The following is a 72,089-nucleotide window of genomic DNA, read 5'->3' as shown; positions in this document are numbered from 1 at the left end:
GTGTAGTTCCCATAACTGCCTGTTAGACAACTCGGAAGAATACTCTTGATGGTATGTAGCTCTTTCATGCTGACGACTTATAAAGAATTCTTTAATAATAAGGAAGTTTAAATATGCAAAGAGAAGTTTAGATTGATGCTGTTAAGGCAGGTGAGTGGGCTTGGAAAGAGGAAGTCTGAAATGTGTGACTGAGAGTGAAGAAGTTGTTTCCTCTTAAATTATTTTCCCTTATTTGTGTTTTTTCAATAGGTCTGTTCTTTAGGTATGTCATCTGCAAATGTCAACAACAATTTATTTCTTGCATAGCCCAAAATTAAACAAGGAATGCTTTAATCGGATTTAACAGGCCTGTTTTTTTGACTGACCCAGCCTTGACTCCCTAAGAAGACACGAAAAAACTTTGTGGGAAAAAAATGGAAGAAATCTTGGGATTCAGAGAGAGAACCCCTTCCAGGCAGGTTGGACAAGCAATGGGTTTCAAAAATGAGGTAAACGGAACACATAAAACCGAAAAGAAATAATCCCGTTCACAGAGCTTGAAGGTCAATCTATCATTGCCATCTCAGGAATACAGTACAATAACAGAATCTACTTTATTAGAATAGTTATGTTTTTTTTAATTGCTATCTACTTACAAAGGCAAATAAACAGACAGATATAGATAGATAGATATTGTAGCAAACCTTTAAGGAACCATACAGGACACCAGGTAATATTTTCATGGATGCTGGAGCTCCTTTCTTTAATTATGTAATGTAGTCACCACTGCAGTTTCCCTCTCATCAGTCTGGTGTTATGGTCTCAGGCACATTAAAAAACAAGAAAATCACAAGTGCCTACAGCTGGGGTCCCTAACTCCAGTCTTGGAGGGCCGCAGTGGATGCAGGGTTTCATTCTTACTCTTTTCTTAATTTGTGACCTGTTTTTGTTGCTAATTAACATCTTTTGAATTAATTTTAATTGACTTGCTCTTGAAAACTCAGCCTAACAATAATGAGCTACAAAATGAATCAAAAAACAGGACCAGCAAACTATGTCCATCATACAATATCTGAAAATAAAGAATGATGAAGGTCTCAGGAATGTTGATCTGCTCAGGTTCGCAAACATTTTAACAGTGCTCTCAAAATAAAAATAATCAACATTTTTGGAAATGCATACTATTGTACAATAAGAGCGGCAACAAGCCATGGAATTGAAGAATGGGTTTAATTAACAGCAAGAATCTGCACCTAATTAAGCAAATGGCTGGAGTGAAATTGGTTGGCCCTGACTTAGTTGGTCTTCTATTGGCTCACACACTTCACATTTCATTCCTGTTTAAGGAAAGAAATGAAGTAATTCAGGGGAAGAATGCAGAAATTCAAGGGAACAAATCTTAAAAAAAAACCAAGCCAATTAAAATGAAAGGAAAATGAGTTAATTCGCAACACAAACTGGTCACCAATTAAGAAAATGGTTAGAATGAAAACCTGCACACACCGCGGCCCTCCAGGACCAGAGCTGAAGACCGCTGGCCTACAGTCTTGCTCACTGCTCTACCTAGCACTGTTTTCTTTCTGTTTCTCACTATTCTGTCTCTCACTATTCGTCCTGAATTTCCCACGCTCCTCGGCTATGCGTTCTTTTTGTTCCCCTGGGCTCCAGCCCCTCTGCTTTACCACCTATTCTGTCCTGTCTCTGACAGGCTGCAGTGGCAGATGCTGCTTCTCCACTCCTGCTGTTGGTGAGCAGGGTGGGGAAGCCAAGTCAGCATTAAACTACTCGAGTACTCTACATAATACCTATATACTTAGATATGTAGCTATGGATTAATAGATATGGGTCCAGCACTGACTTGCAGTTCTGTTGATTTTACTGAGTTTATGTTCTGTTAGCACAGTACAAGTATTTTTTTTTTTAATTTTGGAAATGTGAGAAGGTTTGCCTTTGTAAAACTCAATGTGATGTGCACTATGTCACATTTACCTATGCAAGCAATACTCACATTTTGAAACATTAAGGGTTTTACCTGGCATTGGCAGCAGAAATACAGTGTGAAATTATTTTTTCTCCACATATCTTCTTCCAATGCAAAATTATGATGTTGAATATTGTCAGTTCTTCAACTAACATCTATTATTAGGTAAAAGGCATCTGAGTAAGCAAATAACACATTTTTAACTTATTTCATTTACATAAGAAACAACGTTATCCTATACCAATTGTTGTTTGTGCATTTACAATAAATACATTCTTGTGCCATCTTTAGCTGCAATGACTGTACTCTGACACCTCTGAATGTCTTTCATGTTGAGAAAGTTTTGTTAACTCTTCCATGCTTTAATTCAGAAACACATGTAAGTTTATAAAGCACAGACTATTGCTTTTTGAGCTGCAGTATATAAAACACTAACTTCTCCTCAATTAAGTGAATACTTTCTGCTGAGTTCACTTGTCTGTGTATATGTTAGTTTAAAATTGTTAGTGCATCAGGTCTTCTTAGCATTTTCATGTATATTTACAGCACACAATGTATTTTATTTGTTTTAAGTTTTTGAATTTCTTTTATTTGGAATCAAAACATTATAAAAGAATGCATTCGTATTTTAAACCAAAAGGCTATCCAACAAACATCCAGTAATTTTTACCCAAAATGGCTTAAATTAAGGACATTCTGAAACATGTGAGCTAACAATGCAGACATTTTTATATATTTTTAGTATTTTTTACTATAACGGTATAATCATAATCATTAAGTGTATCTTTTGGTCTCTATGTGGCACCAGGGAATATCTGAAACATTTATTATTCTTAGAAAATAAATATTTAACTCTTTTGGGACTGCTGTACTTTCATACAGCATAATGGAGTGCCTTATAACTAGTCCTGAAGTTTATTCAGATGTCCTTACCTGAACTCCTACTTGACCATGGTGAGCCACAACTCAAGAAGGTTCGACCTCCATGACAGTAAATTCATTTCAAGGAAATGGCCAATCAAGATTAAGGATGAGCTCCTTGTCAATCACTACAAAGTGTGGTTGTTTGGTAAGTTACAGAAAGAGCCTTATTGTCAGATAAAGTTTTGTTTTTTCCCCACTGCACTAAAGAATTAACAATAAAGAACTGAAGCACTGAGTTTTGCCAATTCTGCTTCTGCTCAAATTCACAAAGACTGGAAAGAGAACTGCATTTCCACTTGACTAGAACTTTCTATCTGAGGTTTTTCCAGGCAACACAGTGAATGCCAGTACTGAACTATTATGTATCTGGTACTCTAGTGTGGCCTAGGGGCTGATGCATTCAGCTCTAACCCACTGGATTGCCTCTTCAGTCCCAGTATCCACCCCTCAAGTCGCTTAACCCCCTTGAGCTCCAACCAGCACAATCTAAAAGGTCGTCAATAGTGGTGGAGTGGATGTGTTAATCAATCTTTAGAAACTGTAGGCCCAGAACAAAATGTCAGGCAATTCTTAAGCATACTGTCAGATAAATAGCCTATCAATGTAAAATATTTTAGAGGACATCACTTCACTTAGATGTAGATGTTTTTTAAGATGATTTACTAAGAAAAAAGAAGACTTACACAAATTGATAAACAGACCATCAGAAACAAATTTATGAAACTCTAGGTACTATTCTTGCTGCATCTGTCATCTATGTTCATACAGTTCTCAGAATCAATCTCAAGATCGGTTCTGTTTGGATTCTTTTTTGAATGTCAGCAGTAATGTCACCTCAGCCTTGGTTCTTGTACCAATATGGACTACTAGCTTTGAAAGATGAAGCCATGTTCTGTAGCTTTGTAAGGTGCTGCTCTTTTCTTGCACTTTTTCAATGTGGTTGATGGTTGATGCAATGGTTAGTATTTCTGCTTTATGAGTCCAGTGTGTTGGATGTGAATCCCATGTTTAGTCATGTCTATCTGGGGGTCTCCCTCTAGCTAACCTGCTTTTTCTGCAACATCTCTAAAGATATGCCAATTTGGTTAAATACAAGTCTAAATAACCCTGTGTCAGTGTGACAGGAAGTGTGTGTGCGTGTATGTATGTGTTTTAGGGGACTTGCGATGGACAGATGTCCACTCCATGTCTGCTTCCTGCCTTGCACCTGATTTTCCAGGTATAGTATCTACAACATTGTGACGCATGAACTGCATCAAATGGTTTTGAATGTAATCCAAACCTTTGCCACTTGGTTATTAATCAAAACATATTTGTTTCTGGATAAACTCATGTTGTTGGTCAGTTTAGTGTTGTTTTGGGTTTGTTTGTGAACACCCATGTCAATGAGTGCTGCTTGACCACAGGCAAATGCTTTTAGTCCAGTTCACAATGTAATTAAACAACTTTTATGTGCAGTTGTTGGTGTAAGCTCCTCGAAAAAACCTGGTAAAATGTTTGGAAATGCCCCGTGTACAGGTAATTACACTTACAGTATCACCTCAAAGTCACAGCAACTAATCTGTCATAAATTTGGAATGTTAGAAATTTTTCATTAGTGCTTACTATTTTTTCTGTATTCCCCTTATTTACAAGTTTGTAGTTATGATTTACTTATATTTCTTTCTTTTGTCCCTGAATAAATAAACTTGAGTGTTTATTATTTTCATTTATGCCATGATTTCCTCAAAGGAGGTTATCCACATGAAGTTAAGTATGTTCAGGCCTGGACAGAACTTGGATAAGAGACCATGCAGTTACGGGGAAACTGTACAGTAAAAATGCCTCTGTCCTTCAGATAAGATTTAAAACTGACTCTCTGTGGTCATAAAAGAACTCTAGGCATCCTTTGTAAACAGTAGGAAGTATCCTGAAGCACAAGCTAAATTGCCCACCATGGCCTTGTCATTCTGACCCCCTAATTGTCCTCTGACACTAATTGGCTGTCTCTCTCTCTCTCCACTTAACAGCTAATGTGTGGTGAACAAACTGGCACAAAAATGGCATCATCCAGGTGGATGCTACACATTTTGAGTTGGTTGAAATGACCCCTCATTCACTAGGTGAAGCGCTTTGAGTAGTGAGACAAATGAAATAAAAATAACTAGCCGAAGCCCGCCTTAGGATACGGCAGGGTAACAATAGGAACGGAAAATGGTGAGAAAGGAATTCAGTATAACAAAGGCTTAGGAAACCACTGTCGCAGTATAATGAAAATAGCAAGGAGCGAAACCAATGCCAATGGTCGAGAGAGTACCTTCCTGTAGCAGGCTACGGAAAACATAGACATACATAGACATACGTATATAGATAGATGGCGCATTCACTGTGTTGCCCAGTCGACACGAAATGTCAGCGCGTCAGCCTTACTGCGAGTGGTAAAAGTGCCATTTAATCTAATACAGGTAGATGTGGAAACCGGGTTTTCTGATGAAAAAACAATAATGTTTAAAACAGTATCGTTTACATACAACAGATTTTCACGAATCGTTTACATGCAATTATTTATATCCATTTATACACTAATAATGGCAATTATTAAATAATAATAATAATAATAATTATTATTATTATTAAATAATTCCTCTCGTATAAGAAATATTTCTCGGACTGCTTTCTTCCATCTCCGAAACATTTCTAGACTTCGTCCTGTTCTTACGCAACACAGTACTGAAGTATTGGTTAATGCCCCAGTCACCTCACGTATAGATTACTGTAATGGTATTCTATTTGTCATCCCATAAAAAAACGTATCCATCGCTTACAATTTATTCAAAATTCTGCTGCCAGGATAATAACCTGCTGTTCTAAATCCACTGAACATACTACACCTATTCTCTCTCAACTTCACTGGCTCCCTGTTAACTACTGAATACAATACTAAATACCGCTCTCTCCACAACCTCACTGATCTCCTATAGACTGACACTCCTCTCGCTCACTCTGATTCTCATCTGCAGCTGTACTTTCTGTACCACACATCAAACTCTGTGCTATGGGAGCTCGAGCGTCTCTCATAGTGCTCCTCAACTCGGGAATTCTTTTCTCTCTCATATACATCAGCTTGATTCAATAACACATTTTAAAAATACCCTCAAAACTTGTCTTTTCAAACTGGCATACCAATTGTGAATTTTGCACTGTTACTGCCAGTTATCTTTCTTTGTTTGCTAATTATTGCTGTTTGATCAAGAGCGACAGTGGACACGGAAATAGGATTAGAGTTGGCAGGCAGGGCTCTGTCGAGCGTATCTCATGGTCTTAGAGTTGGCGGGCAGGGCTCTGTGAGTTGGCGGACATGGCTCTCTGTCTTGATGGCTCTCTGTCTTGCGTGCACTCTCTGTCTTGCTTGCGCTCACAGTCTTGTGAGCCCTTAGTGAATTATATATATAGATAATAATAATTACAATAATAGTCCACATGACCATCATCATCAGGTTCTTCCATGTGAACTCTGAATACAATGAGGACTGATTGAGGTAATTTATGTTAGGTAGAATGCCTAGAGGGGGCTGGGTGGTCTTGTGGCCTCGGAACCCCTGCAGATTTTATTTTTTTCTCCAGTCCTCTGGAGTTTTTTTTTTTTTTCTGTCCTCCCTGGCCATCGGACTTTACTTTTATTCTATGTTAATTAGTGTTCTCTAATTTTAATTCTTATTTATTTTGACTTTTTTCTCTTTCTTCATCATGTAAGGCAATTTGAGCTACATTGTTTGTATGAAAATGTGCTATATAAATAAATGTTGTTGTAAATATTATTATTATTATTCTTATGTATCTTTGATTTAATATGCCCATCACCATTTTAAATCCCAATTGTGGCAGCTTATGACATAATTAAGGGCAACCGTATTTAAACAGTGTGATGGCAGAGGCTGTTGTTCAAGATTCTGGATTACACATGAAAGAGAATAATGAAAATTTCTTTCCTGAGTGTTTTCCCAGTACAGTACTTTCAGCATGTTTAATTTAAGACTGATGTTTAAGACAGTTTGGTTACTGTTTTAGCTGCATCAATTAGAAATTCGGACTTAGATTTGACCCAACTATACCCCAGAACTTAGTTTGATTTTTTATCCTGGCCTGTCCATTTTTCTCCATCTGTTCTATGCACTATGCCAATCACAACACAAACAATAACTGTATACTTAGTTTATAAATATAGTAATTCAGCATACAATTCATGTCAGGGCCCTACCAGAAAACTCCATTGGAATTTGACCAGATGAACACAGATGTGTTCTCTTCTCTCTCCCTCCTTCTTTGTTTGCTGAGCAGATCCCAGTTCTCTAGCCATGATCTTCTCCAGGTGCTGTTGAAGTGTGTAGAAGATTGGAGGGTGAAATATTACAGGGGGCTGCAATTCAAAAGTCCCACAGTTGAGAGAAGGTGCACTTGTGGTGATCCAGTGTGTCAGATGTCCAGTATTTGTAGGGTTTTCAAGTGCCATTGTGTGGTAATGCTATTTATATCTTGATACAATAAACCAATTAGGGTTTAAATAGGAGCTCTGCTATTACTCTGAACAAGCAAATACATTTCTTGGAGTTTTTCCTGGCAGACTCCAATAAATACTTTTCATACTGATATACCATAATAGTCCAAACAAAACCCACAATTGTATAATATATATCATATATATAGAAGAATTTCAATGGTAACGGGCATGTCACAATACCAGAATTTTTGTATTCGATATCAATACCAGTGAAATTTTAGGATACTTAATACCTAGTCAATACCTTGGCGAATACAGAAATCCTGTTCAATGGCTTTTTATTAAGTACTCTATTATCCAAGTAGAAAATATTGTGCCTTTTTCTGTCATAGAATATCAAAATATAAGTACTATCAGTAACAAAAGCTTTAAAATATCAGTATATCAATCAAAGTAGTTACCTAACTATCATTTTAAGTAGAATAGTATTAGCATTCATAGATATCAAAATACAATGCAGTACAACCAATAGATGGTGAACAGGCCTTTCTAAATCAGCTGCTGTTCTCTAGTACAAATGGAAGCAAGGAGTGCTAATGCTACAGGGTTCAAAGAGCAACAAGTCAATAAATATCAGCATGCTTTTACATAGAAAACAAAATTTCTCATGCACAAAATAAAAGAAAGGATCCAAATAATTTGGAAAGCCTATTGTGCTGGAGCTGATTTTAATGCAGTCTTTAATTGGAAACAGTGCAATATCTGTCCACAGGATAGGCTTACTGAGATCATATTAGGACTGGGTCAGAACAGCCAAATAGGGAATCATCTGACGACAATAATCACTGATACATAGAAACTGCCTCATCTGTCTGTTAGTGTTTGGATAAGAGAAACAAAATATACAGAAATTCTCTCATTTATCAGTGCACATTCAGCCCCAGTGGAACAATAGGTTTAATAAATCAGTGATGACTGACAATATTGCAATTCAAGAAGTCAGCTTAAAGCACTGAGAAGAAATGCTTATGCCGGTGTGGTTCCTTATTTACCTGACGAGGTAAGAAGACGATATCGGGGCAGCCGAGCCGGCGCAAAGATAAAAAATAAGATTAAATCGAGAAAATGGCGTTATAAACCGTCGGTGCCTTCTGTGATCCTGGGAAATGTAAACTCACTACAAAATAAGATCGACGAACTGGCTGTGCTGGTGAAAAATGTCAGAACCTACAGAGAATGCAGCTTGCTGTGTTTTAGTGAAACATGGCTAACGTCTATCATCCCAGATGCTAATGTGGAGCTACCCGGGTTTAGCACAGTTAGAGCGGACAGAGACGCAAGTACCTGTGGAAAGAAAAAAGGAGGAGGACTCGCTCTCTATGTCAATACAAAGTGGTGCAAATCAGGACATGTAAACGTTAAAATCTCCACTTGCTGCAGGGACATCGAACTGTTGGCCGTAAGTCTGCGCCCTATTACTTGCCCAGAGAGTTTGGACACGTGATTGCTGTTATTGTTTACATCCCCCCTCAAGCGAACGCGGAGATAGCAAGTGACATCATCCATTCCGCAGTTGCTAAGTTACAAACGCAGCACCCTGAGGCACTTGTGCTAATCGCTGGAGACTTTAACCATGTAACGCTGGATAAAACATTACCTGCCTTCTCCCAGTATGTGGATTGTAAAACTCGGGAAACAGGACTATTGACCTACTATATGCAAGCGTTAAAGACGCATACAGCGCCACCCCACTGCCTGCGCTTGGGAAAGCAGATAATAACCTGGTTCTGCTTCAGCCTCAATACAAACCAAGAGTGAGGCGCTACCTACAACCACACGCTCATTCAGGAAGTGGTCCCTGAGGCAGAGCAGGCTCTGAGAGACTGCTTTGGAACTACAGACTGGGATATATTGCTGAGATCACATAGTGAGAACATTGAAGAGGCTGTTGAATGCACAACTGATTACATCAACTTCTGTATGGACATTGTAGTTCCAGTAAGAACAGTATGCTGCTATGCTAACAACAAGCCATGGATTACAAGTGACATCAAGGGCCTTTTGAACCAGAAGAAAAGGGCTTTTAAAGGTGGTGATAAGCATGAGCTGAAGTGCGTGCAGAAGGAACGCGAGTCCAGCTCAGGGCGAAAGAGCAGTACAGGAGAAAGCTGGAGCAGAAGTTGCAGAACAACAGTATGAAGGAAGTGTGGGATGGGATGAAGATTATCACTGGCTGCAGCTCAAGCGGGTGCCGCATCGAGACAGACGTGGAGAGAGCAAACCAAATGAACAACTTCTTTAATAGGTTTGATCACAGTAACCCACTCTCACCTCGAGTACTGCATCCTCCAACCATCCTTCTGCTGATACCAGCATAGGTGAGACATCCCCACCCACAATTACAGCAGCCCAGGTGAGCAGAGAGCTGAAAAGACTTTGTGCCAGCAAAGCAGCGGGTCCAGATGGTGTATCGCCACGATTGCTGAAGGCCTGTGCGTTGGAACTGGGGAGTCCTCTACAGCGCATCTTCAACCTGAGCCTGGAACAGGGAGAGTCCCAGGCTTTGGAAAACATCTTGTATCACTCCTGTCCCAAAGGTATCACGTCCTAGTGAGCTGAATGACTTCCGGCCTGTTGCTCTGACGTCACATCTGATGAAGACCATGGAGCGGCTGCTGCTTCACCACCTGAGGCCACAGGTCCGTCACGCCCTAGACCCTCTGCAGTTGCATACCAGGAGAAGGTGGGAGCGGAGGATGCCATCATCTATATGCTTCATCGATCCCTCTCCCACCTGGACAGAGGCAGTGGTGCTGTAAGAATTATGTTTTGGACTTCTCTAGCGCCTTCAACACCATCCAACCTCTGCTCCTTAGGGATAAGCTGACTGAGATGGGAGTAGATTCACACCTGTGGCATGGATTGTGGACTATCTTACAGACAGACCTCAATATGTGCGTCTTGGGAACTGCAGGTCTGACATTGTGTGCAGCAATACAGGGGCCGCAGGGGACTGTACTTTCTCGGTCCTGTTCAATCTATATACATCAGACTTCCAATATGACTCGAGTCCTGCCACGTGCAAAAGTTCGCTGATGACACTGCTATTGTGGGCTGCATCAGGAGTGGGCAGGAGGAGGAGTACAGAAAGTTAATCAAAGACTTTGTTAAATGGTGCGACTCAAACCACTTACACCTTAACACCAGCAAGACCAAGGAGCTGGTGGTGGATTTTAGGAGGCCCAGGCCCCTCATGGACCCTGTGATCATCAGAGGTGACTGTGTGCAGAGGGTGCAGACCTATAAATATCTGGGAGTGCAGCTGGATGACAAATTGGACTGGACTGCCAATACTGATGCTCTATGTAAGAAAGCTCAGAGCAGACTATACTTTCTGAGAAGGTTGGCATCCTTCAACATCTGCAGTAAGATGCTGCAGATGTTCTACCAGACGGTTGTGGCGAGTGCCCTCTTCTACGCGGTGGTGTGCTGGGGTGGCAGCATAAAGATGAAAGACGCCTCACGCCTGGACAAACTTGTTAAGAAGGCAGGCTCCATTGTAGGATTAAAGTTGGACAGTTTAACATCTGTGGCAGAGCGACGGGCACTAAGCAAACTCCTGTCAATCATGAAGAATCCACTGCATCCACTTAACAGTGTCATCTCCAGACAGAGGAGTAGCTTCAGTGACAGACTTTTGTCACTGTCCTGTTCCACTGACAGACTAAAGAGATCGTTCCTCCCCCACACTATGCGACTCTTCAATTCCACCCGGGGGAGTAAATGCTAACATTAATTTTATTTTAATTCTTTTAATTTTTATTACTATTTAATTTAATATTGTTTCTTTGTATCAGTATACTGCTGCTGGATTATGTGAATTTCCCCTTGGGATTAATAAAGTATCTATCAGTACACACACACACAGACAAACATACAGACATAATTCCAAAAATGGTATTTTTGGACTCAGGGAGGTCTAAAATCTCGAAATTAAATTTTTGGAGGATTCCAATCCTTTCCCTATACTCTTTATAGGAGAAAGTCAGGGAGGTCTAAAACATAGAGATTCATCAAAATCTTCACATCAGATTTTTGGAGGATTCCAATATTTTCTCTGTACTTCATATACAAGAAAGTTAAAAGCAAAAAGTTATAAATTCACTTGTGATCGGATCAATCAAACAAATACAGAGGTGTCAAGAAATGAATACCAGTGCCCTGTGGGACCGAGGATCAAACCCTCTAATCTTAGATGCACGCTGGTTGGGAGCAGTGGCTACTGGAGATTAAATATGCAATATCATACAGTTAACATCTACAGGCATAAAAACTAAAGTACATCAGTGCTTGCACTTGACAGAGCTTGTCTTCTTTTGTACACTCCTTTTTCTACCATGTGTAGTAGCTCATAATTTTCAAGTGGTCTTCCCGGTGTACAATAAAAGGTGTTTTGCTCATAGGGCATTTTTTCGTAAATACACCAAATAATTATAGAAAATGCAGCAGTGAGCAAACACAATTATTGGTGATCCTTTGTTATTTTTCATGGCATGCCCATGGGGTGTTTATTGATATGTGTAGTTCCCTTGAAAGTTTGAAGTGTGATATGCAACCAGACTTAATGGAAATTGAAACTAAGTAACGGATCACCCCCTGTGTAACAACCAATCTTAGAAAGTTAATGTTTAATGTTAAATGCATATAAGTGTTTGCTGAGTTTCTATTGAATGTCAGTTTCTCATAGTTACGTAGACTATGGTATAGCCTTTTACCCCCTGCATGTTAACGTGATATAGAACTTTCGTAGCTATATCTGTAGAACAAAGCATTAATTAAACCAGTTAGGAAATAGTCTTACTGCTAGCATGGACTATTAGATATCTTAACAAATAAGAGATGGCATACAGTTTTCTGGCCATGTTTAGTTTGCTTAACTTGCTTAATATGCCTAAAGTATGACTGTATCACCAAACTTATAGAAATGAATGAAGATTCATGATCCTTAATCAAGAAAACTTTTCTTTTCTTTATTATCAATTTTAATAAAACTTTTAAAATGAAAATATTTGGTCTGTAGAATTATTTGAACACATGTCACACATGAATCACCCAATGAAGCAGACTAAAAGCTGCAGAACTTTGGTAATTTCAAATAAATGCAGCTTCACCCTGATTTGAAACAAAGCAAACAGACTAGGGGTGTGAAACGCCATTAGACAAAGATGCCTTTTGGCCATTACCAGCTAATGCATTTAGCAGAATGAAAGAGTCAACCCACAGAAGCATTTTCCAGTAGGGATGCCAAAAGCAAGTCATTCACATAGTGGATCAGCATGGAATGCTCATCTAAAAACAGTAGGGCTTCCACAGTACACTTATGGGAGTCTTTCCAGGTGTACTGCTTACCCTCAAATATAAATGCAAAAAGATATAGTGGCAACTATCTGGATGTAGCCGAACAGAGAAAAGGGAGCTATATAGTGTGTGTGTGTGTGTGGTGTGCAGTAGTAGGGAATCTGGAACAACAGGCACACTGGCAGTGACAGAAACGTTTATTGCTTGCAAGTCCCGAGCAACACTCCATTGATTAGTACCCAGCTTTTGAAATGGCAAAATGGGAGTGTTGTAGGAACTGACAACTGCTTGATTTAATAATGTTCTTAATAATTCTTTGTTAGTTGTGGTAATTATACTTCAAAGACACATGATATTCTATATGGTGTTCCACAAGGCTCAATTCGATTTACATGCTTCTGTTAGGTCAGATTATCTCGGGGCATAACATGAGCTACCACAGCTATGCTGATGACACACAACTGTATTTATCAATAGCACCTGACGACCCCAATACTCTTGATTCACTGACACAATGTCTCACTTGTGTTTCTGAATGGTTGAGTAGTAATTTTCTCAAACTAAATAAAGAGAAAACTGAAATTTTTGTGATTGGCAATAATGGATATAATGAGGTTATTAGAAATAAACTTGATGCATTAGGATTAAAAGTCAAGACAGAGATAAAGAATTTAGGGGTAACTATTGACTCTGACCAGAATTTTAAATCGCATATTAATCAGATCACTAGGACAGCATTTTTTCACTTAAGAAATATAGCACAAGTTAGACCTCTTATTGCAAGATGCTGAAAAATTAGTCCACGCTTTTGTTTTCAGTCGACTAGATTACTGTAACGCACTCCTCTCAGGACTAAACAAAAAAAACATCAATCGATTGCAACGATTGCAGAATGCAGCTGCTAGAATCTTAACTTGGAAACAAAAATCTGAGCATATCACCCCTGTTTTGATGTCACTACACTGGTTATCTGTGTCATTTACAATTGGCTTATGGTTTACAAAGCCTGCGGTGGGCTGGTGCCCTGCCCAGGGTTTGTTTCCTGCCTTGCGCCCTGTGTTGGCTGGGATTGGCTCATGACCATGTAGTTTGGATATAGCGGGTTGGATAATGGATGGATGGATGGTTTACAAAGCCTTAAATAATCTCGCTCCATCTTATATTTCAGAATGTCTTACACCTTACATTCCAAATCGTAACCTCAGATCCTTAAATGAGTGTCTGCTTAGAATGCCAAGAGCTAAACTTAAAAGAAGTGGTGAGGCGGCCTTCTGCTGTTATGCACCTAAAATCTGGAATAGCTTGCCAATAGGAATTCGCCAGGCTAATACAGTAGAGCACTTTAAAACACTGCTGAAAACGCATTACTTTAACATGGCTTTTTCATAGCTTCATCTTAGTTAAAACCTGATGCTCTGTATATTCAATTAATTATCATTATTATTCATGGTGGCTCCAAAATCTGCACTAACCCCTACTTCCTCTTCTGTTCTTTTTCTGTGGTGGCGCCACCACCACCTGATCAAAGCACCGTGATGTCCCTACATTGATGGATTAAAGCAGTGGTTCTCAACCTGTGAGGTGGACCCCCCCCTAGGGGGGTGCGAAGTAACAAAAAGGGGGGCACGAAGATGTGAAAAAAGAAAACAAGAATCAAAAATATGAAAAAAACATCTGTTGAAACCAAAACAAATTAACTTAAACTACATTCTCATACTAGAACAATAAATATGGAGTTAGATAAATGTTGATAAAAGTTAAGTAGGTATAATAAAATATGCATCTACATTTCAAAAAAATGTTAGGGGGGCGCGATTAAAACTGTTATGAAAACTTGGGTCGCAAATACTTAAAGGTTGAGAAACGCTGCATTAAATGTCAGAAGTCCACATGACCGTCATCATCAAATTCTTCCATGTGAACCCTGAATACAATGAGGTCTGATTGAAGTCATTTGTGTTAGGTAAAATGCTTAGAGGGGGCTGGGCTGTCTCGTAGCCTGGAACCCCTGCAGATTTTATTTATTTATTTATTTTTTTTTGTTTTTTCTGTCCTCCCTGGCCATCAGACCTTACTTTAATTCTATGTTAATTAGTGTTCCCTAATTTTAATTATTTATTTTGTCTTTTTTCTCTTTCTTCATCATGTAAATCACTTTGAGCTACATTGTTTGTATGAAAATGTGCTATATAAATAATTGTTGTTGTTGTTGCTGTAGTGTAGCAAGAACAGACATCTTGCCTTTTATAGCTTTAGCCGACAGTGAATATTATTTCAAACATGGTTGTGAAACATCCTTTTTATGGACTGGTTCAGCCAAGCTCATGTGATCCATCTCATTTTTTTGGGTTGCTGACAATCAGCAGGATATTTATGGAAGAGCTGGGTGTTGTAAGCTTGAGGAGCACAGAATACAAGGGGGATATACTACTACAAAAGTGGGAACTACCTACCTCACCAGATGGGATGGGAACAACAAGAAGGGGGTCAAAAGTGTCAGTCAGCACTGGCTTTGATTATATCTGTTTAATCATGGGTCCAAGCTCAACCTGGGTATACCACTCAGTGATCATCATTAAAGTAAGAGGAAGAAACGTCCCATTCCAAAATACAGATTCAAAGATTAATACAAAGTCACACCCTGTGCCGGTCCTTGATGATATAAATAGAAAAATTGCTTTGTAGGAAAGGTAGTTTGCTTCAAATGAGAACTTGCGAAAAGCACATATGGGTCCTGGGAGTTAAATACAGTAAGTAAGCTAAAACATGTGGGTTAAATAATGACATCTTAATATGATGTACAGACAAAGGGCACCCAGTTGTGACAGTACTAAGACCTCTGCCCCATGTGAAACTAATGAGACAAAATTGGCTGAATCCAAAAGCCTCCTGGGTCATGGACTCAACAAAAACATCTCCACTTTCCACCACAGTATTCTCCAGTATCTGTAAAGGAAGAAACATCTTGTCTTCATGAAACTCCAGCAGCACTCCTGTGAACACCTAATACAGCAAACAAATTAATGTAGAGAAAAGCCAAGCAAAATGACACCTTTTATTGGCTAATTAAAAAGATTACAATATGCAAGCTTTCGAGGCAACTCAGGCCCCTTCTTCAGGCAAGGTGTAAGAAGGGGCCTGAGTTGCCTCGAAAGCTTGCATATTGTAATCTTTTTACTTAGCCAATAAAAGGTGTTATTTTGCTTGACTTTTCTCTACATTCATATTTAAGACCCTACTACTACAACCAAATTAAGAAAGGGAATCCTTGTGTACTAAGCTTACTGGGGTGCCATTTTTGCTGGTTAAAATTACAATTGTCCCAGGTATTTGAAATGTTCAAGGGAATGCCCTCCACTCTTGCAATTCGTGTTTTTATGATAAGGAACTATGACATAAGCAATAGGTATTAATAGTAGAGCAAGTCATCCTGTATGAACCAGAAAGAACAATTCCTCTTCTTCTATAGTAGTGTTAAGAATAGCTTCTGTACACAAAGAAGAAGTAGAAATAGAAAGACCAGTGATTTCTGGTGTTACCTGAAAAAAATCAGTCCACAGTATCAGCAATTCATTACATGATGTGGACTCTCCTTATCCCAGGGATGAGGTGAATTCCAAATGTGACAAGCTTACAAACTACTCCGGTTTTGATATATTGGTTGAGTATTCTCTCGCATATAATTTGGAGAGTGGTTACTTTAAAAAACATCTCACCCTTTGCTGAGTCTCGTGGTTGTGTCCCTGCTTGTTTGATGTCCCATATACATTAACTCAGCATTGCCCTCCAACTGCTTACTAACAGCAATGTGTTTCCCTCTTCCAGAGACACAAAATGTAGCACCATCTTAATTATTATTCATTTTATCTTGAATTAGGTCTATTTTCCAGGTAATTGAAATGAGGTTCAGAGAGGATAAGACATATCCTTTTAAATGTAGGAAAGGAATCAGTGGGGTGGGTGTCATTTATAATAATATTTCTTCAATAATTACACAAAGACAGAGATGAAAACTTATTAAATTTTAATTTCATTTAAATGTTATAATGTTATAATTTGCTTTAGGATTAATAAATTAATCTAATCTAATCTGATGCAATTATCACTCAAACAATAATGGATATATGGAAAATGTTTCATTAAGATACAAGTACATTTAAATCTTGATTTGGTATTTCTGAAAAATGAGATAAATAAGGATGGGATTTGTTGTGGTGAATAGTCTGTTCTTGTCAAATCTCTTCTTGTTGTTTTGTGTTCCAATGTAAATGTTATGAAACACAATCATCTCTTCTGAACAGATCTGAATTGATCGAGTCACATCTTCAGGTTTCAATTTATTAGCTTCTATTAGTTTGTGGCTTCTGTAACATGCATTGCCTTTTTTTGTCTAAACATTTTGTATAGTCAGTATCTTGAGTTATGGATGAAGATGAAAACCCTGCTGGCAAACTTTAGAAATGGAGTTGGACTGCTGCTGTTTCACAAATCATTTGTTCTGTATTCTCACAGGGGAAGTCATGCCACCTGATGCCATCTTTATCTGTCATTAACAGCACACATTCTTCTGAAGCTGAGTTTCCATTCCATTTATTTGGCTGATCTTTGCCCCAGAACCTGCAAGATAGGAATGTCTATTATACTTGTTATAATCCTGTCAAACAGTCATGTTGTCTCCACATTTCTCAGTGTAATATTTGATGGAATACAGGTACTGTACGTTAACATGCCCAATGAGTGTTCAGATAGTAATATAATTTACCCATCCATTTTATAGATCCATTTAGTCAATTACAGAGTGGTAATGTATGTCTTGGCAGTGGTAGGGGCTAAGGATGGACAAGACCTTTGAGGGACACACTTGTGCACATAAACACACACATGTAAACAGTAACCCTGGGACAATTTACAGACACCAGTGAACATAACATGGTAGTTTTTTGGGAGAAAGAAAGTAGGCTACATAGAGAAAACAAGTTTACAGAGGCAAGGCTGGAAATAAATCTGCACTTTAAGAATTCTAACATAGTAGAACCAAATAGCATCCCCTCAATTACTTTATTTTTTACTAACATTTCAAAATTAATGCTGTGCTATAGTCCTGTATCTCTGTATTTTTAAGTAAAATTAATGTATCACATGGTTTATTACTAGTGCAAAGCAATATACTTTTTCTCCATACTGGGGCAAGGAGCTAATCAAAGCAGAAATACTGAGGCTGTGATCTGGTGTAAAACAGAAGTCCATTTAATGAAAGCGAACAATACATTACTTTAAAATATAATATTGTGCTTTAGTAATGGACACAGGAAGGTGACTTTATGAAATATGACTTATCTTCTAGAAAATACAGTTCGATGGGAATACACTGGGAAAAGATACCATGTGATGTAAAAACCATGGAGCCCACTCTCTGGCCTACAGTTCAGTTGCATGTTGGGGAGCACACTGGTTAGAGTTTTTATGGTCTTGCTTGTGGACTCCCTCAACCATTTCTCTATACTGTCATGTCACTCAGGTCACAACTCCATTGCAACTTGACACAGCCTTAGAAGTTTTACAAAGAAGAAATATGGAAAAATGGCAGAGCTGATATAGAGAGAAAAAGACCTGAGCACCTACACTTAAAATGGTCATATCTGCCATCTACTAAACACTGGCTTAAAGTGGGTGAATACTTATATGATCAATGGTTTTGTTTTACTTTTGTAATTAATATAGATCACTTTGCAGAGATCTATTTTCATTATGGCACTGAAGGGTCTTTTTCTTTTCATCAGTGTCAAAATAGCCAAAATCAATTCACTATGATTTAATGATGTATAACAAGAAAATGTGAAAATGTCCAAAGGGTTGAGTACTGTTTATAGGTACTGTATTTTGGTGCACTTATTTTCCATTACCAAGCACATTCTATTCAGTGTCCTGTGGCCTCTTCCAAACCCTAATTTTAAAATTGACTTTTGTTTACTCTTTCATCATTTACTTTAAACACTTAACATTAGAATTACCAGAGTCTGATTCACAGTGCAGTGGGCTTGCCGCGCTTCAGAGACCCGAGTTCGATGCCTCCCTGGGGAGAAAATGTTATTTTTTTTTAAATGACAAGCACGGAAATTTTATATATTCGGGAATGATTTTATATATTCCAACACTGACTTTATATATTAAAAAATGAGTTTATATATTCCAACGCTGGCTTTATATATTCAGGAATGACTATATATTCTGACACTGACTTTATATATTCAAGTTTTGACTTTATATATTCGGGAATGACTTTATATATTTCGAAAATCATTGTAATTGCCTGTTTGGCACCTCATAGGTACTGTATAATAGATACATAAAAAAACAGCTAAGGAGATAGATATATAGATAGATAGGAAGGAAAGGCACTATATGATAGGCAGAGAGGGAAGCTGCTATATAATAATAAAATTACTGTTATTACTATATACTGTAGATAGACAGGGAGTTCAGGCAGGCAGGCAGAGCGGCAAAGGTTAAAAAGAAAAAAAAAAAAATAACATTTTCTCCCCAGTGGGGATTCGAACTCAGGTCTCTGAAGCACGGCAAGCCCACTGCACTGTGAGTTGGCAAATCTTATCCGTACGCCACAGAAACTGTTGTGTCAAACTTGAACCTTTTGTAAAAGTGTTTATTTGATCTTTGGACTTCAAGCTTCACACATTTTATAGTTTATGCCTACATTTTGTAACATTTATTACTAAAATATGAAAAAGTTTGTTTTAACAATGTGTTTACACAGATTACTGTAGAAACGGAACACACATGAAATGCGTGTGTTCCAAATAACGATCTATTATTTCCACTCTAAAACTCCACTTCACTCCCAGATAATCAATCAAGGCATGAGCTGGGAGAAGTTTGTGCACGTTCTAATTTGGTGGGGGGATGGTATAGCCGGCTGCTTGCAGCTTGTCTTTATTAGCACATTTAGATGACAAAAGATGCTGGCGGAGAGGTGCGAATGAATTTAAGGTGGGCCTGATTTATGAGTTTTTTCGTAGACTCTGGTAATTCTAGTGTTAACTCCGATTTGAGCTGCCTGATTGAATGCAGAAACTCTTCTTGCCAGAATTTACATAAACCAAAGTAACTGTATATTATTCTAGATTTATGTTCTTACTGTATTGTGGTGATATTCATGTTGTTCTCCCATCGAAACTCATTTTCCTTCTTCTGATAACTTAATCCAATCCAGTATTGTTCTTCACGTTTGATTTTTGAGTCTAAAAATGTCTAAACAGAAAGCAAATTCATATCTGGTAATCATATTAGTTGCTAAAGTTGAATGATGACTTGTAAATTTCTGAAAGTATGTGGATGTCCCTGTTTATAATGGGTTGCTACACGTTTCTTTTCTGTCCTACATCACAAAACTGTTTCATATGTTTGTACTTGGAGATGAATGGCTTACCTGCTCCTCCTTCGACTCTGTAATTACCAAATGTCCTCCTTTGGATATGCACTCATTACGGCTGAAAGTCCAGTTTCTTTTATCATTAGAGAAGAAGTAGCACTTGGATTTGAACAGATGCCATCCATTTGCACACAATAAACAGTTTTCATCTACCCACCAAAAAAATAAAAAAGAAATATAAAAGCATTACAAGATGATTTATGGCTCAGTCTGTTGACAGGTTTTTTTTAATCCAAAGTCATATCAAGGATTCTTACAAAATCCATATAAAAATTATATTTTCTTCAGTCAGATCATTATTTATTTAGAAAAAAGTTAAACCCAGACTCTCATATGAACCCCCTTTATTTTGATCTCAGAATGCCAAGTGGGAGATGGGTGGTCTTTTGTCTTGAACCCCTGAAGATTTAGTTGTTTTTTTCTTTATATCTCATCTCTTGAGGTTTTTTATTTTTATTTTTTGTCCTCCCTGGCCATCTGACCTTATCATGAGATTCATCTTTAGAGAATTTAGAAACAATTCTACATATAAGGATTCTATTTTTTAAATTATGTATCTATCTTAAGTAAGTGTGTATTATTTATTTTTTGTTTTTTATTTATTCATTATTATTCTGATCTAATTTTACTTTGTTTTTCTAGTCTTGCAACTATTTTTGACCTCTTGTAAAGCACATTAGGGTACATCTGGTGTATAAAAATGCATTACAGAAATAAATGTTGTTGTCTGCAAAGGAATACAAGTTTATTACAAATTGAAGCAATGATGTGTTTTCTTTCTTGACTTTTTTGAATGAAATAAACCTTTATTTGTTCCTTTAGTCACTGTAAGAACTAAGATTATGCCCGAGTGTGGTTATGAGCTGATTGCTAAAATTAAGTAAGAATTGTGCATATGACAATAGTGGAAAATAAACCTATAACTGTGCCTTACATTAGAACAATTAATATACTTAATTGATATTGAGATTATATATTTTCACTGTATATAAGTTTGTTAAAGCATGTGAAAAGCATTTGATGATGCAATATCAAACCAGAGTAATTATGATAAGTAATGCAATCAATTTTTGAATTAATTATAAAATGTGTAGGACTGAAATACTTAAGACATTACCAAACAATTTGTACTGAAATCTTAACACTGGAATGAGTTACTCACAACATTTATTAAAGCACAATTAAAATAATACATCAGCTTGCTGTCAAAAATCAAGCATGTTAAAGAATTAAATTGCTGATAAAGTCAGCTTACTTATACTCATTCAGTACTAGGGTTTAAAATTTGTTAAAGTGGAATTTAGTCCAGGATACATCTATTACATCATGGAGATATATTTGTAATGATATTTTCAATGACACAATAATACAGTTAATTATATATAATTGATTGCATGGATTTTAAAATATATCATAATAATTTAATATATTTTAAAATATATCAAAATATATTGTAAAATCCTTATAGTATATTGAAATAAGTACTTTGCAATATATTAAAATGCAAATTTTAATACATAAAATTCATCTTAAAGTATATTTGTAATGCCCTTGGCACACCTGACTAGCCTGGAAAGCAGCACTGATTCACATAAAGGGCAATTACTGCCGATAATAACTGCCATTTCTGACAGGCAAATCTCCCTCACACATTTTTTATATACTGTATGTTCTGGGAATGTCCACTAGTTATTGCATTTCTGTTTCCGATTTTCTCTCAAATTTCCCTATTTATTCACTTTCCTTGTCATCCTCAAATGGACCTTCCATTGGAACTCTGCTCTGTATATCTCTCTTCAGCCTAGTGGAGGATACTCTCGCTGAATATGTCAATTCTAGCTTCTTGCTTGTAATCTCTTCAAGGCTCCTCTTTTCAATCTGACTTTTCCTGAACTGTCTGCAGCAATAATTAAAATGGCCTCTGGCCCCAGAGTTGCTAAGGGCACTTAATTTGAGTGTTAAATGGCCTGTGATTCTCGCTGCCACTCTACTTCTTAGTGTATTTTTATCTGTGTGTTTTGCTATTTGGGTTGTACTGCTGTGTACTTAATACTTGTATGCAAAATTTGGTTGACCTAATTAAAAACCTACTCAAGTTATTGCATTTACATACACACACACACACACACACACACACACACACACAGAAAAACACACAGACATAATTCCAAAAATGGTATTTTCAGACTCAGGGAGGTCTAAAACATTGAGATTCGTCAAAATTTCGAAATGGAATTTTTGGAGGATTCCAATACTTTCCTTATACTTCGTATACGAGAAAGTCAGGGAAGTCTAAAACATCAAGATTCAACAAAATCTCAACATAAAATCTTCGGATGATTAAAATACTTTTCCTACATTTCGTATTTTATTTTCGAGATATAAAAAGGAGAAATGGCACTATCCATTTCTAAAAACTTCCAAATACAGTGGTGGTGATCTGATCACAATCTAGTCACAAATGTGCTTATTTCCAGTTTTCAAAGTAGTCATCTGCTTTCCAATTGTGACCAAATCATTCAAAATACATGTTAATGTCCAATTTATACATTTCCAGGACCGTTTTGGTTCTGTGTCCAGAAAGACATCAAAGGCTAAAAATGAGCTCATGTTACCTAGAATTTTCTTAAATAAATGCATCACAAAATTGATGAGATTGATAAGAAATGATTGCACACTTGTCTAGAAATGAACCACAGTCTCCAAGTAACAAACCACCCCATTTTACCACAATGCTGTAATAACACTTCACCTGTAAGCCAGAAGTTGTAAAAGTCATGTACTGTAAATGTACATTATATAAAAGAGGTAGATTATAGCAATATTTTTGATAAAGTGCTGATGAATAAAATAATTTATTTAGATCCTTACAGACCTTAATTTCTTTAGAGTGGCAGTTACTTATTATAGTTCCTATTAAAGTAATTTCTAAAAATATTAGCATTTTTTACTGCAATAACAAGTTCATGTTTTCAGAGAAAAGTGTAAAACATTATAACTTTTTATTAAGTATACAAGCTTAATATAGTCACAATTACCATGTTAAAACCTTTTTCAAACTATGCACAGCAAATGACTGAGTGGTTGCAAAATTCCATATTAAATAGATTTTAAACAAGTTCAGTGAGAGGTTAAAAGAAACAATCCTTCCACTAAAATTAGAAATAGCGTTAAGTTGTTTTGCCTAGCCAAGCATAAAACATAGTAGTTTGCACTTGAAACATGGCACAACTCTATAGCAAACTGGGCTCTTTAGCAGATGTGTACTTAACAACAAACTGAACAAAATTAAATTAGACTTTTTCTCTTGAATTTTAAACACCTATACATATATGTATATTCTAATTTGAGTTATCTGTAATTCCTGATCCAAACCTGATTCTGCTGTCATATTTATTTGTATGTGTTTTTTTTAACATTAAGGTCAGCTGTGCTTATACAACACATGTCTAAAATTAGTTCACTAAATAAAGTGATTTGTGAACTGATTGACTATTTAAAATAAAGACACATTGAATGATTAAGGTTTACAGTATCTCCTGATGGTCTGGCTGAACCAATAGTTGATAACCTACTTAATACCACTGGCGCCAAACTACTGAATTTATTTTATTTTCATTAACCCCAGTTTTTAGCTTTGCTTTACAGAAATTGTGTACTACACATTTTCTTCACAAATGAACCAACTTTCATTGCAACCAACGCTGTTAACACTCCAGATTAATCAGTGAAATGACTGAATCCTTCATTTATCTATCTATCTACAGTATCTATCTATCTATCTAATTAATTTGAAATCACACAGATAGTTTACACTGAATGGTCATTATATTGTAACAGTGTGGGATGTTGCATCAGACAGAAATGATAGTCACTAACAACATGAAATTATTCAAATTAGCCGCTTCAGAGCCAGCTGCAGGAAATCTATACTAATAAAAGGCAAAGCCCTCACTCACTCACTCACTCACTCACTCACTCACTCACTGACTCATCACTAATTCTCCAACTTCCCGTGTGGGTGGAAGGCTGAAATTTGGCAGGTTCATTCCTTACAGCTTCCTTACAAAAGTTGGGCAGGTTTCATTTCGAAATTCTACGCGTAATGGTCATAACTGGAAGCTGTTTTTCTCCATTTACTGTAATGGAGATGAGCTTGAACGCCGTGGGGGGCGGAGTTTCGTGTGACATCATCACGCCTCCCACGTAATCATGCAGTACATAGAAAACCAGGAAGACCTCCAAAAAGCGCTGAAGAAAACATGCATTATATAATTGAGAAGGCAGTGAAACAATAAGAAGCGAGCGAGTGACATATAGAACCATATTCATGAGTTCTGCTACTTCTGAAACAAAGCACGATGTAAACCTACACTTTAAATTAAGTTCATAGACAGGCTGCCGCTGGCGTTTGTAATTTAGTGCCTGCCCATAAAAGGCCGTCCGTCAGCGGCAATCCAATAGCAAACTCCCACTAAATATTCACGGGTGAAGGACTGTGCTTATGGAGAGGAAGATGAGATGGTCAGGGTGGTGTTTGGCACAAACTCACCGAAACTGCGAGAGAAAGTTTTAAGTGCCAGGACTAAGGTAACATTAAATACAGCCATGGACATAGCATGAGATGGCACCAGCACAGCTGGGAACCTTCGATGCATGTACACCGAGTGGCTCACGTGAACTGGCACAGTGCACAGATAAAAAGCAACAGTTCCAAAGAGCGCTGAACAAAAACCGAATTACACAATTGAAAAGGCAGCAAAAAATATGAAGCGTCTGATACATACAAGCATATTCATAAATCCAGCTACTGCGGAAACAAAGCACACGGTGGAAAAAGTCAATGTCCCGCTAAAGGAAGACAGTGTAAAAAAAAAACCCGTGCATGCAGTGTGTCAGGTCTCAGATAAAGAAGAAGACGAGCTGTTTATTGATGCAGTAAGAAACGAATCGATGAATGAAACCTGTCATCTTTACAGCGATTGACAAACACGGAATGTAACTTGAACACAACACATCCTACAAATACGAACCTGATTGAAAGAAATAATGATAATCAAATCCTTGATGACAGCAACACTCAGTAACACTCACAAAACAAATACTGTATATTGACAGTCATGTTACGTTATTTTTAAAATGTTCCCTTTTCTTTTCTAGCTTTTTAACACACTACTTCTCGCTGCATACGCGGGTATATATATATGTATATATATATCCCGATCTACATACTCGAATAATGGATACTTTATTCGCCATCAATGATTGTTTTGGTAAAGCCATACTCAGTGTATTCATTAGATGAGCGGTAAAAAGTAAGAGCGAGGGAGGATGACTTATTGAGGCATGCAGGCTGTAGTCTTGCGTCAACTCTATCTGAATTGCGATCACATTTGAAAAAATATATCTTTTCAAGTTCTATTTAGTCCATATGTGTCAAACTCAAGGGCGCGGGCCACATCCGCCCGGTGTAATTATATCCGGCCCGCGAGATCATTTTATATACTGTATTATTGTTATTAATAGCCCGGGTATATGAAGCGCTGGTAACACAATAAACTACAGATCCCATAATGCAGCGCTTCAGCTGCCTTGCGAACACTTACGCGTTAATCAAGTCTAGCTTATGATGCTGCAAGTTATTGCGAAGCTAGTTTACACGATGCTGAAGAGAAAAGTTGATTCTGAAAATAGAGCCTTTAAAAACCGATGGGAGGCTGAGTATATGTTTACTGAACCCGTGTGTCTCATTTGTGGAGCTAATGTGGCTGTAATTACAGAATTTAATCTAAGACGGCACTATGAGACAAAACATCAGGGTAACCTGAAAGACCTGAATGCAATGCAGAAGATACAGAAAGCAGAAGAATTAAATAAGAATCTGACACTTCAGCGGACGTTTTACCCGTGCACAATCACAAAGTGATTTCAAGTGAAGCTGCTTTTATGGGAGACACAAATGCACCAGTGCAACTTGCCCCACTTTCCCTGTTGCCAAGTAATGTTGAACCAAGTCGCACTACGGTGTTCCCAAATACGCACTTTGCTGATAAACTGCGCACAGCGCACTGAGTTTGCACGGCGCTTTGGTGACTTTGAAGAACAAAAAAAGTCCGTCTACATGCGGCTCGAACCTTGTGCATGTTTGGTAGCACATATCTGTGTGAGAAGCTCTTCTCAGTGATAAAGACTAACAAAACAGCACACAGGAGTCGCCTCACTGATGAGCACCTGCAATCCATCCTGAGAATCTCCACAACACAGAACCTCACACCAAACAGAAACGAACTTGTGGCCAAAAAAAGATGCCAGGTGTCCAGCTCTAAAATGACATATGAGCAAAGACAACTGAATGATTTGATTTGTTATTGCTGAAAGGAACACATTTTATTTATATTTCCAGGTTTTGTTATGCAGCATGTTCATATTTGAATTTGTATAATTTTGACAGGATATATTTTTATGGAGAGCAAAATCTTTTGGGATATTTAAAATCTAAGTTTATTTTTTATATAAAATTACATAAGAGTAAAGAAATTTGAATGTTTGTTCTTTTAACGTTTACTTTATTTCTAACCTGTATAATTTAGACAGGATATATTTTTAAGGTGAGCAAAATATTATAAGTTGTTTAAGGTTTGAGTTGATTTATTCAGGAATAATATTCCTGTCTGTTTTTACCATTCCTACCAAAAATATTTCTGTCGACTAAATAAAAATTCCTTTTATTTAAAATTTAAATAAAACTTAAACAAATCGATAGTTCATAATATCCACGCAGACTTGCACATAAGAGCGGAGTTATCCGTTTAACAAGCAGCGTATTGCACTGATACGAAATAGCTGTGTGTTTATATATGTAGATATGTATGTATATGTATATATATATGTTTATATATGTGTGTGTATGTATATATATATGTATTTGTGTGTATATATGTGTATGTATGTATGTGTGTATGTATATGTATGTGTATATATGTAGATATATATGTATGTATATGTGTGTGTGTATATATATGTGTACTGTATATGTATAGATATGTATATATATATGTTTATGTGTGTGTGTGCAAATATATATAATAATAATAATAATTCATTACATTTATATAGCGCTTTTCTCAGTACTCAAAGCGCTATCCACACAGAGAGGAACCAGGAAGCGAACCCACAATCTTCTACAGTATCCTTACTGCAAAGCAGGAGCACTACCACTGTGCCACCTGTGAGTATATGTATTTATATATATATATATATATATATATGACAGCAACACTCATCACTCACAACGGTGACAAAACAATTACATTGACAATCATGTTACGTTATTTTCAAAATGTTTCCTTTTCTTTTTCATTGCTCTTTAACACACTACTTCTCCGCTGCGAAGCGCGGGTATTTTGCTATCTAATATAAATGGCAATCCTGCCACAGTCGCACAATCTCCATTCTAGTGTGGCCAAGCAAGCCATCTTTCTGAGGATAGCAAGCTAAAAGAGAAATGTAAAGAGGAAAAATCCACTGGGTCAACACTTGGTGAGCAATGCACAGTGCTGGAATATGTTGTTGATTGTTTCTAAGACTTAAAATCATAACCTTGCATTTATTTCATGTACATATTCTGAATCGATATTATTAGTCCACTCTGTTACTTGATCAATTCATTTTTTGAACATGATATCCATTTTCTGTACCAGGTCGCAAAATCCAGGCTGAATCAGGACAGGGTAAAGGAAGGAAATAACCCTGGATAGGAAGCCAATCCGTTACTTTCATACACACCTACAGTTGCTCGTCTTAAGTCAGTTTAATCTGCACACCATTATCAAGTGGGAACAAGATGGAGCACACCAAGAAAACTCACATTGACCAAAGGAAAATATGTAAACTCAGTACGAACAGTGATGCAGTAACTTAACTAATGCACCTTTATAAAATGTTGATATTGTTAAAAAAATATATAATTTATAAAATGTTGATTTTGTTAAAACAAATAAATAATTTATAAAATGTTGATATTGTTAAAACAAATAAATACTGTTGTATTTAGATTGTCTGTTTACTATGGCACAAATGAAAACTGAAATTTGCTGTATAAGTTCTGTGGCATACATAATACATGTCAAAAGAGCCATCAGCCATGTCATGCATTGCTCCTTTATATATTATTCAAATAAAGATTATCAACGAGGAAAGATAATTCCTTTAAAAAGGAAAAAGAAAGAATGATTAATTGAGGATTATCCAAAAGCCAAAGTAAAAAGCTAAATTTTACATAGCTCTATCAGAGAGTAATCAGATCTGATTGTAATATATTACAGAGCCATAACTTTATCATGAACGATCTATGTTTTCATAAGCAGCATGCCTCTAGTCCTCCATGCTTGACAATTTCTGGATTTTATTAGATTGGAATGAATAAACATACATACCCTGAGGTAATGCATTATTTGAAGAGCACTGTTTAGTAAGGGCAGCAAATCTTGAAGACAATTTAGCATTCGTCTGGTTAATCTCTGTACACGAGGAGTGCAGCTCAGAGTAGCTCTTATTGAAATCTGAATACTGGGCCTTCAGGTCTGTGCAACAGTGGTTTAAGAAGTGCAGATCTGAAAGATTATTTAAAAGATGGTTGAGATTTTTGAGCAGAAAAATTGAATCAAAAGGAAAGAAATACATATGATTATATATATATTATCATCAAGTCAGGTGAAGTGAAAAAGTCTTGAGTTCGTCCAACTTCAGATTATGACATAATTCCAAAATGGCAGAGTACATCATGGATAGTAAGTACAGTAACACTTTATAGGTTCAGTTTCTTTATTTGAGTAATTTAGATTAAAAGAATCACCTTAAATCATAATACTAATAACTGAAAAAGTAAGCATTAACATTAACCAGAATGAACAGTAACAGACTGACCGATGTTTACCTGACTTGTACTATTATTTGTACATTGCACACAATTGTTGCTTTGTACAGGCTTTTAGTTGAAGCTTTCAAGCAGAAATAGAGCTATTATCATTGCCAAGAGCATAAAAATCTTAATTTTTTAGAAATAACAACATACTTTTTAAGCCTTTCTTGCTCTTTGGTTTCTTCTTTGATCCAGACTACAGAATTAAAAGTTAGCATTTGCTGCTAACTAAGTCAGACACCAGTTTTCATGAGGGCATCTTTTTTTAATTCCCTAATAAGGAATGCACAGAGGTCGCAAATGGTGCTCAGAATGAGAAATGCAGCATTAGTTTCACTTTCCTTCAACCATTCGTAATTTGTTCTTTCTGAATTAACTTACCTTTTCTCTCTCTTTCATTTTCAAACCTAACCCAGACTACATAAACAAGATTTACCTTGACAAACATATGCATATCCTATGACATATATAATGTTTTTAAGATCATACTAAAGTTAAAAATGTAAGAGATGATTTTAGGATGCTTCACAGGTCCACTTTCATGATTTTGTGAAGTTTTCAGAATATCCCTGTGTCCACAAAGGTTTTCCTGTGGGTCCTCCAGCTTTCTTCCCACATTCCCAAACGTGTTCTAGGTGAATAGGTCATTCTAAACTGGTCCTATGTGAGTGTTTATATGAGTGTGCCATGCTGTACATGTTTAGGATCAGTTCCTCCCTTGTGTCTATCACTGCCAGGGTAGTCTTCAGCCCTCTGTGACTGTGTGTTTAACTTTGTATGAATATATGTAATTAACTTGAGCTTCTGTGTTTCTTTTCATCGTAAACATGCCATATGCTGATGATAATACTAATCGAGACATACTGTTAATCACCACTTATGTTAATCGATTTGAAATTGGTTTGTTCAATTACATGTTTAGTGTAGATTAATGAGTATACATTATAAAAGTTAGTAAAATTTGTAAAATTCAGGATCTTTAACTATTGCATACCCAAACTCCAGAATGATCTACCTACAAATATTTAGAACTTAAGTGTTTGAAGTTATTTCTTTACAATCAAGGTATATATTCATTTGCCTCTTAAATTCATAGTCTAAAGTGATGCCTTTTTTTATACATTTCAAAAATATTTTGTCTGTTCTTGCAGGTTGCAATGGGGTTTTAGAGGACAAGAGTAACATAAACTTAACAAATACATCAATTTTTCAAGTCAAAAATGTTACCAAGTTTTGATCCACATCTTGAGATTATTCAAGTGAGTGCACCTCACTTTTTTAAGTTCACAGTGTAGCACCCTTTCAGCCCCAGAGACGTGGATTCACTTCAGAAAGTCATCACTGAGCACCCATAATTGGCACTGAATGTTGATGCCCAGATGTGAATTGCTGTGTTAGTTCTGTAGACAACTAAACAATAACAACTGAAAAAGTCACAACAGCACTTTGTATCACTGTATGCAAAGATACTGCGAGCTACTGGTGGATTGTTAAAGCGTGCATGTGCTTCAGTGAAAGAGAATATTAAGCAGTTTCAGCGGGAGAATGCCTGCTGTAAGTGGTTGTAGCACCTCATGATCTGACAGCAAATACTCCATCTGCTTTAAGCACCATCACCAACCCCCGTCCGCGTACTTGCTCCTCAGTATATTGCTAACATCATGCTCAAAACACCAGGGGGAGCATTTTTAATTAAAAATTGTGTAATATTTGAAAATGACTAAACAATCCACAAATGAAGAGAGCACCAGCAATTATTTGTTTCCACTTCAAGCACTGCATGCAGCATGTTATCAAGTGCCAAAAACTGAACACATTTTATAGGCATCCATTTCTGTTATCCATGGAAGGGTCATGATATAGCTGAAGGCTTTCCCAGCAATCATCAGATGGTCACAATGTAATAAAAACACTGGGACAGGTTGCCAGTCCATTGCAGGGTAAACACAAATACACACTATCTGGACAATTTAGCAATGCCAAGTTTAATCAGGTTGAAGTTTAGTGAGTTCAGTACAGATTTTTTAACACAGGGAAAGGGAGCTATCATTCCTACCATTTAGCACCAGGTTCTACATGTATTTAACACCAGAATCCCTGAAGCCTACGGAAAAACATGTAATCCCGGTCCACCTTAAATTCCTTCGCACCTCTCCATTGGCGTCTTTTGTTTTGTAAATTTGTCGATCAGCTCAAGCAGTCTGCTATCTCACCCCATCCCTTGATGGAGCTCAAATTGGGCAAAAAGTTCTCCCAGCTCAAACCAAGGCTCCTTATCTACGTGTGAGCTTATTGAAGTTGTACAGGATAAAATAAACCAGTATATTGTTATTTGGAATACATGCATTTCATGTGTATTCTGTGCCTACAAAGATCTGGGTAAGTGTAGGATGAAAGGAAATGCTAGTTAAGAAATGCTGAACACATACCTAAAGCAGAAACTTTGTCCATGTTATACTAATAATGATGTGAAGTGTATAATGTGTGAAGACTTTAGTCCAAATATCAAATAAACACATGTGCTTTTATTCAAAAATATAACTAAAGAAAAAAAAAAAAAATTTCATTTACATGCTGCTGTCAATGAGATAAAAACCCAAGCTTAAATGTCAATTGACTAGAAGCTGATATGTGTTCCTGAATGGTGCAGAGATAAGAACTGCTGCCTTATAACCCAAGGATATTGGGATAGAGTCTTGGTGTTCCGAGTATTGAGGTGCTGCTATTATTATTATTATTATTATAATAAAAAACATATATTTGATTTGAGTCTGTAACACCCAGTGTAAATTTTGGCTACTTGTAAAAGTTAGTGCTTGTTTTTTTATTCACTTTTATTCTGTCAGTGACGTTCACGTGGTACAACAAACTTGCCTCTCCCTCTCTGAGTTGATGATGTTTATCTCCATTCTTTTCACAAGAGCAGCGCTGACCAGCGTTGGTAATGTGGCTGACACCTGCTCAGAACTATTTGTTGTACCGGCAATCAAACATATGATGTTCCATGACAGCTATCAGACTACCATGCTGTATTTGCACTTTGACAACAAAGACACCCATGCAGAACGAGTGAAAAATGACAGATTTGCTGCGATTTTGGACATCTGGCAACGGTTTGTTGACAAATGTGTTTTGAGTTACAAACCAAGGGTAAAGACTTTCCGAGTCTGTGATCATAAAGCTTATGGATTAAAGTTTAAAAATAGTTAAAATAATAAACACTATTACCAAACAACAGAGTTAAATACAGTATATGAAAGAGATATTCTTTGCAAAAGACAATCTAATGAATACTGTACTTGGTCTTGATGCTGTATCACTAGATACATGATTCCTTAGTAAGTCAGATAAACAATAATGCAATAATGTTGGTTCAATTTTATGTAATGAATTTTAAAATGAATTCTCCGTTGTGTTATTTTCAGTTGCAAGGCTTTTTGCACAATGAAACATGCATTATAGTGTATTCCTAGAAGAATGTTTTGCTAACTCACATGTTTTGAATGCTTGGTATAATTGCGGAGAGATTAACATCTCATAACCTCCATCCTTCATGTAAAACCAGTGCCACTGATAGTCATAATTTAGTTATCCATAGAAAATTTTTATACAAGAGATGAACATTGTACTCAAATTTTAAGTTTATGTTCAAGCTCAAATTAAACTTCATTGCTATGTGTAGAGGGTACAGTGAATTTTGTTTCTAGCATGTCTGACCAACTTATGACTTTGGAATTTCAGATGATCTTGATAAGAAATCCTAATTATTTTTTTAAAATTTGCACTCCATTTTCGCAGAAATGTGTAAAAATATGATTCAACATGAAATATGTGATGTAGTCACAGTGCCTTCAAGATAAAAGTATTCATCCATGCTCTACTTATCGCCATGTTTCAAAAATACTTACGGTAAACAACCATGAAGATGATGATGGCTATCAACAAAGCACAAAGAAGCAGCAGCAGTTTGAACAGGAAGGCTTTATAAACAACTCTGGCAGGAGGCTCTGGAAGAAAGTCACAAATACTATTTAAACATCAAGTTTTCTGTTGTGAAATTGTTCTCAAAGTTTTGTTCCATATTACAGCCAGATGTGAATTACACTCTGTGTCTAAAATGGAGACACAAAAGCTCCAGCACAGCAAGATGCCTGCATTGGAGTGTCAAGCACTGAGACTAACACTGCTGGTACCCAGCTACACAGCTTTGAAAAACTGAGTTTGAAGCTCTGATTATACTGTTATTGATGCATCAATATGATTTGTGAGACTTTTTGCTTCCATTATAACACACCGTAAAAACATAAAGTCAAAACAGGTCAACAGACCAAAGCATATATTTCTTACCTATATTTTTCATTTTAAATGTTACCATTCATGTTAAATCAAAAAAAAAAAAAACAGGATTTCACAGCCAGGGTGCTGAAAGCTGCTTCAGTATTTAATAGCAACACATTTTAATGAGCTGGGCACATAAAATAATACATGAAGTAGAAACAGATGACACTTTATGCAGTTTTCGTTTTGTATAATTGTGTGTGTATTCATTTTTGTCTGTTTCATTTTACCAGGAGTAAGAACATGGGGCCTCATGTATAAACAGTGCATACGCACAAAAATGTTGCGTACACCCGTTTCCACACTCACATTGCGATGTATAAAAACTAAACTTGGCATAAAGTCATGCACTTTATCATGCCAGCTCAATCCCTGACATTCGCACGTTCTCTCCTGGGTTTTGCAAACTGGCGGCACCCAGAGTCAAAGCAGTGCTTCTGTTCCAGTGTGGTTTCCCTTTATTTTTTAGATCCACATCCCTCATGCGGCTTTATCAAATGCACTGAAATTAATCGCATATTGTTCATTAGTTTAAGGCATCTGATTGTAACTAACCTGTAACAATTTAATGGTCCACGGAATGGCCAAACTATTCCAAATACCATAGCTGCTTTAGCATTGTTACTCTTGGTGCACCATTGAGTATTTATCCCACAGTATCTGAGTGTGGAATCACAGCTGTACAGCAGCAGATCAGAAAGAGAATTATCGGTATACAGCATCAAGCACACGCTGCCTCAGCCATACACGCAGTCTATTGAACTGCTCTCATCCGACAAACGCTTCAGAGCCTTTCCTGTACTGACCTCGCGGTTCAGAAACAGTGTCATCCCAAGAATTATAAAAGTAATCAGCCAGTCCATCAATTGCTCCTTGTGGAACTGTTTGTACTTATAAGTACAATTACCTCACTGTAAACTTGCACTACAGTTATAATATTGCACAACCTGAGCCACTTTATAAAGCGCGTATTTACATATGATGACAATATCATTTTTAAGATGAAATGCAGCAAAATCTTTTATTACATTATACAGATAAAATTTTAACATCATTTAAATAATCTGTATTGTTAAAAATTTAATATGTGAGGACACGGTGGACAGTAGTAGTGATGAGCTGGCTCCCCGTTCAAGGATTGTTCCTGCCTCGCGTTGTATTCTTGCTGGGGTTGGCACGACACTGGATAGATAGAATAATTAAACATGTACTATGAAGATATTTCAGTGTTCCTTAAAAGTTTTGAAGAATCGGCATTCTAAGCTTACAGATGGCTTAACACCTATTACAGAGCTGATTGTGTGGCGATTGGGTACTTGGAGAAGGAGAAAGAAAAAGAAAGACAGGAATTGGGTGTTAGTATGTTTGAAAGAGACAGTACTGCTGCAAAAAATGATTTCATTGAAGGTTGCGCATGGCGCAGCAATCATCTTGTGTGAGGCAGGAACAATCTCTAGATGGATGGGATGCCAGCTCGTCACTATCACTGCGCCACCGTGTTCCCATGTTTAATAACATGCTTTAATTCCTATCACCATGAAAATGATATCAAGTATGCATTTCAGTATTTAAATTATTCAGAGAGCTTTAATATTACAAATATAATGGATTATGTGTCCTGTCAGAGGAAGAGAAAGCCCGTTTAAGAAGCATGTAGTGATTCACACACATAGAAGAACACATACAATACAAAGCATTTAACATGCTACTTTAGTTATGATGGTATTTGAGAAACTAGCAAATTAAACAATTTAAGAAGTTTATGATGTTCTACTTTAATGACAAAATAAACTACATGATTAAACTAGAAATTTCAAGATTAAAGTTGACATTTTAAGCTTTTTACCCACTGTGTACCTATTTTTCTTCTTTTCTCTGTACCTTAATAAGCTTCCATATGACTCTCAGACGGTGGGTTACGGCTCACTTTTTCACGGCGACTTTGAAACCTTACAACTTCTTTTTTATTTCCGACACTCTATGTCACTTGATCAACTTCCTTTTGTTGTTTATACATGAGTTACTTTTTACACTGACTGGAATTTATGAAGCAGAAGAACATGGAAGTTGGCGTACGCACAGATTTATGCAACTGGATTTTTTTGTGCATACGCACATTTCCGCTTTTGTCCATACGCCATGTTTTAGTGTGAAATCTACTCACGGCCTTATGCATGAGGCCCCTGAACACAAGCAGCTTTCCAAAGTAACTCTCTGACTCAACATAAAACTACTTCATTATTTATCTGTGAAAATTTAAATTACACTTTTTAATCAGCTGGAAGGGTATAATATTACATTAAGTCTAAATGATATTGTTCTATATATATACAGTATACTGTATATATATATATATATATAAATATATATATATACAGTACTGTAAACAGTTTATAAAAATTAAGGCATTACTTACAATAATAACAACACCGACAACACTTCTTTCTATAGCACATTTTCATTAAAAACAATGTAGCTCATAGTGCTTTAAAAGATGTCAAAGAGAAAGTTGCAAGAAAAAGAAAAACAAATAAGATAAGGCAATAGTAATGAATAATAAAGTCAAATGACAGAAAAAACAAAATAAACTCCAGTTAAGCTGGAGTAAAAAAACAAAATCTGCAGGGGTTCCAAGGCCAAAAGATCACCTAGGCCCCCACTGGGCATTCTACCTAACACAGATGTTCTTAATTCATTCCTCTTTGTTTTCTGGCTTTATATGATACATATTTCTATGTAGGTAAATAACAGGCAGAATAATAGACTGTATACAGTGATCCCTCGCTATATCGCGCTTCGACTTTCGCGGCTTCACTCCATCACGGATTTTAAATGTAAGCATATCTAAATATATATCACGGATTTTTCGCTGGTTCGCGGATTTCTGCGGACAATGGGTCTTTAATTTAAAGTACATGCTTCCTCAGTTTGTTTGCCCAGTTGATTTCATACAAGGGACGCTATTGGCGGATGGCTTAGAAGCTACCCAGTCAGAGCATGTATTACATATTAACTAAAACTCCTCAATGATATACGATGTGCTTCCCGAGCGGTGCTTGACTGTTTGCTTTTCTCGGTCTTTCTCTGACATTCTCTGTGCCTGACGGAGGGGGTGTGAGCAGAGGGGCTGTTTGCACAGAGGCTGTTTGCCTAGAAGATACGGAGGCTACTCTAAAAAATGCTGAAAGACTACCTTCACATTGCTCCCTTCATCGCGGTGCGCATACTTAAAAGCCCAACAGCACGTATTGATTTTTTGATTGTTTGTTTTTCTGTCACGCTCTCTGTCTCTCTCTGACATTCACTGCTCCTGACGGGGCTCTTTTGAAGAGAAGATATGTTTGCATTCTTTTAATTGTGAGAAAGAACTGTCATCTCTGTCTTGTCATGAAGCACAGTTTAAACTTTTGACTAAAGGGTGTTATTTCATGTCTAGAGGGCTCTAATAATGTTAACAGTGTGGGAGAGTTAATATGGGCTTAAAATATATAAAAATAACCATACAAACATATGGTTTCTACTTCGCGGATTTTCACCTATCGCGGGGGGTTCTGGAATGCAACCCCCGCGATCGAGGAGGGATTACTGTATAACACATCGCCTGCCTGCTATCATTTTTGCAATAACATAAGGACAAGTTCCTGTGTGTCCATCTGCTTGCTATGTCTCTGTTATAGGCCATTTGTTATGGGATTTGTAAAAACAGCTCTAATGTTTGTGATGTGCCATTTGCTGAAATGAAAAATTCAATGCATTTATTACTACATAACTTACAAAGTGCATTTCTATAGATGGTGCATTGCAAATGTTAACACTGAATACGCTGACGTCTATGTCGATCATTGAGATATCATAGCTACAACTGCTCATAATCTCAGAGGTTTTGTTTCTGTCATTTTTTGGATGTCTATATGCCAATTGCCTGCTCTTGTTCTCTCCTCATGGACCAGTTGCTTTTCTTTTGTGGTGACTGTGCAAGTCTTGGCAACACCTAAGCCGTGACACTAAATACTTGTTTTTCTGTGATTGCTTCGGTGCAGCCAATTAGGGCTTGCACAATTATAGTTCTTATTATCACATCTATTAAACATGGCAGAATCTATTTTCTGATTTTTATTATTTTTCAGGCATTTAAATGGCAAAACTGTGTATATAAACTTTATCTCACTGAGATGGCTTTAGAGGTCAACATGGCTGGTAGAAAATGACAAAGCTGAAGATGGGAGTTTTTCTAATGTAACAATAAAGACAACAATGGTAAATGTATTATCTTGGTGCAGGATACATTGTGTGCTCTTCAGAATATTGGTAAAAACCTTATAAATCACCTACTAAGTCATCACAATGTATTATATATCCTGTTTCTGGGCAAAGAAATAAAAAAAGATGAAAAGTGACAACAATCAAAGTGCACATGCAAGTCCTGGTCCAAATAATATACAACAGTAAATGTTAACTTTTTAACATGTTAATTTTTCAAATGGAACACAGAACAAAAAAAAAACTCAAGTTAATTTTGTCGTGTAAAACCACGGTTCAGAAAATATGTGAAAGAAAGAAGTTTTCTTCTCCTTTACGTTTTTACAGTATTTAACCATTTGTTGTTTCCTATATTCCTGTTAAATACTAATTGATCATTTCCAAGAAAAAGTGAAGTTTACTCACTTTTCTTATCTAAATAATCCTATAGTAACCCTCTACATATCCAAATAAATTAATATAATGAGAATTATTTAATAATCTATAAAATGTAGTATTGTTACACATCATTGCTCTATCTCTACAAGCCAAAAAAGAGTGTCTGCTTCTCATCACTATGTATTTATCAAGCATCTCATAGTAGGGAAACGGTCCTCACAGACTCAAAAATCTCAGAGTGACACAAATTTGGTCCTGCTCTTATGAGTTGGAGTAAAAGCATTTTATCAGTTTTTCCAATTTAGTAATCTACTCCTAATTTCACTAGCATTTAGAAGAGCTTATGAGCTGCCATAACTTGCTAAGAGCTGCCACAAGATGGCACTCAGGCAGAGATCAGCACACACATCCTGGGAAAGGCTGAATGTTTTGGAAACGCTGGACAACAATGAACTCAAACTAAGATATCAATGTGACAAAGGTGGATTAATATTTTTAACAAATCTTGTACGTTACCTGATTGGTCCATCTGTTCATCTAAATTAGCACACACATATTGATTATTGCCCAAATGTGGATGAACACACATATGTGAATAACAAGCAATATTACAGTATCAAGACACTGGTATTCATGAATGCAAACTGTATTGTATTAGCCAATATATTACTCTGAAAATAAGTGGGGCAGGATGGGTGAGTGATAGTGAAATGTCATATAGGTGCAACTGAACTCTGCATTCCACGAATCTCTAGAATGTATGCTTTACCATTTACAAGTCATAGAAGGCTCAAGAAGGCAGGAGGGGACTCCAAGAGTTTTGGATAAATAGGGATCACAAAGAAAGACAGCTCAGTGTAAGGTAGTTAGGAACGCTAGAAGAGTGAATGTGACTTCAGAAACAGCACCAGAATAGCTGTGTCTAGTTTTACTAATGGTTACTTTATGAAGTGTTTTCCATGGCCATAACATCGGGACAGTGATTCATCTCAAAGTACAGCTATATATCACCCATTCGTTTTGTAAACCCACCCTATTCTAAGCAGGGTCGCAAACAAGCATATCCCAGCAAACAATCACCTGGAGCATTTATTATTAAAAAAAAACAGTCACAGTTTCTGGCTTTACTCTCTTTTGATGTGTGTGTCTAGGTCTCTCCATCTCAGGGCTCATTATAGTATCATTCTTGATATTGTAGTGAATTGACAATAAACATGTTTAGCTTAGTGCAATATCCTACCTTATTATGTTTTCTTTCTTCTTCATCAACTAGTACTAATTAGTATTAGTATTATTATCTTTGTGGTGCAACCTTAAGTGTTAGTATCGCAAAACATCAGTTCCAGTTTGTGAGTACTCATGACATCTTTTATTTTTAAATGTGAACTCTCACTCCTAGCTGAAAGTATATGTAGGACTCTTTGTAAATACTTCTTATGTCCTACTCTGATTTAGGAGAAATTCTTATCCTAGTGTGACTTTTAGTGCAATTCCTAGAAGTAATTTCCGAGGCACTTGATAAATACAGTCCCAGGTCTAAGAAAAAGAAACTGGGCGCAATGATAGACTATAATCACACCAAGGTATGTACTTTTCTGTTCGCTGTATTTTTAATTTTCTTATCTAAACATCTCACTAAAAAAAAAAAACGTATGTTTTATCAACAGGTGTGGATTTGCTCGACCAAATGGCAAGGCTCTACACAGTTAGAGCCACCGGTGCTTTGTTACTGTGTTTTTAATCTGCTAGACATGACTGTGATCAACACCCATATTTTGTATTTACAGAATGCACGGACACGAGAGAAGACAGGAGGTAGTTTAATTGTAGATTTGGCTATGGTGGATGCAGAGAAAGCCGCTTTTGCCACAAGGTCTCTTCTGGTCCCTCATGCTCCTGGCAGATCAATGCAGCACCAAAAGGAAAGATGTATTCATAATAAATCTAAAGACAGTGGTGTAAAGTGGCACTATGTTGTGTGCAGGAGCTGCTCAAATAAGTCTTGTGTTGACTGCTGATGCAGAATGTTTTGTAATCACCCGACCATCCTCTTGCCTATTAGAGATGTGTGCTTAGAAATTCTGGGGTTAAGGCAGTAGGGATGTATTATCAGGATATGAAGTTGGTAGACCATTATTAGTGAGAACAAAAGCATTCAGATGCCACTTGGCATAGCCTTGGCGGCAATAGTACTGAAAAAATGTGTGGCAGTTGTAGTGTTAAAACGAGCTTAATTTAAAAAACCACATTCATTGTGGAATAACATGTTTAGGCGAATATGGTACACAGAAATGAAATAGATCAATATCTATCTCGTTTTTGTAGGGAGATAATACCATAAAGGAGTAAACGTAGTGGTGTGTTTTTCACACAGTGCAAAATACCTCATTCATCACGATACAATAGTTACAATAATTATTTACATTTTCAATTCATATTTTCTTTTTCTTAAATTGTTCCTGCTACAATTTCTTTTTTGACTGTTTGTTAGTTTTTGTCCTGTTCATTTGATTAATAACATTAAAAAAAAGCATTTATACTAATTTTAATTTCAGTACGTGAATAAAGAATGATGAAATAATATTTTAAAAATACTGCAAAATATTTTTTGAAATTAGAAGTCATTAAACATTTCAAAGGCTTTATTTTATAAAGATTTCAAAGATTTAGAGTAAAACCTTCTGACAGCACTAATTATCTATTTTACCTATTTTTTCTGTTTGCAGGTTTTTCAGATTATTTATTACATCGTAAGTCCTCTCTTCTGCTGGATCTGCTAGAAAATTGGGGGTAAAATACAAAAAATCAAAAAGAGCACAATAACAAATGTAACCTACTGACTAATAATCTGAACAATAACCCTCTACCTAATAAAACATGAAGGTGGTATATACATTCATAGTCGTACAAACAATTGTCTTAACATACTGATTTGTTGATTTAGATAAAATGTCACCACCTAAATAAATGTGAATCTAGACTATGTTACCATGCTTCAAAATTACATTAACTGAAAAGGACTGTCTATTCTGTTTTTAAAATGCCGTATTAGTGTATTCAGCTTTAATTTTCTTTTCCTCTTAACTGAATAGAAATTACATATAGCATCGGGTACTTTTTAAGAACATGTTGGACATGTTTTCATTTATACTTAATATTATGTTTTATCTTCCTCTTTTAACTTCAGCATTATTGTAGTTTTCCACTGAGATGTTTCTCAAAGGATGACGTAATGTCATTTTGAAAGAGAGCTGTGAGCTTGCAGAAGTGTCTTCTGAGTTTTAAGCCTTTTTATAGTCACAAAAGATTTGGCATTCATGCAACAAAAAGAAATTCAGGTTTCTTCTTGGTTTTTGATGAACAATTTTACAATACTTTTCTTTATGCCCACATGATTTCTTCATATTCATATGCTTTATGAAGGATTTTGAAATCCTCAGTAGTAAAGCAGGAAGATTAACACTCTTTTGTCAGACAAAATATACATTAAGTAAAAATTGAAAACATCATTTCAGAATTTTTCTAGAGCAGGATGATAGTCTGTTGAAGATTTCACTCATCCTCTTAGTAGTCTGTGTCTCCACAGATATAGTGACAGGACTGGGATTCACCCCTGTGTCCCAGGCCCATCGAGACAGCAGTGGTAAGCAATATTTTCTCAAGATAAACAAAATCATAAACCACTTTTGACTTTAAATATTGATAATTTTATATTTCTTTTTAAGAAACAATAGTAACATTTTATTGCCATGTTATTAAAAGGGCAGAAAGCAGCAGCCTTACCTGTTTGTTCTACTTTCTGTGTGGATTCCAGAATCATTTCTTTTTTTATTTTGGTGTATGTGACATCTTCTGTTTCTGTTTATGAGGTATAGATAAAAATAAAATGAAAACCTTTGAAGCTGTACATTGCATCTAAATTTATCTCTACTTTAAGGGGAAAGCATCTAAATTGTGCACAGTGTATGCACAATCAGGCCTCTTTATTAGAAAGCACATTCATTACACTGGATACTCTGTGTCACCTTGGAGCTCTTGCGCCTGTAGAATGACAACATCTGGAAGGTTTTCTCACATTTCTGGGAAACCCTAACTGAATCTGTAACGCTGGAGCTTCCTCTGTCTGTGGGACTTCTCACGAGTCAGGATGGCCCAGCACCTCTCATACCTCAAGAAACTTCCTTCATCTGTCAAAGCCTCTCAAAAAAAGTCTGACGAGAAAAGATCTGGTGGGGCCTCTCGCATCCCTAGCACAAGCTTGGCTGAGGCCTCTTGCGGCAGCTTAAAGAAGTTACGTCATGGTAGTTGTAGTATTTTCACATTTTGATGTATAATCCTATCTGCCTATGTTATAAATATATTCTCTTTTATTTCTTTGATTATGGCATCTTATTCTGCCTGGCACAAGCGCTTTGAAGACTATCTGAATATACACTAATTCATTTTCCTCTGCTTATAACTCTTAGAATCAAATAAATGTTTTTTCTTTTATCTTATCTCATGGTATACATTGAATATATGTCTTGAGTTGTTCAGAATCAGTGCAATACCGGCACTCTTTTACAGCCTAGAAAATATCAATATTATATATATATATATATATATATATATATATATATATATATATATATATATATATATATATATATATATGTACTGTGTGTGTATATATGTATATATATATATATATATAAAACAATGTAATATGCTTTGAATAATGTCATGGAGCTAAATGTTTGCAAGTGCAGGAAATGTTTGCTTTTATGAATCCAACTTGGATATTGAGTAACATCCACTGCTATCTTATATAATGTTTACATGATAATGTCATATTTATTCTGCTCAAACTTTATAACACACTGGTGAGGCCTCATCTTGAGTACTGTGTGCAGTTTTGGTCTCTAGGCTACAAAAAGGACATAGCAACACTAGAAAAGGTCCAGAGAAGAGCGACTAGGCTGATTCCAGGGCTACAGGGGATGAATTATGAGGAAAGATTAACAGAGTTACTTGTAAGTATACAGAGATAACTGTAAGTAACAGAAATAACTGTAAGTATACAGTTTAAGCAAAAGAAGATTAAGAGGAGACATGATTGAAGTCTTTAAAATTATGAAGGCAATTGATCTGGTGGATCAAGACTATTACTTTAAAATGAGGTCAGAAAGAACACAAAGGCACAGTTAGCAATTTGTTAAGGGTAAACTTTGCACAAACATTAGTACATTTTTCTTTACACAGAGTACCATAGAAACATGGAGTAAGTTACCAAGTAGTGTGGTAGACATTAGGATTTTAAGAACCTTCAAAATTTTACTTGATATTATTTTAGAAGAGGAAAAGAGGAAGGCCTAAGAGAAGATTTATGGATATGGTGAGAGAAGGCATGCAGGTAATGGGTGTAACAGAGCAAGATAACGAGGACAGGAAGATATGGAAAAAGATGATCCGCAGTGGCAACTCCTAACAGGATTAGCCGAAAGAAGAAGACGTGTATAAGACTGGCAAGCTTTATTGGGCTCAATGGCCTGTTCTTGTCTGAATTATTCCAGTATTCTAATGTTCTAATGACAATGGTGTGGAATGTGACTGCAATATATGTGGTTTTTAACAACATGGTTTCAGCCATGTAAACAACGAATGATCATCTATCTGAGGAAAATCAAGCACAGCCTTGAGGTATGATAACATCATTAAAATACCAAAACAAACTAAAAACAATAATAGAGAAACCACCCAGAATTTCAAAAACAGACAAAGTGACTCTCACAGGTCCCAAACATATTTGTGACAAATGGGCTTGCACCTGTTCTATCTCATTTATTTGTACACTTCTTTACATTTAGTTCAACTCATATGATAGCAAAGAACATCCATCCATTTCATAAACTGCTTAATCAATTACAGGGTTATAGGGAATCAAGACCAAACTAATACTGGACTTGATGGCAGTCCAACACAGGATCCTTTCACTTTCACATTCATACTTTCACGTCCCAGCTGAATTTACAGTTATAGGTTAACCTATCTTGCAGATATTTCAGATGTGAGAGGAAAAAAGAGGCACTGAGAGAACATCTCGTAGACTCGAAATATATATACAAATTTAACTGAATTAGGATTGGGAGACACATTTTTGGGTCTGTGAGGTAATTTCACGGTGTAGACAATGATTGTAAAATGCAAGATCCATCAATCCATTTTTAAAACTACATAGTTTGGTTCATGGTTGCAATGAACCAGAGCCTATGTGGACTGCATCATGAACATGGCAATGCAGGATGAAGTCACAGGAGAGTCACTAATTGTTTGGGATAATAGGAACCATTTGATGAGGTAAGACACATAGTTAAAATAAGACCCCCAATCCCCCCTTGGCATCTTCTAGGCACTGAGAAAAAAACCTAATGTAGATCCAGGACATGGATGAGGATTTAGATTTCTTGGCTGACCTGGGAGCATTTTGGAATTCCCAAGGAAATGTTGGAAGAAGTGCCTGAGTGCAGGATGACCTGCTAAGCATAGCTCAGTGTCCGCCTGATTACTAAAATAGCATCCCCAACAGATACTGAAGGAAGGTTAGGTAAGTCAGCCGGGTTTCCAGAAGAATTATTTGCAGCTTTCATGAAGTAAAATAAATTCACTGGTGACATTAAAAATATATCTCCCAATAATTAAATAACACTTCAATATTTAGTGACCTTCATTAGGATTAGCAGATTGAAAATGATTAATAATGATGACTATAGTTTTGATGAATAGATACCATCCCTCCATTATCAAACCTGCTATATCCTAACTACAGAGTCACGGGGGTCTGCTGGAGCCAATTCCAGCCAATACAGGGCACAAGGCAGGAAACAAACCCAGGGCAGGGTGCCAGCCTACCGCAGATGGATAAATACACATAAAGAAGTGATGCATCTTCAAGTCTGAATGACTTCACCATCAATACAACCTTCCTAACTTCAATGGCAAAACACACAGCATACAAAATGAAGTTAAATCATGATTTAAGTTTTAAAACTGTTAGCATCTGACCTGCTGCATCCTTGCAAGGTCTTGCCTGCTGGTTTTTCTTTAAGAAAGTCACTGACGCATACTGGACCTCATCTGCCATCCTGGGAAAATGAAACATCAGAAGAGTAATAATGAAAAGGTTCCATTTACAACTCAGAATCAATGTCTCACAAACAAAGGAGAAAAACATGTTTTTTCTGGACTAAGCTCCCATTCTGCTTCTTTTCTTCCTTCTCCTTGTATGTATTTTCCTGCTCTATCAGTTTATTAGCTTGTGAACAAGCCGTTTATTAGCTGCATTTGCTGTGGATGATTATGAAATAAAAACTTTTCTTTTTAGATACGAAAGTTTAGTATAGATATGTGGCCCTGGGGGACGCTAAATCTCGTACCCACACTGTCACCTGTGGGGTCCCACAAGGATCAGTCCTTGGGCCAGCCCTTTTCAACACCTATATGTTTCCCCTGGGTCACATCATCGGTAGGCATGGAATTTCACTCCACTGTTATGCTGATGATACACAGCTCTAAGTGAGAATGGATTCAATCCCCCGTACACCTCCATTAACTCTTTCCTCTTGCTTGGATGAGATTGAAGCCCGGATGTCAAAGAACTTCCTCAAACTGAACAGCACCAAAACTGAGGCTCTTTTAATTGTTACCCCCCATCAACTTCATTCCTCCTTAAATTGTATTTCCTTTTCTGACCGTACCATTGCCCTCTCCCCTTCAGTTACAAATTTGGGTGTCAAGTTAGACTTCCATCTGTCATTTTATACACGTCCATCACCTTTGTAAAATTGCATTCCTTCATCTCCGAAATATAGCCAAACTCCGTCCCTGCCTCTCCCTCTGTGATGCTGAAAAGCTGGTTCATGCATTTGTCTCCTCCAGGCTGGACTATTGTAATGCACTCCTCATCGGGATACCCAACAAGAGCCTTCAAAAGCTACAACAAATTCAAAATAGTGCTGAAAGGATCCTGATGAGGGTGCGAAAATATGAACACATTTCACCAATCCTTCGGTCACTTCATTGGGTCCCTATTCACCTCTGTATTGAATGCAAACTTTGTCTGCTTACTCAGCAGTGTATCCATGGAAATGCTCCACAATATCTTAAGGAACTCTTTATAGTACAATCCATTACAAGAAACGTCCATTTTGCAAATACCTACCGCCTTCGCCCCCTATGACCAAACTTCATACAATGGGTGAACAAGCCTTTGCAGCCTCAGGTCCATGGCTCTGGAATTGCCTACCAGAGAGCCTGAGAACACAGCAGATTCTGGGCTATTTTCAAAAACAGCTAAAGACTTTTCTATTTAGGAAAGCATATTAACAAGAATGCTACTAATTATTGTTGTTTTATCTCTGTTTTTAACTTGTTTTGCCTTTGTTTAAACTATATATGTAGCACTTTGAGATTTACTACAAACATAAAGTGTCCTATAAATAAAATGTATTATTATTATTATTATAGATAAATAAAATCTCAGATATGTTATTTTTGGAGATATTTGCAGATCCAGACATGCTAGTTTGGATTTTACATGAAATATTTTAATAATTATAAATATTTAACTTTTGAATATGAGGAGATCTTTCAAGTGAATTTCTTTGTTTTCTGACTTTTTTTTTCAAACAAATTCGTTAAAGCAAAGGTTCACTAGTAAATAATGATAATGATGCTCTTTAGGCATTTTAATATGTAATATGACCTACCATTACACAATCTGCATTGTTCAAGGGTACATTTATGGAAAAATTTCCCTTACCAATTTTCTTTGATCCCAAGTCTAGGCAGGAAAAAAGCCTAGAGAAAGATACTAAATTTGTCCCACCCCGTCTCCTCCCAGAATTATGCCTCTTTGAATATGGAAATCAATATAAATAGCCCTTAAGTTCAGCATTCAGTGAAAAGACAATGGTAAAAGCATGGGGGAAAAGAATTTCAGCAAATACCAAGTGGAGGCAAGGAACAACATACTATTTCTTGGTTTAAACAGTGATATAAACAACAAAAGGATGTTGATCGAGTGACACAGAGTGTCAGAGAAACTCAAAAGCTCAAGTTCACAAAGTCGCACAGTGCCCAAAATAAAAAAGAAGTTCTCAGATATCAAAGTTGCCGTGAAAAGGCAGGTCGTAGCCCACCATTTGAGTGTCATATGGAAGCTTATTTGGGGACAGAAGAAAGAAAAAAAATAGGGACACAGTGGGGAAAAAAGCTTGAAATGTCAACTTTAATCTCGAAATTTCCACTTTAATCATGTAGCTTATTTTGTCATTAAAGTAGAACGTCATAAACTTCATCTTAAAGTCGTTTAATTTACTAGTTTCTCAAATCCCATTTTAACTAAAGTAGCACGTAAAATGCTTTGTTTTGTATGTGTTTTTCTATGTGTTCTAAGTGTGTGAATCACTACGTGCTTCTTAAACAGGCTTTCTCTTCCTCCAACAGGACAGAGAATCCATTACATTTGTGATATTACAGCTCTCTGAACAATTTAAATACTAAGATGTACACTTGATATCATTTTAATGATGATAGGAATTAAAGCATGTATTAAACATGGGAACAGCAGTGATAGTGACCAACTGGCACCCCTTCCAGAGATTGTTTATGCCTCACGCAAGATGCTTGCTGCGCCATGCGCGACCTTTGATGAAATAATTTATTGCAGCAGTACTGTCTTTTTTTAACATTCTAACCCCGAAATTCTGTCCTTACTTTTCTTTCCCCAAGTAAATAATTGCCACACAATCAGCAATGTAATAGATGTAAAGCTATCTGTAAGTTGAGAACGCCGATTCTTCAAAACTTTTAAGGACCATTGAAATGCCTTCATAGTACATGTTTAATTATTCTATCCATCTATCCATCCAGTGTCGCACCAGCACCAGCAAGAATACACCGCGAGGCAGGAACAATCCCTGAACTGGGCGCCAGCTCATTGCTACCACTGTCCACCATGTCCTCACATGTTTCATTATTAAAAATATAGACTATTTAAATCATGTTAAAATTTTATCTGTATAATGTAATAAACATACTTTGCTGGATTTCATCTTAAAAATTATATCAAGAGCTCCAAGAAGATAGCACTTAGAAATCTAAATCGACTTAGAAGCCAGTCATCGTCATATGTAAATATGCGCTTTATAAAGTGGCACAGGTTGTGCAATATTATAACTGTAGTGCAAGTTTACAGTGAGGTAATTGTACTTATAAATACAAGCAGTTCTACCAGGAGCACTTGATGGACTGATTAAGTGTGTTTATAGTTCTTGGGATGAAACTGTGTCTGAAACGCGAGGTCCCTACAGGAAAGGCTCTGAAGTGTTTGCTGTATGGAAGAAGTTGAAACAGACTGTGTGCATGGCTGAGGCAGTGTGTGCTTGATGCTGTATACCGATAATTCTCTTTCTGATCAGCATCTGTAGAGCTGTGATTCCACACTCAGATACAGTGGGATAAATACTCCAAGTGATGCAGTAAGTGTAACAACGCTAAAGCAACTATGGTATTTCGAATAGTTTGGCCATTCCATGGACCATTATATTGTTATAGGTTAATTACAATCAGATGCCTTAAACTAATAAACGATATGTGGTTAATTTCAGTGTATTTGATAAAGCCATGTCAGGGATGTGGATCTAAAAATGAAAGAAAAACCACACTGGAGCAATAGTACTGCTTTGACGCTGGGTGCCACCAGTTTGCAAAACCGAGCGGAGAACTTGCGTACACCAGGGATTAAGCTGGTGTGAAAATGTGTATGGCTTTACGCCAAGTTTAGTTTTTATACATTGTGATGTGAGCATGGAAACAACATTTTTGTGGATATGTACCATTTAAACATGAGGCCCCTGGAGTTTGTAAAACGCTACTACAACTTTCACTGGAACCGTGTTCTATGGTCTGATGAAACAAAAATTGGACTTTTTGGCAATAAAAATGCAAAGTGGGTTTCGTGTAAATAGAAGGATGACTATAATGAAAAGAACCTTGTCTCAACTGTGAATTAGGGTGGAGATTCTGTGATGTTGTGGGGCTGTTTTTCCTCCAAAGGTCCTGGAAACATTGTTAGGATACATGGCATCATGGATTCCATGAAATAGCAGGAGATTTTAAATCAAAATCTGGCTGCCTCCACCAAGAAACTAAAACTAGATCATCTTTGGATCTTCCAGCAGGATAATGATCCGAAACACATGTCCAAATCAACCCTGCAATGGTTAACTGACCACAAAATCAAACCTCTGCCGTGGCCATCTTACTCCCCAGACCTGAACCCTACTGAAAACCAGTGGAGTGAGCTGAGGAGGTGAGTACACAGAAAAGGCTGAGGACCCAGGAGAGATTATGTAAGGAAGAATGGCGGGCTCAGATGCCAAGCTCTGTATTCTCCAACCTTAAAAAAGGTTACAAGAAAAGGCTACTGGCAAAGGCAGGTAGAACAAAGTATTAGATGAAGGGATAACAACAATTGTGGCACATGTGTTTTTGTTAAAAATATGTATTTCTTGATGAGGGCTTTGTTTTTCTTTGAATAAACCTGTTTCAATTAAAGGTCAGATGTTTCTCATTTTTTTCAGTGCAAGATGACGGTTCTTCAGCAAACAGTGATTTTTTCCTAACCCTTCTTAATGAGTTTTACAAGGGGTGCCAATAACAGTGGAAGGCACCGTATAGTACTCACAAAATTTAAGCAGTAGACTACATTCACTTTAATCGCAGCCAGGTGAGATTGAAAGGATACGGCTATGTTGGTCCAGGAATGGATAGAAGCACTGACTTTATTATATATGCAACAACAATTAGAGGAAGCCATTACCCTAATTTAGCAGAAGTGTCTGCCCCTAGATACCTAAAGCAGGTAGATATGGGAAAATTTTCAGATAGGGTATCATACATCTCTATTGAAGATGACGTATTAAATCAGGATTCGTTACAACCTTTCACATATATAGCAAAGTAATTAGTCAGTGTTAGCATATATAAAAAATACTGATGCTCTGTGCAAGGAAGAACAGAGCCGACTATACTTTCTTAGAAGGCTGGCGTCCTTCAACATCTGCAATAAGATGCTGCAGATGTTCTATCAGACGGTTGTGACGAACGCCTTCTTCTATGCGGTGGTGTGCTGGGGAGGCAGCATAAAGAAGAGGGACACCTCACGCCTGGACAAACTGGTGAGGAAGGCAGGCTTTATTGTAGGCAGGGAGCTGAACAGTTTGACATCTGTTGCAGAGCAACAGGCACTGAGCAGGCTGCTGTCAATCATGGAAATTCCACTGCATCCATTGAATAGTATCATCTCCAGCCAGAGGAGCAGCTTCAGCGACAGACTGCTGTCACTGTCCTGCTCCACTGACAGACTGAGGAGATCGTTCTTAGCTCAGAGAGTGGAGAAAATATTAGCAAGTACTGAACTGAGGCAGTAGTGATGGCAGTGGTAGGATCACCCACTTGTTTGGAAAGGGAATGTCACAAAAATGTTGTCTTAAATTAGCCTGTCTGTCCATATAGAATCTGCCACAACTACCTAGAATCCATGGACTGTATAACTTCTTACCGAGGCTGTAAAAAATTGGAAATGTGGAGGAGCGCAGCACTTCTATAATTATTTTTATTTGAAAACAATAAATATAAATTGAAATGAATATAACTGATTTTAAAAAAAAAAATAAAGGAGAAGTCACACTGAAGATCTATGGGGACAGGAAAAAAACAAAGCAATAAAAAATAAGCAGCTTCCCAATAGGTCAAAACATGCAAGATTTGAGTATAAAGGCTAAAAGAATTGAAAAGATCTGCATTTCATGGAGGACCAGCCACCAAGCTCCTAAACAGCTTAGCAGTAGCAGCCAATAAATATAGTTTAAAAGAGATCAGGTTATACAATGTGAACTACCACTAGTTAGAAGAAAGATTTTTAGAACATGCCCATGTCTGAGACAGAGCGGAAAGAGAGATTATAGGCAAAGCAGAGAGGTCCAGGAGGAGATAAATAAGGGGTGAGAAAGAAATATCAATACAGAAGATTGAAGAAAGACAAACAGAAACACGTGACCAAAGGAGGAGAGAGGGAGAAGAAATACATAAGGTAAAATGTAATGTCAAAAAAGAGGATTGAAAACAAAGACTCAGAAAATGGAAGACCAAAAAGAGCAGATGGGAAACAAAAAAAGTAGAAAAAAGAACAAGCGATGTTTAGAAAAGTAAGTGGCTGTAGGGGGTTAGTGGCCAGACCCATAGCGAAAAGCTTTCAGGGTCTAAGATACAGAGAGGATATGAACTTAAATTAAGTATATTGGTTAATACGGTTTAGTGAGATATTTTAGAAATAATATTGTAGCATGAAGAGGAAGGAGTATAGTGGTAAAGGTGCGAAGAGACTTTGCAAAATTTCACATGTAGATTAAAGATCAGCTTTAAATGGGAGTACGTTACAGTGAAAGAGAACAAGAGAAATTTTTTTTACTCCACATGTCTTAAAGGCCGACCTCAGCTGGATATAGAAAAATAAAAATGGGAGGAATAGAGAACTTTGACTGCAGCAAGTGGAACATTCTGAGCTTCAAACTGAAACTCGAAATGTATGTCCAAACATGACAATGCCATAAAGAGCGTAAGACAGGGAATAGGACAGAAAACTGATAGACCGCTTGCTGACTCAAAAAATCTAAAAAAAAAAAAATGAGTTTAGCAGTGCTAACCCAGAATGGAATCACAAGACTTTTGGAAGGATAAGCTTTTCCAGTCTCATTACTTAAGGCAATTATGGAAGTAATGAGGGCACAGATAGGTATGACTCAATTGTAGAATCAAAGCCAAAACTGATCTCTTTTTTTCGGAGCAGGTCATGGAACAGTTAAATTCTAACTCAGAGTTTGCCAAAAATCTGTTTTTTTATGCATGTCAGAGCAGAGGATATAATGATGAAACAACAGATGCTCAGATGGAAGACGTATACAGTAAATGAGAAGTGGTTACTATTGACACTGTCAGCACAGCAGCCATGCTTTTTGTAGTAATATACTGACCTTTTGCCAACCAGCAATTAACATAACGTAAAATATGACAACTTCATTATTCTGAAGGAGAGAAATTCATTCCACCTTCTATATAATACAAATATCATGTCAGTCAGTCAGTCATTGTCCAACCCGCTATATCCCAAATATCATGTAAAGTACAAAATTATTTTAGAAACATGTACACATAAAAAAATCATTGAACTCTAAGAAACTCAAAACAACTTGAATGTGATTAATCATTCTAAGACCTGAACATGATTCTCAGGTTCCTTTTACATTCAACAAATTAAGGCTTTAATAACTATTAGCATTCCTATCAATCAATCTAATTGACTTTTATGTTTCTTTGCTTAAAAACGACAATAGCTACATGATAACACCCTGATGCTGTCACATTACAGGTTTTTCCAATGTCAGCTATTCAGCACCTGAAATTTTAGACCATTGTCATTGAAAGTTGATGTTCATTTGATGTTATTCCATTAGTATGGGTGGCAATGAACCTGTACTCAGTTGTAGCTCTACTCTTGTACTTCTCTAGCGTAAAATCTTGACTATATATGGCCTGAATTTTTGAAGTGCTTATTTCAACCACCTCTTCGTTACTACCCAACTTTTTAAGGTATTGCTGCTTAAAGACACACAAAAAATATAGCCAGAACAACAAAGACTAAAAACTAATTGGATATGAAAGCTACATGCTAGCAAGTCTCAGGTTTTCGTCTACATACATTTCAAAAAGACAGAAATAACAGAAAAGAAGTGCCAAACCTGATATGTTGTTGTCTTGTGTGTTGTTGTGTATTTATAGCTTCTAAAATTCTTTCAGATGAAAATATCTTGCGAAGAGACTCATCATTTCAAGCTGCACTTCCCTTTGCAATGAAGAAACACACACAGGAATTTAAGTGGTTAGCATGTAGCTGTGTCTCAGCAGTTTTCAGATGCTCAACTTCCTAATGCTGTAGTAAACTGTGTACTGTGTGAGTACAACTTCATAAACAGTTAGATGTTCTTATATGCAGGGCAGGATGTCCAAAACAGTTAGTCAACTTAATTTGAAACCATACTGACAGGATTAATTGCACAAGTACAGTATGTAAAGAATGTATAATAGCCTTATGATACTCATTGATTAAACCAGTATGTTCAAATAAAGAGACATAGTTTAACTTAAATTAATTTATTGTTTCCTTACTCACAACTGTGGACAAGCATTGCATCTGTGTGGACTATCAGCTCCTTTTTGATGGATCACTGCCCTGTCATTGCACAGAAGCTTATGTCTTCCTGAAGAATTAAAGACCAGTGCAGTCTTAAAATATTAACTATGGAGTGTGCAAGTACCTTGTACAGTCATTTGTGGGGTTGAGGCCAAAGCAAAGTTTTGAGACAAAGTAAAATACAGCAGAATTTCAACAAAAGCAGGTACAAGATAAATGCTAGTAAATAAATGGCAATATTGAAACAAAAGTAGAGGGGAGTCCATCACTGCCATCACATATCTTGTCAAATAATATTTGTTGACTGCCTATGTGCCCTGTTATATCCAACATCAGAGCCAGAGCACCATATGTCACTGCAGGTCTACGCTAGCAGTTCTAGTCCAGCAGTTAAGGTTAGGAATGGTTATGGTTAGGGGTTAGTTTTTTTGAGGTTAGGGTTTGGTGTGGCTAGCGTACAAATCAATTAGATTTGCGACAACTTATAAACAACTATTACAAAACTGCTGCTCTAGACATGCAATGATGTCACTTCTGCTCTGAAACTGCTGGCATAGACCTGCTGTGACATATGGTGCTAATGCTCTGCAGGTATACACAGTGCATTACTTTTTCACACAGTGCATCACTTTTTCCACATTTGTTATTTTACAGCCTAATTCCAAAATGGATTAAATTCATTTTTTTCCTCAGAATTCTACACACAACACCCCATAATGACAATGTGAAAAAAGTTTACTTGAGGTTTTTGCAAATTTATTAAAAATAAAAAAACTGAGAAAGCACATGCACATAAGTATTCACAGCCTTTGCCATGAAGCTCAAAGTTGAGCTCAGGTGCAGCCTGTTTCCCCTGATCATCCTTGAGATGTTTCTGCAGCCTAATTGGAGTCCACCTGTGGTAAATTCAGTTGATTGGACATGATTTGGAAAGGCACACACCTGTCTATATAAGGTCTCACAGTTGACAGTTCATGTCAGAGCACAAACCAAGCATGAAGTCAAAGGAATTGTCTGTAGACCTCTGAGACAGGATTGTCTCGAGGCACAAATCTGGGGAAGGTTACAGAAAAATTTCTGCTGCTTTGAAGGTCCCAATGAGCACAGTGGCCTCCATCATCAGTAAGTGGAAGAAGTTCAAAACCACCAGGACTCTTCCTAGAGCTGGCCGGCCATCTAAATTGAACGATTGGGGAAGAAGGGCCTTAGTCAGGGAGGTGACCAAGAACCCAATGGTCACTCTGTCAGAGCTTCAGAGGTCCTCTGTGGAGAGAGAAGAACCATCCAGAAGGACAACCATCTCTGCAGCAATCCATCAATCAGGCCTGTATGGTAGAGTGGCCAGATGGAAGCCACTCCTTAGTAAAAGGCACATGGCAGCCCGCCTGGAGTTTGCCAAAAGGCACCTGAAGGACTCTCAGACCATGAGAAACAAAATTCTCTGGTCTGATGAGACAAAGATTGAACTCTTTGGTGTGAATGCCAGGCATCACGTTTGGAGGAAACCAGGCACCGCTCATCACCAGGCCAATACCATCCCTACAGTGAAGCATGGTGGTGGTAGCATCATGCTGTGGGGATGTTTTTCAGCGGCAGGAACTGGGAGACTAGTCATGATAAAGGGAAAGATGACTGCAGCAATGTACAGAGACATCCTGGATGAAAACCTGCTCCAGAGCGCTCTTGACCTCAGACTGGGGCAACGTTTCACCTTTCAGCAGGACAACGACCCTAAGCACACAGCCAAGATATCAAAGGAGTGGCTTCAGGACAACTCTGTAAATGTCCTTGAGTGGCCCAGCCAGAGCCCAGACTTGAATCTGATTGAACATCTCTGGAGAGATCTTAAAATGGTTGTGCACCGACACTTCCCATCCAACCTGATGGAGCTTGAGAGGTGCCAAGGATAGGTGTGCCAAGCTTGTGGTATCATATTCAAAAAAATTGGAGGCTGTAATTGCTGCCAAAGGTGCATCGACAAAGTATTGAGCAAAGGCTGTGAATACTGATGTACATGGGATTTCTCAATTTTTTTATTTTTAATAAATTTGCAAAAACCTTAAGTAAACTTTTTTCATGTTGTCATTATGGGGTGTTGTGTGTAGAATTCTGAGGAAAAAAATAAATTTAATCCATTTTAGAATAAGGCTGTAACATAACAAAATGTGGAAAAAGTGATGCGCTGTGAGTATTTTCCGGATGCACTGTATATCACACATATGCATACACTCAAAAATAATCAAACTATGTGTACATTCTTGTAAATATGGAAACTTCTAGCCATGAAATACAGTAGATCTCCCAGTGGTGAGAACAGACTCAGCAACCAGGCAGATTAGCAGATTGTGACCAATCCTTGAATTAACTTTTTACATATATTTTGACAAAAAGAATGGGAGTTGGTCTTTACAAATAAAACCAATCAACCTCAGTTTTACAGAAGGAAATGTTTAAAACTTTGCACACTATTTATGAGAGACCAACTATCAGTGGGGATATTAGGTAATTTTAAATCTACATGGCAAACACTCCCTGAAACTCATTAGTAAAATGAAGAACAGAAAAAGAACGTAAAAAAAGTGATGCATATGCTCCTTTAGAAGGCGAAACCTGTTGACATGCCTTGAATACATGAATTTGTATTTGTCAAGAAAAATCTCATCTGAATAAATAGTTCCACATATTTCCACCTGTCCATGTAAAAGTTGCCAACAATCAGATGGTCCTGTGTTCCAGCTCTAATTTCAGTTGTTACATGACATGGTAGTTGTGACACGTGGCATGTTGTAACAACCGCCAGCCAGTTGTGTCCACAATAAATGCAGTTCTGCAAAATGGTATGTTCCTCAACTATTCTGATTATTTTAGAATTGCCTATGCCCATTATTTCCACATAAAATTGCTTACCTTCTTTTAAGCAGTTGATACATATTATATGGGATTTTATAATATAACACTTTTTTGCATTTTCATAAACCTACTTTGTCATCTGAATATGGCAAGTGGCACAGTGATTAGCTGTACCAAGTGCTTCAGCTCCCTCCAGCGTAGATGTTTAGATCTAATGGGCTTCTTCACTACCTTCAGGAAAGATAAACAGTGTCATGCTAATGCAAATTTTTGATGACTTGTGTTATGAGATGCCATACAATAAAATAGAAAGAAGAAAATGAAAGCACAAATCTTAATCTCTCCTATTTGTATCTGGTAGACTGCATGAACTGCTTTTTTTTAACAGGAACACAGAGAGCTAAGGACTAGGAATTAGCCCTTGAGAGGTTATCAGTCAATTTCAGAGGATGCTTAACCTTAAGCACATTTATTATAGAGAGAAAATACAAACTCCACATAACCAGTCACCAAGAAAGGGAATTACATCAAGTCTGCTAACATTGTGATGAAGCAATACTAACCTCTGCAACACTGAGCTGTTCACTTTATTAGCATGTAAGTTTGAGAGACTCAAAGCTGCCTGATAACTTCATTATTATTATTCTTTATTGTCATGTGCACAGTTTTCATATTTCACTGTTACACTTGTAGAAGGCGCTATATAGGGCCTGACCCAGCACAGACTCATGCAGAGGCTTTTTATTTTATTCTTCAGCCGTGGAACATGCCTTCCCCGTGCCCCACAGGCCCAACACAGTCCCAAAAGCACTTAACAGTCAGCACAACAACCCTTATTACTTGCACCAGCACTCCTCCCCAGGCAACCTCGTCCTCTGTCTGTCCTGAGTCTGTCTCCTGAGTGGTGGAGGCTGGCCCGTTTTATAGCCCACCCGGAAGTGTTTCAGGTGCTTGACCACCTGGTCCCAACTGCACCTCCGGGTGGGGTTGATGACTCATCCAGCCGGGTTCTTGAAGCCTCGGAAGCACCCCCTAGTTGCCATCCCAGCTCCCAACCAGGCTGTGGAAGACTCCATCTCCCATGGAGCCAGGTGGGAGGCTGGGGAATCATCATCGGCTGCCACCAATCGTCCCGGGGGAAGTACTGAGCTGTCCAAAGTTGCTCCAGCGGAACATATGTAGCAGGGGCTTCCCGGCCAGGCATGGAACCCAGCCGTCCATCACACACTAACTATCTATAGCTTTACCTTTGATTGTAAATAGCTATAAAGAAAATGGGTAGATTTACTGTGTGTGAAAAGGAGCTGCTTCGAATCTCTGGAGGAAATGTGACTTCACAGCAGTTCAGACTTCACGCGTTCCTAACTCACGCAGCGCTTGGCGAATCGAACGAACACCCAGACAAACGATGTTGAATCCAGCTAAACGTAAATGAGAGGTGCATTGCCTAGTTAAAAGGAGTTATGAGTTTAGTATAGTCACAGGCAAAACGTTCGAAAAAGTACTTACAGGAGAGAGTGCAACTGAATGAGAGAGAATGAGGCAGCTCCTTTGGGATCACGCGGCGTCTGATGACTTGGTAAATGGGAGAGTTCGAGGAGGAGGGAGGAGTGCAGCGTGTGCAGCATTCAGGACCACCGAGAGAAAACCCGAGCCCCGGTGCAAAGAAGGTGTATGGGCCCTTATACAAAATTCTACACACATGTATGTGTGCATATTATTATTTATTTCTAACAATCGTAGATTACATTGATACATTTAGATAAGTATGTATAGGTATAGATTTAATAATAAATTAATATATTTATAATAGTAAAAGACGTTTATAGTAGCATTTGTTGTCTGCTGAACAAAGGTGCTTTCCTGGCCTTTTTCCTGGCAAAACTCTGAATTACGTAATCAAAATTAATTAGTTTTGCTGTTCATAATGGTTCACTTAGTCCGCTTTCTCGAATTCACAGTGTCTCAGAACGCAGTGACTATGTCACGTACTTATTTGCCTCCTTATGACTTTTTTATCACTGCACCTGGAACCCCCTCCTCCTCGTCACTTTCCACTGAGCGGGGAATACCCTTGAAGACCACGTGACTTCTCTCCCAGGGTGGCCTTCATGAATGTCTCCTATGTCGTAAACCGTTGACCGCTGCTAAGTACACTGTGACCCACGTGCCTTTTTAATTTTGAAACTAAACAGACTTGCAAAATGTAAAAAAATACAATACAAATTAAATGAGTTAAAAAAATACATCTTCAAATTATAATGAAAATTATGGGACGTGTTGGGCTTCATGGGCCCCTTGAGCTTCATAGACCCCAGACCAATGTACCAGCTACATCCCTCTATCCTCGGGCCTGGCAGCATTGCTATGTGCTCCCTGAATATATGGAATGAGAGTGCATCAGTGGGGATTATGCGCCACAATCCCTTTGACATATAAAACTGGGGAATGGACACTAGATGTTCTTTTTTGACCGGGTTGGGTGTCTGGCAAACCTTCAGACTAATATTAACAGTAAAGGTGATCTGGGAGAAGAAGGAAGAACATTTGTTTTTGTATATCATTTTTTTTTTCTCCTTTATTATTGCTTTTAGGAAGAAGGAAGACGATGATTTTCTTTTTGTGCAAACAGTGTTTTTTAATAAGTTTATTATAATTTTTCTTTTCCTTTCCTGATTTTTGGTTGACATGGGAGGTAAGAAAAAGACTGTATTTTTGTAAATATTGGTTGTTTGTTATTCTTGCATGTGTCATTAAGCCTGTGTTTTATTTAACCCCTTATCAAGCGGGGTCATTTTTGCTAAATCGCTTGTAATTCGACCTCTCCAAATTAGAATCATTGCTGTTATTGAACTATCTGGAGTATAAACACATGTTTGGTCTCTTTGTAAAGGTAACATTCTCTAGTTTCACCCTTAGTAGTCAGAATCACTGTAGGTGTGACTGATCAAAAGTTATGCACATTAGAACTCACAAAAAAAATGAATTTTTTTGTTCTCGCCTAAGTTTTTTTATGAAAATAAAGGAAAATAAAGCTGCAGTAGGTAGGTGGGGACAGAAACACACTATGTACCAACAGAATAACTTGTTGACTACTCACATTTCAAATTTGAAAAGAATACCTGTAAAATGACATTTTTTACACCAGTTTTATGTGGGCATGCCCAGGGGCTTTTTAGAGGGACCATTATCCACATTTTGGAACATAAGGAAAAAGTGTAATAACTTTTGAATGCTTCAACCCACAGATATCAATGAGGGCTCTACTGATAGCTTACACCTAAAGGAATCTATATCTACATACAGTGTCACTCTATTTGTTATAAAAATAATAAAAACAATAAAAAATACACATTTCTATGTAAAAATAGTCAATACAAGTCTTATGGGCCAAAAATATATTTATATTTTTTATTTTTTACTTTTTTTTTTTATAAAATGCACACAAACTATATACATTTCTTATACAAACTGTTACAACACAGCTCAGCGTTTTTCCATGTGCCACTTGATGGCAGCAATCACTAGCAAGCAGAAAGCACAAGGGCGTGGCACATGTCGCTCTCTGCCATTAGACGTCTCCTGGGCCGGTTGAATACTTTCGCAACGCGTACATGCCTCTATTATTTAATCGAGCATTTATTTACGTTTAAACTTCTACTTTTATTCATATTTAAAATGCGAAAAAACTTGGCGAAATCACAATAAACAACCACGCACCAACTCTGCAGACTGGCACAAATGCCACCTTCACGCAGCTCCGATCGTTTTGTTTACAAGTTAGTATGGCAAGTTACATATCAAAATGCTCGGCTGCTCATTGGCTGTAAGTTTTGAGTGTCAGTCACAGTGTCCAATCAAACTGGTAGATTCTACCAAGGTTTGGAGTTGTATGTCATCCTTCAAGCTGTCTGTGACACTCGTTGGCTATACGAGGTGCCAGTCAACCCCAGACCCGTCGTAATTGGCCAACTTAGGTGTCAATCAGAAGCTAACACTTCCGTGTAACATGCTGTAGCATGGTTATCGCCGACAGAAACAAATTACGTCTGATATGATCAATAGAAATGAAAAAAAATGACATAGCTAGTCTCAAGTTATGAAATGTTTTCTGGAGTTTTTGTCCCTTTGAGGATATATCGTGTGTTTTGGACCTAATCGTTTTACTTGATTATATTCGCTGGAGCCTTACGGAGGGCTTGTGCCTCCTCCAGACCCCGAGGGGGCGTCCACCCTGGTTATGTTAGGGGCCTCGGGTGAAGGGCTTGGAAGCCCGACCCTGTAGGGACCCGTGACCACTGCCAGGCGGAGCCCCAGTGCCTGAATATCCCGGGAGCCCAGCACTTCCGCCACACCAGGAAGTGCTGGGGGGAAGACGACAGGGGACACCTGGACGGCTTCCGGGTGCGCAACCAGCACTTCCGCCACACAGGGACGTGGCTACAGGGGAATGCCGGGAAGCAGCTGGAGCCTATCCGGGTTCCTATTTAAGGGGCCGCCTCCCTCCAGTCATCGGCAGAAGTCGGGTGGAAGAGGACTGAGCTGGAGGGAGGACTAGAGGCGGCCAGGAGAAAGGCACTGGAACTGTGTGGCCTGGACATTGGGGGAATCGGTGCTGGAGGCACTGGGGTGTGTGAGTGCACAAAAACTTGTAAATATTATAAATAAACGTGTGTTGGGTGAACATAAGATGTCCGTCTGTCTGTGTCCGGGCCAGCGTCCACAATGGGTTTCCACACACTCTACAACGAGACTGGGCTGGAAAAGAAGTAGCCTGAAATGTGTGACTGAGACTGGAGGAGTTGTTCGTTCTTAACTTATTTTTCTCAGACTGTTTATTTTCACTGGGTCTAAGATATGTGATCTTTCAATAGAAAATACAGTTACACAGAAATAATTACACATAAGTATGCACACTTAGATGTTATTTTAAATAGCTATCAATTTACAGAGGCATATGAACAGACATATACAGAAAGACATCAAGGATTGTAAATAATAGATAAAAAGATAGCTCTAGATTGATAGATATGGGTGGCAGAGAACTCCACCAGTGATATGCAGTTCTGTTAATATTACTGAGAGTACAGCATTTCTATTAGAGAAAGTACAAGCAAAACTGTTTTTTTAAATGTAATGTAATTTCCTTTGTGAAGCTCCACGTGATGCATACTATGTCACATTTAAAAAACAATAGTCACAGTTAGAAATATTAAGGGCTTTACTGCCTGTCTTTGGTAGCAGAAATAAAGTGCCATGTGAAAGCATTTGTTCCCACTTGATAATTTCCTTGACTGCAGATTTGTGGTGCTTAATTTGACAGTATCAGTTGTTCAACCAACATCTAACATTAAATACAGGGCATCTGAAGGAAGAATTTTTTTCAAGTTATATTATTTACCTATGAAAAAAGTTATTCTGTACCAAATGTCACTCTTTCATGCACTTAAACTAAATAAATTGTGCCATCGCTAGCTGCAATGACTGTACTCAGACACATCCTAGAATTCAATATTAGTCTTTCACATTGTTGTAGGTAACGTTTAACTAGCTCTTCCATGTGTGTTCTACAGGAAAAATCAGTAATAACATCATCATAAGATATCTCTCTCTCTCTCTCTTCAAACATTGTTGATGCTAATTATTGTCAGTCCAGTCAACCTCTCCTGACTCATGAAAGATCTCAAGTAAGTCTTTATGAATTTGAGCTTTGAAAAGCTCCTCTCTGCACTTACAGAAATCATGGGATGAGTACAGACTATTCTGACAGCAACCCAAAGAGTGAGTTTTTCATTAAATCTTTCAGCATGAGTTCCAAAATGTATTATAAAGTCAAATGGCCAAGGCCCTGCTTACTTATCTGAAATTATCATTACTTACAAACCAGGGTGCACATTAAGATCTCAAGATACCAGCCTGCTTATGGTTCCAAGGATTAATAAAAATAACAGTGGGAGGTTGCGCTTTTAGTTACGGGGGCCCTAAACTGTGGAATGATCTGCCAGCTACTATAAGAGATGCCCCTTCGGTCTCAGCTTTCAAATCCTGGCTGAAGACTCACTATTTCAGTTTAGCACACCCTGACTAGAGCTACTGATTCGCTGTGTATACTGCATCTCTGTTGTTAGTCATTAGCATAAAATATAAGTAATATGATATTTATAAACTGTTACTAATGCTTTCCTAGTTTATTTCTCTTGCCACTGCTGTACTGCCAAGTTGTTTGCCTGCCTATGTAAAAGTCATCTCAGATACAGGAGCACTGGAATCATTGGGTAGAAGGGCCCTTTCATCATATTGTCCGGCCCAGCACTGACTCAGCTGTAAAATGGCGAGTGGGGAGGAGGCGGCTTGTTGACCGAGGTCTCCAGGACTCTGACTCTGTCTGCTTTATCTAACTCCTTTTTTACAATCCGGCTGTGGTTCTGCAATTAGCTGATAAACAGATATTGTCCATTTTTTAATTTATGTTAATTAGTTTCTGGTTTGATTTTAACATGTTTTGCTAAAAAATCAGTATCCTCAAATGTGATAGTTCTGTTTTTAGCGAGTGATGTAATCTATTCTTGAATTTTGCCTTGTAGTTTGTACGGTTGTATTGTATTTCTTAGATGGCAATAGATTGGTCACCAAGGACTGTGAATAAGATTACTCCTGTTCTATTTTGTATGTTCTATTTACCCTATTTTTGACAGCCATTGCAGTCCCAAACCTACCTCTCTGAATTGCCCTTTCCAAGATTTCCTCCATTTTTTTTGTTTTAGGAGTATTTTTTCTGTTCTTATTGAGTTGAGGCTGGGAGTGTGTTGGGGTTTGGGGTTTGGTTGTTGGCCATCAAAAAAGGGCAGGTTAAACCCAAAATACACAAGGGCAAGAACATGCAAACTCCAAGCAGGGAGGACCTGGGACGCAAACCCTGGTTTCCTTACTGGGAAGCAGTTGTGCTACCGCTGTACCACCATAGCACTGATGAGTTAAATGTGTCTGATTATTTATTTTTGCTCAGAGTTACTTTATCCTGAATGCTTTGCCTGTGATTTCGTAGCTCTTATTTATTAGATATTCACACTTTTAATGTTTATTTGAACAGATCAAATTGTGGTGAATGGGATTTTAAAAGTGATTCACCAATTATTTCCAGTTAAAGCTTAAAGTTAAAATAATTTAAAATGAATTAATCATCATATTACAAAATAATCTTCAATTGCAAAAACAAAGTAAAAAAGTTTCACAAGCAGTTGGGAAGAGAAATATATAAGCCAGTTGTGACGGAAAGACGGCAGCTTAACCAGCCGGGACGCCCTGGAATAGAATGATGGGGGAAGGCAGCTACTTGCCGACACTGCTTCCCCCCAAAACGCTAGATGGCAGCTTCCCTGGAGTGCAGTGGTACACCGGATTCTGGCAGGGCACTATGAGACATGGAGTTCGGACACACAGCCCTGCTGGGTGCCATGGGTGCCGCCAGGAGGAGCTGTCAAAGGACGTGGGGACATATATTTTCATTGTGGCCCAGAAGTACAAGGTAGTCATGAGGATGGAAGACCCAAAGTACTTCCAGGCCGAAGAAATTCTCTGTTCTTTATTACACCTGGAAGTGCCAGCCAGTCACGTGGTTGGAAGGACAGAAGCACTTCCGGGTCAAAGATTATTTAAAGGACTGATGAGAACCCAGCAGGCGCGGCAGAGATTGGAAGGGAGTGTAACAGAGCTTGCTGGGAGGTGTGGAGGAGAATTTAGTGACTTACTATGTGTATTTATTGCTGTTGATGCTGGTGGAGGTGCTTTGGGGTACAATACAGAGAAAAGAAGAAATTAAATTACTTTTTGGTGATTTTAACCTGTGTCCAGTGTGTTTGTCTGTTGGGGAAAAGGTGAGCAACAAGCGTCCACTCATTTACACAGATTTATAACTGAAGTTAGTGCTGTGACAAATCAGTTGCGTATGAAGAAAAGCTAATAAACAGAATTGATTGATTGATTTATTTGTTTGTTTAAGTGAATGAAAAAGTAATGAATAAATAAGTACACAAATAATCTATGTGTACCCAAAACACAGCATTAGCGTTAAAGTATGTTATGATAAACAATACATTTCTATTTCAAATAAAGTTCTAATTAATACCCAGGAAATGTAACACTTATGTTTTTAGACTTAAATTTTGCTTTTGTTATCATACATCACAGAATACTTCACGGTTGACAGAAATTTGTCATTCCTTTGTCAGGTGCAATGTCCACCTGAGTTCAGTTTTATGTTGTCATTATGTAATTTAGAAAAATACTGGCGACACCTAGCCATTTTGATCATTTATACACTGAAGCAACGTTATTGATTATCTTGTTTATTGAGATGTAAAAGTGCGTACCTGACAAATATTTGTCTGAAATTTAGAAACAAAATGTTTTAGTGGGTGGTAATTGTTTGAATACTAAGGTAATAATGAAATCTCTTGATTCAAAAGGCTTAAACTTTACCTTTTCTTAATCTTTCAATTTCCTAATCTCTGTTTTTTGGCATTTCTAACCATTTCCTAACCAGCTTTCATCGTCTATAAGTTCTTTTCATAATTCAAAGAAGCATATTAGTCCTTCATTTTCTAATTTGTACATGAAGTTTTAATTGAACCTGTGATGGAGTGGCACCCTGGCCAGGGACTATTCCTGCCTTGCGACCAGTGCTTACTATGACTGGATTCTAGCTCCTTCGTGATGCTGCGCAAGATAAGTGGGTTTGGAACATGAATGGATGGATAGGTAAGAAACATAAGAAAGATCAGAAATTTGACAGACAAGAGGAGGCCATCCTGTCCATTCCGCCTGTTTGTTTAGCTAATAGCTAAGCTGCCCTCATATCTCATCCAGACACTTCTTAAGGATTGCCAGGGTATCTGCTTTAACTACATGGCTCTGTAGTTTGTTCCAGATATTTTAATCAATATACCCTGATCATTTTTTATTAGATTTCAGCTACTTAGTAATTTTGTATTATGTACATTATATTAGTACTTTTAAAGTCTGACAGTCACTTTTAAACTTACAAGTGTGCTCAGCAGAGAGTGCTAGCTGCCTGGGAATGAGTTATTTTGTGATTGTGACGTGTTACATAATCCGAATCTATATAGATATAAAATAAAAGGTGAAACCCCTCCTTAGTGATACGGTGGTAAGAAATCACACAACAGAAATAACTTAGCTTTGTTTAATGTCGGCTTATGTTGCATAACAGACGAAGGAAGCCAATGACAAAACCCAGTCTGGGAGTGGAGGCCCGAGGTGTAGAGTTCGTCAGTATCGTCGGTGCAGTGGAAGATGATATCTCCCATCTGTCCGTCAGCTTCAAAGGTGTGCTTGGCCATTTTCCAAGGCTTTAAACTGTTTTCTTCTCATGCAGACGCCCATTTAGGTGAACATGCAACGAGGATACAATTTCATGCTGAGTTTGACAGACAAAAATAATACACAGCAGCTCTCAGTTTGACTGCATGTTTTGCATTTGTTCCAATTTGTCTTATGTAATATTGCTTACCTAGCAGTTCTGTATGGTGAACCCCTGTGCTTAATCTGGCTCTGTGTCAGATGTGCATGTGAACAGAAAAAAGACAATTTATAAGATATTTTTGCACATTGCACAGTGACATATTAAACGTATGCTTATTACAGCAAGCACCTCTACAGGATATGCAGTTAATCAGTATTAACATCATACAAGATTCTCATGCCTATTTAATCCAGCATGGAATAGGTACTATATACTGTAAATAAATTGTATCATTAAAATCATTATTGTTATTACTGCTACTAAAAATGTTTTATCATAACCATTAAGTGTGTCTTTTGATCATATGTGAAATATTTAGTTCTTAGAAAATATATATTTACCTCTTTTGCGATTGTTGTATTTTCATATGTATGAATAGTTAGAAACTAATTCATAATGGAGTGTCGTATAACTAGTCCTGGACTATATTCAGATGTCCTTGCCTGAACTCCTACTTGACCATGGTGAGCCACAACTCAAGAAAGATTCGACATCCATGACAGTATATTTATTTCAGGGAAATGGCCAGTCAAGAAGAAGGACAAGTTCCTTGGCAATCACTAGGAAGTGTATTTGCTTGGTAGGTTATAGAAAGAGCCCTACAATCTGACAAGGTTTTGCCACTTCTACTTCTGATCAAATTTGCATAGACTAGACAAGAATTGCATTTCAAATTGACTAGCACTTTCTATCTTCCCAGGCATCAAGCTATTATGTATCTGGTGAGCCACTGTAGTGTGGCCTTGTGGGAGATTCATTCAGCTCTAACCCACTGGATCACTTCTTCAGTCCCTGTCTCCACTTCTCAAGTTGTTTAACTTCGTTGAGCTCCAACAACCACAATCTAAAAGGTTCTCGATAGCACGTGGAGTGGATGTGTTCATCAGTCTTTAGAGTACTGTATGCCCAGAACAAAATGTCAAGCAATTCTTGAATCTGCTATCATACAGTCTATAAATGGGGAATATCTTAGGGCACATCACCCTACCTAGGTGTGCATAGTTTCAAAATAATTTAATGAGAAATAAACAACTTGCACAAACTGTCATCAAACCCATCAGGACCAAATCTAAGAATTTCCAGATAATATTTTTGCTGCCCCTGATAGTCATGTTCATACTTCAACAGTTCTCAGAATCAGACAACCCCAGTTCTGTTTTGGTTTCTTTTTGAGTGTCAAGGGTATTGTCACCTCATTGACAATGGGTGTTGTACTAATATGAATTAGTACAATCCACTTCCAGGCTCTGCTGGAATTTCCTATTTTGGAATGCAGATGTATTCTGTTTTCTCTCACTCCTTCATAGCTGGCTGAATTGCTATCAGTTCTCTGGATATTATCTCATTCAGTTGCTGTTGGAATGTGCAGAAGTTTTGAGGTTGGAAGGTTACAGAGGTAATTCAGAAGTTCCAGGGTTGAGGGGATATGCTGTCATGGTACTCCACAGTGTCATGGGTCCAGCAGCCTTGAGGTTTTCAAATGCCATGGTGTGTTAATGCTGCTTATAATTTCAAAATAACTATGTTTTGGTTTAATAATCCAATCTGTTTTTAAAGAGAAGATCTTTCCCTTTTGCTAGAAATCTTTACAAATAAAGATATTATTTGGCGTTTTCCCTGACAGAGCCCAGACTGACAAAGCATAATAATCAGAAGGAATGTAACACAATAAATAGAAAAAAGAAAATATGCATTTTATAAGGAAGAATATTCGCCGCACCCACCACACGACGAACCATGTCAGCATCCCAAATTAAGACCTGAGCGCAGCCATGCAACAGGTGACACCTCGGCATCACACTAGAATTTTTTTTTTACAGTGGCTGGAGTGCCAGTCCTGCCACCAACCCCACTGTTTTCCCTGCATGTTGGAGGACCTGCTTTCAGGGCTGGATGCAGATTAATGTCATACCCAGGAAGGAGCAATCACAGGTTAAGGGCCTTGCTCAAGAAGGCTACATATACGAAGGCAAAACTTATTAGTTACACAAAACACAGTGACATTATTGTATACTGATTGAATTTCACTGCACACTCCTCTGTCCTGGGAGGTTTTCTACATTTACACTACATTTACAGGTCTGACTCCCCAAGATCCTTTTTGTACTGTATGGCACCAATTTTTACTATCAACATTCAAATCAATTACTTGGTTGATAAAAGTAACACTTTTTAACAGGAGTATATGAAATCTCTAATTAAACATTACACGTGTTCAAAAATGAGTGACCTGTACACAATATTGAATAATTTGAAAAGGGTATTTAATATCTTTCTAAATTTCTCATTAAATTTGCTCATGGCAGCAAAGCATGTTACCTTCTTTTCACTTTTTCTTATTGGCACATTACAAGCAGTCCTTTCTAACTTAGTAGCTTTATTGCACCTAGTTCTGCTGACAAATGCAAGTGACCATTAAATCCAGAATTGCTGGGAGTATATGAGAAGTCCATTCAATCTCTACCCAGACTGGAGATGCATTTTATAACAAGGTGTAAGTGCAATCCAGCCAAACGATATACAGATACAATGTATATTTGTAGTGAACTTTGTCTGTAAATGGTAGTTAATTCAGCAAATGTGGTGGACCAAGAAAAAAAACAGTTTAATAGGGAGTGAGGTTCAGAATGGAAGAGAAGTAAGAATAGTACAGGAAAGGAACAGATTAAAGAAATAACGGTGTGAGCTATATACACTCTCCCTCACGGTTTTGACTTTAGAAGCCATCCTAACTGAATGGTGCTGGCATTTTAGTTTCTGTAACTCCACCACTTCCAGCTTTTCTTGGACTCAGACACGCCACTTACTCTCCTACTTCTCTCTTTGTCTTTCACCTCCTGCGCTCATAACCCTTGTACCTGGCACCTGTAGTTGACTTCTGAATGGCACTCTTGTTCACCACTGTCTTTCTTCTGCATCTCTGTCCTTTTCTCCTTCCACTCATTAGCCCAATCCCCTTTCTTTTTCTACCCAGCTGGCCTCATCCCGTCACTAGTCTGTCTACATAATTGGTTAATGCCAATCTTGTATTTGCCTGCTGCCATTCCTAATTTGCACAACTGGAAAGCCACAAGCAAAGCTCGTCTCAGCACTGTGCTGTGGCAACCCTGTACGTGGTTCACTCAGTAGCACTTTAAAGGGAGTCTTTGACAAAAGTGACAGTCATTGTGAGACATATGTAACATGTTTTAAATATCGATAAAGCAATTTGCTTTAAAAAGATGAGTTTGACACCCCTGCTGCATCTGGATAGCTTGTGATTTGAGATTTCTCCTGCTATTTATAGTTATTTTCAGTTATCTTGTGGCCCACCTAGAAGTTTACTGGGGCCCATAGTGGGCCACAGTCCCCTGGTTCAGAAGCACTGCCTGAGAAAACAAGAGCTGCTTTCAAGTACTTTGCCCCGAGTTAAATTCCTCATTAAGATATTTTTATTGAGCTGCAACTGAAAGCCAGATCCTCAAGAGCACAATATAAAGAATGACTAGTAAGAAAATAACATTTCTGAAATCCGAGTGAGTGGAGTTTTACCCTCTTTTAATCATTTGCAAGCAAAATGTACAAAGTGTTTTGCATCCATCCTGATTTCTTCATTGTTTTGTGAAAAAGAGAGATGTAATATAACAAAGTACAACTACTTTGTTACTTTACTTAAGTGCTTTTTCATTTGTACTTCAGTAAATTTCATTTAAGGCTAATTTTACTTTTACCCTACTATATTTTTAGGTCATATGGCATACTTTTTACTTTTGCAACAAGTCCTCATTACTCGTTATCCAGACCAATCTATTATAAATTCATAAAAGAGACCTATCAGGTATGTTGTCAACTAAGGTTATAGTTCAATGTTGCATAGACACATTAAATAGAATTGCATAAATTATTCAAAAATGAAAGCTCAATGGCACACCTTCCACTGTACAATTGGTATTTCCCATGCTTCCCCCTCACTGATGAAATAAGGAAACTGACTTTGCACTTTCTTCACAGTCATATTTCACAACAGCACATAAAGAAATTCCTGCTTTCAAGAATTTTCCTTTAGATTTAAATAAGTATGTTAAAAATAAGTGTTTTTTTCCACTTTTAGATCTTACTTGTGTCTTTTAAATTTTGTGTTAACAAAATTTTATGGGTAGAAGTAATATTTTGAGACCACAAGTTATATATTGTGCGAAAAATATCTGTATGTTGTATACACAAGATATACTGAAACACTATAATGAGCCTGGCCATAAAAGTCACTGGTGAAGACAGACCTGGTGTTCAAGCGAGATCTTGTGGCCTGCGAACTGTGAAGGTCTTGCTGTTCTTTGTTATGTGTGAGATAATACAAGTGGTGTCAGCTTTCCTTCAAGCACAGATAAGTATTTTGGTTACTAACTTATGGAATTTGAGATCAGTGAAACCTAACAAAACACTACCCTGCTGACAAGAATCTACCAGAGCCACAATGACTAAGCCAAATATAGGTGGCCTATTAAATGAATTATAGTTTTGTGGCAAGGGTGAACTTTGACTAGTGATATATTTTGTGTTGGTAAATTATAGGATAATTACTGTACATCTGTTATTCTGTCTTCCACTGAATTGCAAAGTATGACTTATTTTCTGTGAGATGTCCTTCTTATTAGACCTTATGTGTTTCAGAAATCATTTAAATTTAAATTGAATCCCAGCTGTCTATTACAATGGATAAAACTTTCACTGAAGTAAGAAGTATTTCAATTAAAAATACTTGAGTATTCATCCATCCATCCATTTTCAAACCAGCTAAATCCGAATACAGGGTCACGGGGGTCTGCTGGAGCCAACACAGGGCACAAGGCAGGAACCAATCCAGGGCAGGGTGCCAACCCACCGCAGGACACACACAAACACACTAGGGACAATTTAGAGTCACCAATCCACCTAACCTGCATGTCTTTGGATTGAGGGAGGAAACCCACGCAGACACGGGGAGAACATGCAAACTCCACGCAGGGAGGACCTGGGAAGGGAACCAAGGTCCCCTAACTGCGAGGCAGCAGCGCTACCACTGCGCCACCGTGCCGCCCCCTGACTGAATGTGAAATAGGCAAATATTGCAAGACGTGCATGCAAATCAAAATCAACCATTTGCGCATTTCCAGTATTGACCAATATAAAAAGAACCTTATAGGTTAAGGTGCCTTTTGTGAACACTTTTCAACAATAAAACATGTACTTATCAAACCATTTTCTCATTTATCCACTCAGTCCAATAAAGAATCATTATGAAGCTGATCCATTAGGCACAAAAGAGGAACAAGTCCTGGATGGGATGATAGTGCTTCACAGGGTGCACTAAACACCCACAATACCTCTTAAAGGGTCAGTTAGCCCAGCCTCACATCTTTAAGATGTGGGATGAAACTAAAGTACTGAGACAAAAACCCAATGGAATGGATAAAACTGCAGACATACAGTGATCTGGATTTGAACCCAAGTCTCTAGAATATTGTGCAAACTGTGCCACGAAAGCATCATAAATGCTTGTCATCTAACCTAAATGAATGTAATGCACAACGTTTAAGTCAATAAGTGGAATGAGCAAGCATCAAGGAGAATATGAAAATATTCATTTTTTCTGCACTTGATAAAAAAAAAATCCTCTGCCAATTGTTTTGTTAACTTTTTTGACCGTCGTGTATTAATACTGTTTGTTTAAATAACAAGCACGCAACTTTCATCAATAGTCCCATAATGCATTGATTAATGTGAAAGAACAAGACTTCACAAACATAACACTTGATCTTGATCCTAAATTAAGCGTAACACAGCAAAGCACTTTCTGTTCAAGCACAATACATAATTGAAAATACATTAATGATATAAAATATATGGTGGAAGCTACCCCACTTTGAAGACAAACCTCTAGAGAAAAATGGCTTTTGGGCAGCAGCATAAGATATCTAGGGACAGAGAGACATTAATAGTAACTAAAGTTAGTAAGTTCATCAATGAGCTACGATGGTGCCTGCTGCATTCATTTACTGCTTCCAGTCACAGTTTTTTGTTGTAATTTCAGGGTAGTTGTTTCACAAACGCGTCTAGCTTCACTTTTACAGGGATAGTCATGCCAGCCTGGGACCCCAGGGCGTACATGTAGCTGCACACAGTTTTCAGGGTCTTTAAACCCTGTGTTTGGCTGCCCAGTAGCCCACCACCTGCAAGAAAAGAGATCAGTTTGTCATTTCTATGATAAATGAAATCTCCTAGTTTCAAGGAAATGTATTTACCTTTCAAAAATTCTAACTAAAGTTCTCACCAGGACAGAAGCCGGTAAACTTGATTTCTTTTTGTTGTTTGTTTTTAGTTTTATTGGA

At 37.5% G+C, this 72,089-nt stretch overlaps 1 protein-coding gene across 4 annotated transcripts; it reads right to left on the bottom strand.

Moving 5' to 3' along the window:
• Window positions 1-16,818: 16,818 nt before the first annotated feature.
• Window positions 16,819-53,093, bottom strand: LOC120528668 (CD209 antigen-like protein C). 4 transcript variants are annotated; one of them, XM_039752828.1, is made up of 9 exons: window positions 52,900-53,093; window positions 45,104-45,183; window positions 41,846-41,920; window positions 40,770-40,838; window positions 32,995-33,093; window positions 28,602-28,778; window positions 20,164-20,315; window positions 19,873-19,985; window positions 16,819-17,336 (listed from the first exon to the last, which is right to left on the bottom strand). In XM_039752828.1, exons 2-9 carry the CDS (start codon window positions 45,180-45,182, stop codon window positions 17,174-17,176), a joined length of 927 nt encoding a protein of 308 aa, XP_039608762.1. In that variant the 5' UTR covers window position 45,183; window positions 52,900-53,093; the 3' UTR covers window positions 16,819-17,173. The 4 variants fall into 4 exon arrangements, with proteins under 4 accessions (XP_039608762.1, XP_039608763.1, XP_039608764.1 ...); XM_039752829.1 differs by having other exon boundaries at window positions 40,770-40,835; XM_039752831.1 differs by having other exon boundaries at window positions 17,173-17,353.
• Between the last annotated feature and the right edge of the window lie 18,996 nt (window positions 53,094-72,089).

Source organism: Polypterus senegalus, chromosome 4, assembly GCF_016835505.1.
Source record: "Polypterus senegalus isolate Bchr_013 chromosome 4, ASM1683550v1, whole genome shotgun sequence".
Lineage (NCBI taxonomy): Eukaryota > Metazoa > Chordata > Cladistia > Polypteriformes > Polypteridae > Polypterus > Polypterus senegalus.
This window is presented reverse-complemented; position numbering and strand designations above follow the sequence as displayed.

Bases quoted from the DNA above. Each gene is read 5' to 3' on its own strand.
- LOC120528668 (XM_039752828.1), bottom strand. From the start codon at position 45,182: ATGGCAGATGAGGTCCAGTATGCGTCAGTGACTTTCTTAAAGAAAAAC. The intron at 19,986-20,163 runs GTAAGCCATTCA...CTTTCTGTTTAG, and splicing joins CAGAGTCGAAGGAGGAGCAG to ACATTTTTAGACTCAAAAAT. The intron at 17,337-19,872 runs GTAAGAACATAA...CCTATCTTGCAG, and splicing joins ATGAATATCACCACAATACA to GTTCTGGGGCAAAGATCAGC.